Below are 72089 nucleotides of genomic sequence, written 5' to 3' on the forward strand. Positions count from 1 at the left end.
TTCCTGATGTATTTTTGGCTGAATTTCTACCATTTTAACATTAAATTAAGACAAATTTGACATAATGAAAAAATTGAAAATTCTCATGAGCGCGGACCTGTAAGATTTTGCCTATTTTCTAGGGATTTGGTTTAGATGATTTTTTCACTATTTATTGTAGAATAACAGGGTTATGATGTATTCCTGATGTATTTTTGGCTGAATTTCTACCATTTTAACATTAAATTAAGACAAATTTGACATATTGCAAAAATTGAAAATTCTCATGAGCGCGGACCTGTAAGATTTTGCCTATTTTCTAGGGATTTGGTTCAGATTCTATTATGAATATTTATTGTAGAATAACAGGGTTATGATGTATTCCTGATGTATTTTTGGCGTAATTTCTACCATTTTAACATTAAATAAAGACAAATTTGACATATTGCAAAAATGTAAAATTCTCATGAGCGCGGACCTGTAAGATTTTGCCTATTTTCTAGGGATTTGGTTTAGATGATTTTTTCACTATTTATTGTAGAATAACAGGGTTATGATGTATTCCTGATGTATGTTTGGCTGAATTTCTACCATTTTAACATTAAATTAAGACAAATTTGACATACTGCAAAAATTGTAAATTCTCATGAGTGCGGACATGTAAGATTTTGCCTATTTTCATCGGATTTGGTTTAGATGATTTTTTCACTATTTATTGTAGAATAACAGGGTTATGATGTATTCCTGATGTATTTTTGGCTGAATTTCTACCATTTTAACATTAAATTAAGACAAATTTGACATATTGCAAAAATTGTAAATTCTCATGAGCGTGGACCTGTAAGATTTTGCCTATTTTCTAGGGATTTGGTTTAGATGATTTTTTCACTATTTATTGTAGAATAACAGGGTTATGATGTATTCCTGATGTATTTTTGGCTGAATTTCTACCATTTTAATATTAAATTAAGACAAATTTGACATATTGCAAAAATTGAAAATTCTCATGAGCGCGGACCTGTAAGATTTTGCCTATTTTCTAGGGATTTGGTTTAGATGCTATTATGAATATTTATTGTAGAATAACAGGGTTATGATGTATTCCTGATGTATTTTTGGCTGAATTTCTACCATTTTAACATTAAATTAAGACAAATTTGACATATTGCAAAAATTGAAAATTCTCATGAGCGCAGACCTGTAAGATTTTGCCTATTTTCTAGGGATTTGGTTTAGATGCTATTTTGATTATTTATTGTAGAATAACAGGGTTATGATGTATTCCTGATGTATTTTTGGCTGAATTTCTATCATTTTAACATTAAATTAAGACAAATTTGACATATTGCAAAAATTGAAAATTCGCATGAGCGCGGACCTGTAAGATTTTGCCTATTTTCTAGGGATTTGGTTTAGATGATTTTTTCACTATTTATTGTAGAATAACAGGGTTATGATGTATTCCTGATGTATTTTTGGCTGAATTTCTACCATTTTAACATTAAATTAAGACAAATTTGACATATTGCAAAAATTGAAAATTCTCATGAGCGCGGACCTGTAAGATTTTGCCTATTTTCTAGGGATTTGGTTTAGATGATTTTTTCACTATTTATTGTAGAATAACAGGGTTATGATGTATTCCTGATGTATTTTTGGCTGAATTTCTACCATTTTAACATTAAATTATGACAAATTTGACATATTGCAAAAATTGAAAATTCTCATGAGCGCGGACCTGTAAGATTTTGCCTATTTTCTAGGGATTTGGTTTAGATGATTTTTTCACTATTTATTGTAGAATAACAGGGTTATGATGTATTCCTGATGTATTTTTTGCTGAATTTCTACCATTTTAACATTAAATTAAGACAAATTTGACATATTGCAAAAATTGTAAATTCTCATGAGTGCGGACCTGTAAGATTTTGCCTATTTTCTAGGGATTTGGTTTAGATGATTTTTTCACTATTTATTGTAGAATAACAGGGTTATGATGTATTCCTGATGTATTTTTGGCTGAATTTCTACCATTTTAACATTAAATTAAGACAAATTTGACATATTGCAAAAATTGTAAATTCTCATGAGTGCGGACCTGTAAGATTTTGCCTATTTTCATGGGATTTGGTTTAGATGATTTTTTCACTATTTATTGTAGAATAACAGGGTTATGATGTATTCCTGATGTATTTTTGGCTGAATTTCTACCATTTTAACATTAAATTAAGACAAATTTGACATATTGCAAAAATGTAAATTTCTCATGAGCGCGGACCTGTAAGATTTTGCCTATTTTCTAGGGATTTGGTTTAGATGATTTTTTCACTATTTATTGTAGAATAACAGGGTTATGATGTATTCCTGATGTATTTTTGGCTGAATTTCTACCATTTTAACATTAAATTAAGACAAATTTGACATATTGCAAAAATTGTAAATTCTCATGAGCGCGGACCTGTAAGATTTTGCCTATTTTCTAGGGATTTGGTTTAGATGATTTTTTCACTATTTATTGTAGAATAACAGGGCTATGATGTATTCCTGATGTATTTTTGGCTGAATTTCTACCATTTTAACATTAAATTAAGACAAATTTGACATATTGCAAAAATGTAAATTTCTCATGAGCGCGGACCTGTAAGATTTTGCCTATTTTCTAGGGATTTGGTTTAGATGATTTTTTCACTATTTATTGTAGAATAACAGGGTTATGATGTATTCCTGATGTATTTTTGGCTGAATTTCTACCATTTTAACATTAAATTAAGACAAATTTGACATATTGCAAAAATTGAAAATTCTCATGAGCGCGGACCTGTAAGATTTTGCCTTTTTTCTAGGGATTTGGTTTAGATGATTTTTTCACTATTTATTGTAGAATAACAGGGTTATGATGTATTCCTGATGTATTTTTGGCTGAATTTCTATCATTTTAACATTAAATTAAGACAAATTTGACATATTGCAAAAATTGAAAATTCGCATGAGCGCGGACCTGTAAGATTTTGCCTATTTTCTAGGGATTTGGTTTAGATGATTTTTTCACTATTTATTGTAGAATAACAGGGTTATGATGTATTCCTGATGTATTTTTGGCTGAATTTCTACCATTTTAACATTAAATTAAGACAAATTTGACATATTGCAAAAATGTAAAATTCTCATGAGCGCGGACCTGTAAGATTTTGCCTATTTTCTAGGGATTTGGTTTAGATGATTTTTTCACTATTTATTGTAGAATAACAGGGTTATGATGTATTCCTGATGTATGTTTGGCTGAATTTCTACCATTTTAACATTAAATTAAGACAAATTTGACATATTGCAAAAATTGTAAGTTCTCATGAGTGCGGACCTGTAAGATTTTGCCTATTTTCATGGGATTTGGTTTAGATGATTTTTTCACTATTTATTGTAGAATAACAGGGTTATGATGTATTCCTGATGTATTTTTGGCTGAATTTCTACCATTTTAACATTAAATTAAGACAAATTTGACATATTGCAAAAATGTAAATTTCTCATGAGCGCGGACCTGTAAGATTTTGCCTATTTTCTAGGGATTTGGTTTAGATGATTTTTTCACTATTTATTGTAGAATAACAGGGTTATGATGTATTCCTGATGTATTTTTGGCTGAATTTCTACCATTTTAACATTAAATTAAGACAAATTTGACATATTGCAAAAATGTAAAATTCTCATGAGCGCGGACCTGTAAGATTTTGCCTATTTTCTAGGGATTTGGTTTAGATGATTTTTTCACTATTTATTGTAGAATAACAGGGTTATGATGTATTCCTGATGTATTTTTGGCTGAATTTCTACCATTTTAACATTAAATTAAGACAAATTTGACATATTGCAAAAATTGAAAATTCGCATGAGCGCGGACCTGTAAGATTTTGCCTATTTTCTAGGGATTTGGTTTAGATGATTTTTTCACTATTTATTGTAGAATAACAGGGTTATGATGTATTCCTGATGTATTTTTGGCTGAATTTCTACCATTTTAACATTAAATTAAGACAAATTTGACATATTGCAAAAATTGTAAATTCTCATGAGTGCGGACCTGTAAGATTTTGCCTATTTTCATGGGATTTGGTTTAGATGATTTTTTCACTATTTATTGTAGAATAACAGGGTTATGATGTATTCCTGATGTATTTTTGGCTGAATTTCTACCATTTTAACATTAAATTAAGACAAATTTGACATATTGCAAAAATGTAAATTTCTCATGAGCGCGGACCTGTAAGATTTTGCCTATTTTCTAGGGATTTGGTTTAGATGATTTTTTCACTATTTATTGTAGAATAACAGGGTTATGATGTATTCCTGATGTATTTTTGGCTGAATTTCTACCATTTTAACATTAAATTAAGACAAATTTGACATATTGCAAAAATTGAAAATTCTCATGAGCGCGGACCTGTAAGATTTTGCCTATTTTCTAGGGATTTGGTTTAGATGATTTTTTCACTATTTATTGTAGAATAACAGGGTTATGATGTATTCCTGATGTATTTTTGGCTGCATTTCTACCGTTTTAACATTAAATTAAGACAAATTTGACATATTGCAAAAATTGAAAATTCTCATGAGCGCGGACCTGTAAGATTTTGCCTATTTTCTAGGGATTTGGTTTAGATGATTTTTTCACTATTTATTGTAGAATAACAGGGTTATGATGTATTCCTAATGTATTTTTGGCTGAATTTCTACTATTTTAACATTAAATTAAGACAAATTTGACATATTGCAAAAATGTAAAATTCTCATGAGCGCGGACCTGTAAGATTTTGCCTATTTTCTAGGGATTTGGTTTAGATGCTATTTTGACTATTTATTGTAGAATAACAGGGTTATGATGTATTCCTGATGTATTTTTGGCTGAATTTCTACCATTTTAACATTAAATTAAGACAAATTTGACATATTGCAAAAATTTAAAATTCACATGAGCGCGGACCTGTAAGATTTTGCCTATTTTCTAGGGATTTGGTTTAGATGATTTTTTCACTATTTATTGTAGAATAACAGGGTTATGATGTATTCCTGATGTATTTTTGGCTGAATTTCTACCATTTTAACATTAAATTAAGACAAATTTGACATATTGCAAAAATTGAAAATTCTCATGAGCGCGGACCTGTAAGATTTTGCCTATTTTCATGGGATTTGGTTTAGATTCTATTATGAATATTTATTGTAGAATAACAGGGTTATGATGTATTCCTGATGTATTTTTGGCTGAATTTCTACCATTTTAACATTAAATTAAGACAAATTTGACATATTGCAAAAATGTAAAATTCTCATGAGCGCGGACCTGTAAGATTTTGCCTATTTTCTAGGGATTTGGTTTAGATGATTTTTTCACTATTTATTGTAGAATAACAGGGTTATGATGTATTCCTGATGTATTTTTGGCTGAATTTCTACCATTTTAACATTAAATTAAGACAAATTTGACATATTGCAAAAATTGAAAAGTCTTATGAGCGCGGACCTGTAAGATTTTGCCTATTTTCTAGGGATTGGGTTTAGATGATTTTTTCACTATTTATTGTAGAATAACAGGGTTATGATGTATTCCTGATGTATTTTTGGCTGAATTTCTATCATTTTAACATTAAATTAAGACAAATTTGACATATTGCAAAAATTGAAAATTCGCATGAGCGCGGACCTGTAAGATTTTGCCTATTTTCTAGGGATTTGGTTTAGATGATTTTTTCACTATTTATTGTAGAATAACAGGGTTATGGTGTATTCCTGATGTATTTTTGGCTGAATTTCTATCATTTTAACATTAAATTAAGACAAATTTGACATATTGCAAAAATTGAAAATTCGCATGAGCGCGGACCTGTAAGATTTTGCCTATTTTCTAGGGATTTGGTTTAGATGATTTTTTCACTATTTATTGTAGAATAACAGGGTTATGATGTATTCCTGATGTATTTTTGGCTGAATTTCTACCATTTTAACATTAAATTAAGACAAATTTGACATATTGCAAAAATTGAAAATTCGCATGAGCGCGGACCTGTAAGATTTTGCCTATTTTCTAGGGATTTGGTTTAGATGATTTTTTCACTATTTATTGTAGAATAACAGGGTTATGATGTATTCCTGATGTATTTTTGGCTGAATTTCTACCATTTTAACATTAAATTAAGACAAATTTGACATATTGCAAAAATTGTAAATTCTCATGAGTGCGGACCTGTAAGATTTTGCCTATTTTCATGGGATTTGGTTTAGATGATTTTTTCACTATTTATTGTAGAATAACAGGGTTATGATGTATTCCTGATGTATTTTTGGCTGAATTTCTACCATTTTAACATTAAATTAAGACAAATTTGACATATTGCAAAAATGTAAATTTCTCATGAGCGCGGACCTGTAAGATTTTGCCTATTTTCTAGGGATTTGGTTTAGATGATTTTTTCACTATTTATTGTAGAATAACAGGGTTATGATGTATTCCTGATGTATTTTTGGCTGAATTTCTACCATTTTAACATAAAATTAAGACAAATTTGACATATTGCAAAAATTGAAAATTCTCATGAGCGCGGACCTGTAAGATTTTGCCTATTTTCTAGGGATTTGGTTTAGATGATTTTTTCACTATTTATTGTAGAATAACAGGGTTATGATGTATTCCTGATGTATTTTTGGCTGAATTTCTACCATTTTAACATTAAATTAAGACAAATTTGACATATTGCAAAAATTGAAAATTCTCATGAGCGCGGACCTGTAAGATTTTGCCTTTTTTCTAGGGATTTGGTTTAGATGATTTTTTCACTATTTATTGTAGAATAACAGGGTTATGATGTATTCCTGATGTATTTTTGGCTGAATTTCTATCATTTTAACATTAAATTAAGACAAATTTGACATATTGCAAAAATTGAAAATTCGCATGAGCGCGGACCTGTAAGATTTTGCCTATTTTCTAGGGATTTGGTTTAGATGATTTTTTCACTATTTATTGTAGAATAACAGGGTTATGATGTATTCCTGATGTATTTTTTGCTGAATTTCTACCATTTTAACATTAAATTAAGACAAATTTGACATATTGCAAAAATGTAAAATTCTCATGAGCGCGGACCTGTAAGATTTTGCCTATTTTCTAGGGATTTGGTTTAGATGATTTTTTCACTATTTATTGTAGAATAACAGGGTTATGATGTATTCCTGATGTATGTTTGGCTGAATTTCTACCATTTTAACATTAAATTAAGACAAATTTGACATATTGCAAAAATTGTAAGTTCTCATGAGTGCGGACCTGTAAGATTTTGCCTATTTTCATGGGATTTGGTTTAGATGATTTTTTCACTATTTATTGTAGAATAACAGGGTTATGATGTATTCCTGATGTATTTTTGGCTGAATTTCTACCATTTTAACATTAAATTAAGACAAATTTGACATATTGCTAAACTGTAAATTTCTCATGAGCGCGGACCTGTAAGATTTTGCCTATTTTCTAGGGATTTGGTTTAGATGATTTTTTCACTATTTATTGTAGAATAACAGGGTTATGATGTATTCCTGATGTATTTTTGGCTGAATTTCTACCATTTTAACATTAAATTAAGACAAATTTGACATATTGCAAAAATTGAAAATTCTCATGAGCGCGGACCTGTAAGATTTTGCCTATTTTCTAGGGATTTGGTTTAGATGATTTTTTCACTATTTATTGTAGAATAACAGGGTTATGATGTATTCCTGATGTATTTTTGGCTGAATTTCTACCATTTTAACATTAAATTAAGACAAATTTGACATATTGCAAAAATTGAAAAGTCTTATGAGCGCGGACCTGTAAGATTTTGCCTATTTTCTAGGGATTGGGTTTAGATGATTTTTTCACTATTTATTGTAGAATAACAGGGTTATGATGTATTCCTGATGTATTTTTGGCTGAATTTCTATCATTTTAACATTAAATTAAGACAAATTTGACATATTGCAAAAATTGAAAATTCGCATGAGCGCGGACCTGTAAGATTTTGCCTATTTTCTAGGGATTTGGTTTAGATGATTTTTTCACTATTTATTGTAGAATAACAGGGTTATGATGTATTCCTGATGTATTTTTGGCTGAATTTCTACCATTTTAACATTAAATTAAGACAAATTTGACATATTGCAAAAATGTAAAATTCTCATGAGCGCGGACCTGTAAGATTTTGCCTATTTTCTAGGGATTTGGTTTAGATGATTTTTTCACTATTTATTGTAGAATAACAGGGTTATGATGTATTCCTGATGTATGTTTGGCTGAATTTCTACCATTTTAACATTAAATTAAGACAAATTTGACATATTGCAAAAATTGTAAGTTCTCATGAGTGCGGACCTGTAAGATTTTGCCTATTTTCATGGGATTTGGTTTAGATGATTTTTTCACTATTTATTGTAGAATAACAGGGTTATGATGTATTCCTGATGTATTTTTGGCTGAATTTCTACCATTTTAACATTAAATTAAGACAAATTTGACATATTGCAAAAATTGAAAATTCTCATGAGCGCGGACCTGTAAGATTTTGCCTATTTTCTAGGGATTTGGTTTAGATGATTTTTTCACTATTTATTGTAGAATAACAGGGTTATGATGTATTCCTGATGTATTTTTGGCTGAATTTCTACCATTTTAACATTAAATTAAGACAAATTTGACATATTGCAAAAATTGAAAATTCTCATGAGCGCGGACCTGTAAGATTTTGCCTATTTTCTAGGGATTTGGTTTAGATGATTTTTTCACTATTTATTGTAGAATAACAGGGTTATGATGTATTCCTGATGTATTTTTGGCTGAATTTCTACCATTTTAACATTAAATTAAGACAAATTTGACATATTGAAAAAATTGAAAATTCTCATGAGCGCGGACCTGTAAGATTTTGCCTATTTTCTAGGGATTTGGTTTAGATGCTATTTTGACTATTTATTGTAGAATAACAGGGTTATGATGTATTCCTGATGTATTTTTGGCTGAATTTCTACCATTTTAACATTAAATTAAGACAAATTTGACATAATGAAAAAATTGAAAATTCTCATGAGCGCGGACCTGTAAGATTTTGCCTATTTTCTAGGGATTTGGTTTAGATGATTTTTTCACTATTTATTGTAGAATAACAGGGTTATGATGTATTCCTGATGTATTTTTGGCTGAATTTCTACCATTTTAACATTAAATTAAGACAAATTTGACATATTGCAAAAATTGAAAATTCTCATGAGCGCGGACCTGTAAGATTTTGCCTATTTTCTAGGGATTTGGTTCAGATTCTATTATGAATATTTATTGTAGAATAACAGGGTTATGATGTATTCCTGATGTATTTTTGGCGTAATTTCTACCATTTTAACATTAAATAAAGACAAATTTGACATATTGCAAAAATGTAAAATTCTCATGAGCGCGGACCTGTAAGATTTTGCCTATTTTCTAGGGATTTGGTTTAGATGATTTTTTCACTATTTATTGTAGAATAACAGGGTTATGATGTATTCCTGATGTATGTTTGGCTGAATTTCTACCATTTTAACATTAAATTAAGACAAATTTGACATATTGCAAAAATTGTAAATTCTCATGAGTGCGGACCTGTAAGATTTTGCCTATTTTCATGGGATTTGGTTTAGATGATTTTTTCACTATTTATTGTAGAATAACAGGGTTATGATGTATTCCTGATGTATTTTTGGCTGAATTTCTACCATTTTAACATTAAATTAAGACAAATTTGACATATTGCAAAAATGTAAATTTCTCATGAGCGCGGACCTGTAAGATTTTGCCTATTTTCTAGGGATTTGGTTTAGATGATTTTTTCACTATTTATTGTAGAATAACAGGGTTATGATGTATTCCTGATGTATTTTTGGCTGAATTTCTACCATTTTAACATTAAATTAAGACAAATTTGACATATTGCAAAAATTGTAAATTCTCATGAGCGCGGACCTGTAAGATTTTGCCTATTTTCTAGGGATTTGGTTTAGATGATTTTTTCACTATTTATTGTAGAATAACAGGGCTATGATGTATTCCTGATGTATTTTTGGCTGAATTTCTACCATTTTAACATTAAATTAAGACAAATTTGACATATTGCAAAAATGTAAATTTCTCATGAGCGCGGACCTGTAAGATTTTGCCTATTTTCTAGGGATTTGGTTTAGATGATTTTTTCACTATTTATTGTAGAATAACAGGGTTATGATGTATTCCTGATGTATTTTTGGCTGAATTTCTACCATTTTAACATAAAATTAAGACAAATTTGACATATTGCAAAAATTGAAAATTCTCATGAGCGCGGACCTGTAAGATTTTGCCTATTTTCTAGGGATTTGGTTTAGATGATTTTTTCACTATTTATTGTAGAATAACAGGGTTATGATGTATTCCTGATGTATTTTTGGCTGAATTTCTACCATTTTAACATTAAATTAAGACAAATTTGACATATTGCAAAAATTGAAAATTCTCATGAGCGCGGACCTGTAAGATTTTGCCTTTTTTCTAGGGATTTGGTTTAGATGATTTTTTCACTATTTATTGTAGAATAACAGGGTTATGATGTATTCCTGATGTATTTTTGGCTGAATTTCTATCATTTTAACATTAAATTAAGACAAATTTGACATATTGCAAAAATTGAAAATTCGCATGAGCGCGGACCTGTAAGATTTTGCCTATTTTCTAGGGATTTGGTTTAGATGATTTTTTCACTATTTATTGTAGAATAACAGGGTTATGATGTATTCCTGATGTATTTTTTGCTGAATTTCTACCATTTTAACATTAAATTAAGACAAATTTGACATATTGCAAAAATGTAAAATTCTCATGAGCGCGGACCTGTAAGATTTTGCCTATTTTCTAGGGATTTGGTTTAGATGATTTTTTCACTATTTATTGTAGAATAACAGGGTTATGATGTATTCCTGATGTATGTTTGGCTGAATTTCTACCATTTTAACATTAAATTAAGACAAATTTGACATATTGCAAAAATTGTAAGTTCTCATGAGTGCGGACCTGTAAGATTTTGCCTATTTTCATGGGATTTGGTTTAGATGATTTTTTCACTATTTATTGTAGAATAACAGGGTTATGATGTATTCCTGATGTATTTTTGGCTGAATTTCTACCATTTTAACATTAAATTAAGACAAATTTGACATATTGCTAAAATGTAAATTTCTCATGAGCGCGGACCTGTAAGATTTTGCCTATTTTCTAGGGATTTGGTTTAGATGATTTTTTCACTATTTATTGTAGAATAACAGGGTTATGATGTATTCCTGATGTATTTTTGGCTGAATTTCTACCATTTTAACATTAAATTAAGACAAATTTGACATATTGCAAAAATTGAAAATTCTCATGAGCGCGGACCTGTAAGATTTTGCCTATTTTCTAGGGATTTGGTTTAGATGATTTTTTCACTATTTATTGTAGAATAACAGGGTTATGATGTATTCCTGATGTATTTTTGGCTGAATTTCTACCATTTTAACATTAAATTAAGACAAATTTGACATATTGCAAAAATTGAAAAGTCTTATGAGCGCGGACCTGTAAGATTTTGCCTATTTTCTAGGGATTGGGTTTAGATGATTTTTTCACTATTTATTGTAGAATAACAGGGTTATGATGTATTCCTGATGTATTTTTGGCTGAATTTCTATCATTTTAACATTAAATTAAGACAAATTTGACATATTGCAAAAATTGAAAATTCGCATGAGCGCGGACCTGTAAGATTTTGCCTATTTTCTAGGGATTTGGTTTAGATGATTTTTTCACTATTTTTTGTAGAATAACAGGGTTATGATGTATTCCTGATGTATTTTTGGCTGAATTTCTATCATTTTAACATTAAATTAAGACAAATTTGACATATTGCAAAAATTGAAAATTCGCATGAGCGCGGACCTGTAAGATTTTGCCTATTTTCTAGGGATTTGGTTTAGATGATTTTTTCACTATTTATTGTAGAATAACAGGGTTATGATGTATTCCTGATGTATTTTTGGCTGAATTTCTACCATTTTAACATTAAATTAAGACAAATTTGACATATTGCAAAAATTGAAAATTCGCATGAGCGCGGACCTGTAAGATTTTGCCTATTTTCGAGGGATTTGGTTTAGATGATTTTTTCACTATTTATTGTAGAATAACAGGGTTATGATGTATTCCTGATGTATTTTTGGCTGAATTTCTACCATTTTAACATTAAATTAAGACAAATTTGACATATTGCAAAAATTGTAAATTCTCATGAGTGCGGACCTGTAAGATTTTGCCTATTTTCATGGGATTTGGTTTAGATGATTTTTTCACTATTTATTGTAGAATAACAGGGTTATGATGTATTCCTGATGTATTTTTGGCTGAATTTCTACCATTTTAACATTAAATTAAGACAAATTTGACATATTGCAAAAATGTAAATTTCTCATGAGCGCGGACCTGTAAGATTTTGCCTATTTTCTAGGGATTTGGTTTAGATGATTTTTTCACTATTTATTGTAGAATAACAGGGTTATGATGTATTCCTGATGTATTTTTGGCTGAATTTCTACCATTTTAACATTAAATTAAGACAAATTTGACATATTGCAAAAATTGTAAATTCTCATGAGCGCGGACCTGTAAGATTTTGCCTATTTTCTAGGGATTTGGTTTAGATGATTTTTTCACTATTTATTGTAGAATAACAGGGCTATGATGTATTCCTGATGTATTTTTGGCTGAATTTCTACCATTTTAACATTAAATTAAGACAAATTTGACATATTGCAAAAATTGAAAATTCTCATGAGCGCGGACCTGTAAGATTTTGCCTATTTTCTAGGGATTTGGTTTAGATGATTTTTTCACTATTTATTGTAGAATAACAGGGTTATGATGTATTCCTGATGTATTTTTGGCTGAATTTCTACCATTTTAACATTAAATTAAGACAAATTTGACATATTGCAAAAATTGAAAATTCGCATGAGCGCGGACCTGTAAGATTTTGCCTTTTTTCTAGGGATTTGGTTTAGATGATTTTTTCACTATTTATTGTAGAATAACAGGGTTATGATGTATTCCTGATGTATTTTTGGCTGAATTTCTATCATTTTAACATTAAATTAAGACAAATTTGACATATTGCAAAAATTGAAAATTCGCATGAGCGCGGACCTGTAAGATTTTGCCTATTTTCTAGGGATTTGGTTTAGATGATTTTTTCACTATTTATTGTAGAATAACAGGGTTATGATGTATTCCTGATGTATTTTTGGCTGAATTTCTACCATTTTAACATTAAATTAAGACAAATTTGACATATTGCAAAAATTTAAAATTCTCATGAGCGCGGACCTGTAAGATTTTGCCTATTTTCTAGGGATTTGGTTTAGATGATTTTTTCACTATTTATTGTAGAATAACAGGGTTATGATGTATTCCTGATGTATGTTTGGCTGAATTTCTACCATTTTAACATTAAATTAAGACAAATTTGACATATTGCAAAAATTGTAAGTTCTCATGAGTGCGGACCTGTAAGATTTTGCCTATTTTAATGGGATTTGGTTTAGATGATTTTTTCACTATTTATTGTAGAATAACAGGGTTATGATGTATTCCTGATGTATTTTTGGCTGAATTTCTACCATTTTAACATTAAATTAAGACAAATTTGACATATTGCAAAAATGTAAATTTCTCATGAGCGCGGACCTGTAAGATTTTGCCTATTTTCTAGGGATTTGGTTTAGATGATTTTTTCACTATTTATTGTAGAATAACAGGGTTATGATGTATTCCTGATGTATTTTTGGCTGAATTTCTACCATTTTAACATTAAATTAAGACAAATTTGACATATTGCAAAAATTGAAAAGTCTTATGAGCGCGGACCTGTAAGATTTTGCCTATTTTCTAGGGATTGGGTTTAGATGATTTTTTCACTATTAATTGTAGAATAACAGGGTTATGATGTATTCCTGATGTATTTTTGGCTGAATTTCTACCATTTTAACATTAAATTAAGACAAATTTGACATATTGCAAAAATTGAAAATTCGCATGAGCGCGGACCTGTAAGATTTTGCCTATTTTCTAGGGATTTGGTTTAGATGATTTTTTCACTATTTATTGTAGAATAACAGGGTTATGATGTATTCCTGATGTATTTTTGGCTGAATTTCTATCATTTTAACATTAAATTAAGACAAATTTGACATATTGCAAAAATTGAAAATTCGCATGAGCGCGGACCTGTAAGATTTTGCCTATTTTCTAGGGATTTGGTTTAGATGATTTTTTCACTATTTATTGTAGAATAACAGGGTTATGATGTATTCCTGATGTATTTTTGGCTGAATTTCTACCATTTTAACATTAAATTAAGACAAATTTGACATATTGCAAAAATTGAAAATTCTCATGAGCGCGGACCTGTAAGATTTTGCCTATTTTCTAGGGATTTGGTTTAGATGATTTTTTCACTATTTATTGTAGAATAACAGGGTTATGATGTATTCCTGATGTATTTTTGGCTGAATTTCTACCATTTTAACATTAAATTAAGACAAATTTGACATATTGCAAAAATTGAAAATTCTCATGAGCGCGGACCTGTAAGATTTTGCCTTTTTTCTAGGGATTTGGTTTAGATGATTTTTTCACTATTTATTGTAGAATAACAGGGTTATGATGTATTCCTGATGTATTTTTGGCTGAATTTCTATCATTTTAACATTAAATTAAGACAAATTTGACATATTGCAAAAATTGAAAATTCGCATGAGCGCGGACCTGTAAGATTTTGCCTATTTTCTAGGGATTTGGTTTAGATGATTTTTTCACTATTTATTGTAGAATAACAGGGTTATGATGTATTCCTGATGTATTTTTGGCTGAATTTCTACCATTTTAACATTAAATTAAGACAAATTTGACATATTGCAAAAATGTAAAATTCTCATGAGCGCGGACCTGTAAGATTTTGCCTATTTTCTAGGGATTTGGTTTAGATGATTTTTTCACTATTTATTGTAGAATAACAGGGTTATGATGTATTCCTGATGTATGTTTGGCTGAATTTCTACCATTTTAACATTAAATTAAGACAAATTTGACATATTGCAAAAATTGTAAGTTCTCATGAGTGCGGACCTGTAAGATTTTGCCTATTTTAATGGGATTTTGTTTAGATGATTTTTTCACTATTTATTGTAGAATAACAGGGTTATGATGTATTCCTGATGTATTTTTGGCTGAATTTCTACCATTTTAACATTAAATTAAGACAAATTTGACATATTGCAAAAATGTAAATTTCTCATGAGCGCGGACCTGTAAGATTTTGCCTATTTTCTAGGGATTTGGTTTAGATGATTTTTTCACTATTTATTGTAGAATAACAGGGTTATGATGTATTCCTGATGTATTTTTGGCTGAATTTCTACCATTTTAACATTAAATTAAGACAAATTTGACATATTGCAAAAATTGAAAAGTCTTATGAGCGCGGACCTGTAAGATTTTGCCTATTTTCTAGGGATTGGGTTTAGATGATTTTTTCACTATTTATTGTAGAATAACAGGGTTATGATGTATTCCTGATGTATTTTTGGCTGAATTTCTACCATTTTAACATTAAATTAAGACAAATTTGACATATTGCAAAAATTGAAAATTCGCATGAGCGCGGACCTGTAAGATTTTGCCTATTTTCTAGGGATTTGGTTTAGATGATTTTTTCACTATTTATTGTAGAATAACAGGGTTATGATGTATTCCTGATGTATTTTTGGCTGAATTTCTATCATTTTAACATTAAATTAAGACAAATTTGACATATTGCAAAAATTGAAAATTCGCATGAGCGCGGACCTGTAAGATTTTGCCTATTTTCTAGGGATTTGGTTTAGATGATTTTTTCACTATTTATTGTAGAATAACAGGGTTATGATGTATTCCTGATGTATTTTTGGCTGAATTTCTACCATTTTAACATTAAATTAAGACAAATTTGACATATTGCAAAAATTGAAAATTCTCATGAGCGCGGACCTGTAAGATTTTGCCTATTTTCTAGGGATTTGGTTTAGATGATTTTTTCACTATTTATTGTAGAATAACAGGGTTATGATGTATTCCTGATGTATTTTTGGCTGAATTTCTACCATTTTAACATTAAATTAAGACAAATTTGACATATTGCAAAAATTGTAAATTCTCATGAGTGCGGACCTGTAAGATTTTGCCTATTTTCATGGGATTTGGTTTAGATGATTTTTTCACTATTTATTGTAGAATAACAGGGTTATGATGTATTCCTGATGTATTTTTGGCTGAATTTCTACCATTTTAACATTAAATTAAGACAAATTTGACATATTGCAAAAATGTAAAATTCTCATGAGCGCGGACCTGTAAGATTTTGCCTATTTTCTAGGGATTTGGTTTAGATTCTATTATGAATATTTATTGTAGAATAACAGGGTTATGATGTATTCCTGATGTATTTTTGGCTGAATTTCTACCATTTTAACATTAAATTAAGACAAATTTGACATATTGCAAAAATGTAAAATTCTCATGAGCGCGGACCTGTAAGATTTTGCCTATTTTCTAGGGATTTGGTTTAGATGATTTTTTCACTATTTATTGTAGAATAACAGGGTTATGATGTATTCCTGATGTATTTTTGGCTGAATTTCTACCATTTTAACATTAAATTAAGACAAATTTGACATATTGCAAAAATTGAAAATTCTCATGAGCGCGGACCTGTAAGATTTTGCCTATTTTCTAGGGATTTGGTTTAGATGCTTTTTTTACTATTTATTGTAGAATAACAGGGTTATGATGTATTCCTGATGTATTTTTGGCTGAATTTCTACCATTTTAACATTAAATTAAGACAAATTTGACATATTGAAAAAATTGAAAATTCTCATGAGCGCGGACCTGTAAGATTTTGCCTATTTTCTAGGGATTAAGATAAGATGATTTTTTCACTATTTATTGTAGAATAACAGGGTTATGATGTATTCCTGATGTATTTTTGGCTGAATTTCTACCATTTTAACATTAAATTAAGACAAATTTGACATATTGCAAAAATTGAAAATTCTCATGAGCGCGGACCTGTAAGATTTTGCCTATTTTCTAGGGATTTGGTTTAGATTCTATTATGAATATTTATTGTAGAATAACAGGGTTATGATGTATTCCTGATGTATTTTTGGCTGAATTTCTACCATTTTAACATTAAATTAAGACAAATTTGACATATTGCAAAAATGTAAAATTCTCATGAGCGCGGACCTGTAAGATTTTGCCTTTTTTCTAGGGATTTGGTTTAGATGATTTTTTCACTATTTATTGTAGAATAACAGGGTTATGATGTATTCCTGATGTATTTTTGGCTGAATTTCTACCATTTTAACATTAAATTAAGACAAATTTCACATATTGCAAAAATTGAAAATTCTCATGAGCGCGGACCTGTAAGATTTTGCCTATTTTCTAGGGATTTGGTTTAGATTCTATTATGAATATTTATTGTAGAATAACAGGGTTATGATGTATTCCTGATGTATTTTTGGCTGAATTTCTACCATTTTAACATTAAATTAAGACAAATTTGACATATTGCAAAAATGTAAAATTCTCATGAGCGCGGACCTGTAAGATTTTGCCTATTTTCTAGGGATTTGGTTTAGATGATTTTTTCACTATTTATTGTAGAATAACAGGGTTATGATGTATTCCTGATGTATTTTTGGCTGAATTTCTATCATTTTAACATTAAATTAAGACAAATTTGACATATTGCAAAAATTGAAAATTCGCATGAGCGCGGACCTGTAAGATTTTGCCTATTTTCTAGGGATTTGGTTTAGATGATTTTTTCACTATTTATTGTAGAATAACAGGGTTATGATGTATTCCTGATGTATTTTTGGCTGAATTTCTACCATTTTAACATTAAATTAAGACAAATTTGACATATTGCAAAAATTGAAAATTCGCATGAGCGCGGACCTGTAAGATTTTGCCTATTTTCTAGGGATTTGGTTTAGATGATTTTTTCACTATTTATTGTAGAATAACAGGGTTATGATGTATTCCTGATGTATTTTTGGCTGAATTTCTACCATTTTAACATTAAATTAAGACAAATTTGACATATTGCAAAAATTGAAAATTCGCATGAGCGCGGACCAGTAAGATTTTGCCTATTTTCTAGGGATTTGGTTTAGATAATTTTTTCACTATTTATTGTAGAATAACAGGGTTATGATGTATTCCTGATGTATTTTTGGCTGAATTTCTACCATTTTAACATTAAATTAAGACAAATTTGACATATTGCAAAAATTGAAAATTCGCATGAGCGCGGACCTGTAAGATTTTGCCTATTTTCTAGGGATTTGGTTTAGATGATTTTTTCACTATTTATTGTAGAATAACAGGGTTATGATGTATTCCTGATGTATTTTTGGCTGAATTTCTACCATTTTAACATTAAATTAAGACAAATTTGACATATTGCAAAAATTGAAAATTCTCATGAGCGCGGACCTGTAAGATTTTGCCTATTTTCTAGGGATTTGGTTTAGATGATTTTTTCACTATTTATTGTAGAATAACAGGGTTATGATGTATTCCTGATGTATTTTTGGCTGAATTTCTAATATTTTAACATTAAATTAAGACAAATTTGACATATTGCAAAAATTGAAAATTCTCATGAGCGCGGACCTGTAAGATTTTGCCTATTTTCTAGGGATTTGGTTTAGATTCTATTATGAATATTTATTGTAGAATAACAGGGTTATGATGTATTCCTGATGTATTTTTGGCTGAATTTCTACCATTTTAACATTAAATTAAGACAAATTTGACATATTGCAAAAATTGAAAATTCTCATGAGCGCGGACCTGTAAGATTTTGCCTATTTTCTAGGGATTTGGTTTAGATGATTTTTTCACTATTTATTGTAGAATAACAGGGTTATGATGTATTCCTGATGTATTTTTGGCTGAATTTCTATCATTTTAACATTAAATTAAGACAAATTTGACATATTGCAAAAATTGAAAATTCGCATGAGCGCGGACCTGTAAGATTTTGCCTATTTTCTAGGGATTTGGTTTAGATTCTATTATGAATATTTATTGTAGAATAACAGGGTTATGATGTATTCCTGATGTATTTTTGGCTGAATTTCTACCATTTTAACATTAAATTAAGACAAATTTGACATATTGCAAAAATGTAAAATTCTCATGAGCGCGGACCTGTAAGATTTTGCCTTTTTTCTAGGGATTTGGTTTAGATGATTTTTTCACTATTTATTGTAGAATAACAGGGTTATGATGTATTCCTGATGTATTTTTGGCTGAATTTCTACCATTTTAACATTAAATTAAGACAAATTTCACATATTGCAAAAATTGAAAATTCTCATGAGCGCGGACCTGTAAGATTTTGCCTATTTTCTAGGGATTTGGTTTAGATTCTATTATGAATATTTATTGTAGAATAACAGGGTTATGATGTATTCCTGATGTATTTTTGGCTGAATTTCTACCATTTTAACATTAAATTAAGACAAATTTGACATATTGCAAAAATGTAAAATTCTCATGAGCGCGGACCTGTAAGATTTTGCCTATTTTCTAGGGATTTGGTTTAGATGATTTTTTCACTATTTATTGTAGAATAACAGGGTTATGATGTATTCCTGATGTATTTTTGGCTGAATTTCTATCATTTTAACATTAAATTAAGACAAATTTGACATATTGCAAAAATTGAAAATTCGCATGAGCGCGGACCTGTAAGATTTTGCCTATTTTCTAGGGATTTGGTTTAGATGATTTTTTCACTATTTATTGTAGAATAACAGGGTTATGATGTATTCCTGATGTATTTTTGGCTGAATTTCTACCATTTTAACATTAAATTAAGACAAATTTGACATATTGCAAAAATTGAAAATTCGCATGAGCGCGGACCTGTAAGATTTTGCCTATTTTCTAGGGATTTGGTTTAGATGATTTTTTCACTATTTATTGTAGAATAACAGGGTTATGATGTATTCCTGATGTATTTTTGGCTGAATTTCTACCATTTTAACATTAAATTAAGACAAATTTGACATATTGCAAAAATTGAAAATTCGCATGAGCGCGGACCTGTAAGATTTTGCCTATTTTCTAGGGATTTGGTTTAGATAATTTTTTCACTATTTATTGTAGAATAACAGGGTTATGATGTATTCCTGATGTATTTTTGGCTGAATTTCTACCATTTTAACATTAAATTAAGACAAATTTGACATATTGCAAAAATTGAAAATTCGCATGAGCGCGGACCTGTAAGATTTTGCCTATTTTCTAGGGATTTGGTTTAGATGATTTTTTCACTATTTATTGTAGAATAACAGGGTTATGATGTATTCCTGATGTATTTTTGGCTGAATTTCTACCATTTTAACATTAAATTAAGACAAATTTGACATATTGCAAAAATTGAAAATTCTCATGAGCGCGGACCTGTAAGATTTTGCCTATTTTCAAGGGATTTGGTTTAGATGATTTTTTCACTATTTATTGTAGAATAACAGGGTTATGATGTATTCCTGATGTATTTTTGGCTGAATTTCTAATATTTTAACATTAAATTAAGACAAATTTGACATATTGCAAAAATTGAAAATTCTCATGAGCGCGGACCTGTAAGATTTTGCCTATTTTCTAGGGATTTGGTTTAGATTCTATTATGAATATTTATTGTAGAATAACAGGGTTATGATGTATTCCTGATGTATTTTTGGCTGAATTTCTACCATTTTAACATTAAATTAAGACAAATTTGACATATTGCAAAAATTGAAAATTCTCATGAGCGCGGACCTGTAAGATTTTGCCTATTTTCTAGGGATTTGGTTTAGATGATTTTTTCACTATTTATTGTAGAATAACAGGGTTATGATGTATTCCTGATGTATTTTTGGCTGAATTTCTATCATTTTAACATTAAATTAAGACAAATTTGACATATTGCAAAAATTGAAAATTCGCATGAGCGCGGACCTGTAAGATTTTGCCTATTTTCTAGGGATTTGGTTTAGATGATTTTTTCACTATTTATTGTAGAATAACAGGGTTATGATGTATTCCTGATGTATTTTTGGCTGAATTTCTACCATTTTAACATTAAATTAAGACAAATTTGACATATTGCAAAAATTGAAAATTCGCATGAGCGCGGACCTGTAAGATTTTGCCTATTTTCTAGGGATTTGGTTTAGATGATTTTTTCACTATTTATTGTAGAATAACAGGGTTATGATGTATTCCTGATGTATTTTTGGCTGAATTTCTACCATTTTAACATTAAATTAAGACAAATTTGACATATTGCAAAAATTGAAAATTCGCACGAGCGCGGACCTGTAAGATTTTGCCTATTTTCTAGGGATTTGGTTTAGATGATTTTTTCACTATTTATTGTAGAATAACAGGGTTATGATGTATTCCTGATGTATTTTTGGCTGAATTTCTACCATTTTAACATTAAATTAAGACAAATTTGACATATTGCAAAAATTGAAAATTCGCATGAGCGCGGACCTGTAAGATTTTGCCTATTTTCTAGGGATTTGGTTTAGATGATTTTTTCACTATTTATTGTAGAATAACAGGGTTATGATGTATTCCTGATGTATTTTTGGCTGAATTTCTACCATTTTAACATTAAATTAAGACAAATTTGACATATTGCAAAAATTGAAAATTCTCATGAGCGCGGACCTGTAAGATTTTGCCTATTTTCTAGGGATTTGGTTTAGATGATTTTTTCACTATTTATTGTAGAATAACAGGGTTATGATGTATTCCTGATGTATTTTTGGCTGAATTTCTACCATTTTAACATTAAATTAAGACAAATTTGACATATTGCAAAAATTGAAAATTCTCATGAGCGCGGACCTGTAAGATTTTGCCTATTTTCTAGGGATTTGGTTTAGATGATTTTTTCACTATTTATTGTAGAATAACAGGGTTATGATGTATTCCTGATGTATTTTTGGCTGAATTTCTACCATTTTAACATTAAATTAAGACAAATTTGACATATTGCAAAAATTGAAAATTCTCATGAGCGCGGACCTGTAAGATTTTGCCTATTTTCTAGGGATTTGGTTTAGATGATTTTTTCACTATTTATTGTAGAATAACAGGGTTATGATGTATTCCTGATGTATTTTTGGCTGAATTTCTACCATTTTTACATTAAATTAAGACAAATTTGACATATTGCAAAAATGTAAAATTCTCATGAGCGCGGACCTGTAAGATTTTGCCTATTTTCTAGGGATTTGGTTTAGATGATTTTTTCACTATTTATTGTAGAATAACAGGGTTATGATGTATTCCTGATGTATTTTTGGCTGAATTTCTACCATTTTAACATTAAATTAAGACAAATTTGACATATTGCAAAAATTGAAAATTCTCATGAGCGCGGACCTGTAAGATTTTGCCTATTTTCTAGGGATTTGGTTTAGATGATTTTTTCACTATTTATTGTAGAATAACAGGGTTATGATGTATTCCTGATGTATTTTTGGCTGAATTTCTACCATTTTAACATTAAATTAAGACAAATTTGACATATTGCAAAAATTGAAAATTCTCATGAGCGCGGACCTGTAAGATTTTGCCTATTTTCTAGGGATTTGGTTTAGATGATTTTTTCACTATTTATTGTAGAATAACAGGGTTATGATGTATTCCTGATGTATTTTTGGCTGAATTTCTATCATTTTAACATTAAATTAAGACAAATTTGACATATTGCAAAAATTAAAAATTCTCATGAGCGCGGACCTGTAAGATTTTGCCTATTTTCTAGGGATTTGGTTTAGATTCTATTATGAATATTTATTGTAGAATAACAGGGTTATGATGTATTCCTGATGTATTTTTGGCTGAATTTCTACCATTTTAACATTAAATTAAGACAAATTTGACATATTGCAAAAATGTAAAATTCTCATGAGCGCGGACCTGTAAGATTTTGCCTATTTTCTAGGGATTTGGTTTAGATGATTTTTTCACTATTTATTGTAGAAAAATAGGGTTATGATGTATTCCTGATGTATTTTTGGCTGAATTTCTACCATTTTAACATTAAATTAAGACAAATTTGACATATTGCAAAAATTGAAAATTCGCATAAGCGCGGACCTGTAAGATTTTGCCTATTTTCTAGGGATTTTGTTTAGATGATTTTTTCACTATTTATTGTAGAATAACAGGGTTATGATGTATTCCTGATGTATTTTTGGCTGAATTTCTACCATTTTAACATTAAATTAAGACAAATTTGACATATTGCAAAAATTGTAAATTCTCATGAGTGCGGACCTGTAAGATTTTGCCTATTTTCATGGGATTTGGTTTAGATGATTTTTCACTATTTATTGTAGAATAACAGGGTTATGATGTATTCCTGATGTATTTTTGGCTGAATTTCTACCATTTGAACATTAAATTAAGACAAATTTGACATATTGCAAAAATGTAAATTTCTCATGAGCGCGGACCTGTAAGATTTTGCCTATTTTCTAGGGATTTGGTTTAGATGATTTTTTCACTATTTATTGTAGAATAACAGGGTTATGATGTATTCCTGATGTATTTTTGGCTGAATTTCTACCATTTTAACATTAAATTAAGACAAATTTGACATATTGCAAAAATTTTAAATTCTCATGAGCGCGGACCTGTAAGATTTTGCCTATTTTCTAGGGATTTGGTTTAGATGATTTTTTCACTATTTATTGTAGAATAACAGGGTTATGATGTATTCCTGATGTATTTTTGGCTGAATTTCTACCATTTTAACATTAAATTAAGACAAATTTGACATATTGCAAAAATTGAAAATTCTCATGAGCGCAGACCTGTAAGATTTTGCCTATTTTCATGGGATTTGGTTTAGATGATTTTTTCACTATTTATTGTAGAATAACAGGGTTATGATGTATTCCTGATGTATTTTTGGCTGAATTTCTACCATTTTAACATTAAATTAAGACAAATTTGACATATTGCAAAAATTGTAAATTCTCATGAGTGCGGACCTGTAAGATTTTGCCTATTTTCATGGGATTTGGTTTAGATGATTTTTTCACTATTTATTGTAGAATAACAGGGTTATGATGTATTCCTGATGTATTTTTGGCTGAATTTCTACCATTTTAACATTAAATTAAGACAAATTTGACATATTGCAAAAATGTAAATTTCTCATGAGCGCGGACCTGTAAGATTTTGCCTATTTTCTAGGGATTTGGTTTAGATGATTTTTTCACTATTTATTGTAGAATAACAGGGTTATGATGTATTCCTGATGTATTTTTGGCTGAATTTCTACCATTTTAACATTAAATTAAGACAAATTTGACATATTGCAAAAATTGAAAATTCTCATGAGCGCGGACCTGTAAGATTTTGCCAATTTTCCAGGGATTTGGTTTAGATTCTATTATGAATATTAATTGTAGAATAACAGGGTTATGATGTATTCCTGATGTATTTTTGGCTGAATTTCTACCATTTTAACATTAAATTAAGACAGATTTGACATATTGCAAAAATTGAAAATCCTCATGAGCGCGGACCTGTAAGATTTTGCCTATTTTCTAGGGATTTGGTTTAGATGATTTTTTAACTATTTATTGTAGAATAACAGGGTTATGATGTATTCCTGATGTATTTTTGGCTGAATTTCTATCATTTTAACATTAAATTAAGACAAATTTGACATATTGCAAAAATTGAAAATTCGCATGAGCGCGGACCTGTAAGATTTTGCCTATTTTCTAGGGATTTGGTTTAGATGATTTTTTCACTATTTATTGTAGAATAACAGGGTTATGATGTATTCCTGATGTATTTTTGGCTGAATTTCTACCATTTTAACATTAAATTAAGACAAATTTGACATATTGCAAAAATTGAAAATTCGCATGAGCGCGGACCTGTAAGATTTTGCCTATTTTCTAGGGATTTGGTTTAGATGATTTTTTCACTATTTATTGTAGAATAACAGGGTTATGATGTATTCCTGATGTATTTTTGGCTGAATTTCTACCATTTTAACATTAAATTAAGACAAATTTGACATATTGCAAAAATTGAAAATTCTCATGAGCGCGGACCTGTAAGATTTTGCCTATTTTCTAGGGATTTGGTTTAGATGATTTTTTCACTATTTATTGTAGAATAACAGGGTTATGATGTATTCCTGATGTATTTTTGGCTGAATTTCTACCATTTTAACATTAAATTAAGACAAATTTGACATATTGCAAAAATTGAAAATTCTCATGAGCGCGGACCTGTAAGATTTTGCCTATTTTCTAGGGATTTGGTTTAGATTCTATTATGAATATTTATTGTAGAATAACAGGGTTATGATGTATTCCTGATGTATTTTTGGCTGAATTTCTACCATTTTAACATTAAATTAAGACAAATTTGACATATTGCAAAAATGTAAATTTCTCATGAGCGCGGACCTGTAAGATTTTGCCTATTTTCTAGGGATTTGGTTTAGATGATTTTTTCACTATTTATTGTAGAATAACAGGGTTATGATGTATTCCTGATGTATTTTTGGCTGAATTTCTACCATTTTAACATTAAATTAAGACAAATTTGACATATTGCAAAAATTGAAAATTCTCATGAGCGCGGACCTGTAAGATTTTGCCTATTTTCTAGGGATTTGGTTTAGATTCTATTATGAATATTAATTGTAGAATAACAGGGTTATGATGTATTCCTGATGTATTTTTGGCTGAATTTCTACCATTTTAACATTAAATTAAGACAAATTTGACATATTGCAAAAATTGAAAATCCTCATGAGCGCGGACCTGTAAGATTTTGCCTATTTTCTAGGGATTTGGTTTAGATGATTTTTTCACTATTTATTGTAGAATAACAGGGTTATGATGTATTCCTGATGTATTTTTGGCTGAATTTCTATCATTTTAACATTAAATTAAGACAAATTTGACATATTGCAAAAATTGAAAATTCGCATGAGCGCGGACCTGTAAGATTTTGCCTATTTTCTAGGGATTTGGTTTAGATGATTTTTTCACTATTTATTGTAGAATAACAGGGTTATGATGTATTCCTGATGTATTTTTGGCTGAATTTCTACCATTTTAACATTAAATTAAGACAAATTTGACATATTGCAAAAATTGAAAATTCGCATGAGCGCGGACCTGTAAGATTTTGCCTATTTTCTAGGGATTTGGTTTAGATGATTTTTTCACTATTTATTGTAGAATAACAGGGTTATGATGTATTCCTGATGTATTTTTGGCTGAATTTCTACCATTTTAACATTAAATTAAGACAAATTTGACATATTGCAAAAATTGAAAATTCTCATGAGCGCGGACCTGTAAGATTTTGCCTATTTTCTAGGGATTTGGTTTTAGATGATTTTTCACTATTTATTGTAGAATAACAGGGTTATGATGTATTCCTGATGTATTTTTGGCTGAATTTCTACCATTTTAACATTAAATTAAGACAAATTTGACATATTGCAAAAATTGAAAATTCTCATGAGCGCGGACCTGTAAGATTTTGCCTATTTTCTAGGGATTTGGTTTAGATTCTGTTATGAATATTTATTGTAGAATAACAGGGTTATGATGTATTCCTGATGTATTTTTGGCTGAATTTCTACCATTTTAACATTAAATTAAGACAAATTTGACATATTGCAAAAATGTAAAATTCTCATGAGCGCGGACCTGTAATATTTTGCCTATTTTTCTAGGGATTTGGTTTAGATGATTTTTTCACTATTTATTGTAGAATCACAGGGTTATGATGTATTCCTGATGTATTTTTGGCTGAATTTCTATCATTTTAACATTAAATTAAGACAAATTTGACATATTGCAAAAATTGAAAATTCGCATGAGCGCGGACCTGTAAGATTTTGCCTATTTTCTAGGGATTTGGTTTAGATGATTTTTTCACTATTTATTGTAGAATAACAGGGTTATGATGTATTCCTGATGTATTTTTGGCTGAATTTCTATCATTTTAACATTAAATTAAGACAAATTTGACATATTGCAAAAATTGAAAATTCGCATGAGCGCGGACCTGTAAGATTTTGCCTATTTTCTAGGGATTTGGTTTAGATGATTTTTTCACTATTTATTGTAGAATAACAGGGTTATGATGTATTCCTGATGTATTTTTGGCTGAATTTCTACCATTTTAACATTAAATTAAGACAAATTTGACATATTGCAAAAATTGAAAATTCTCATGAGCGCGGACCTGTAAGATTTTGCCTATTTTCTGGGGATTTGGTTTAGATTCTATTAAGAATATTTATTGTAGAATAACAGGGTTATGATGTATTCCTGATGTATTTTTGGCTGAATTTCTACCATTTTAACATTAAATTAAGACAAATTGACATATTGCAAAAATTAAAATTCTCATGAGCGCGGACCTGTAATATTTTGCCTATTTTCTAGGGATTTGGTTTAGATGATTTTTTCACTATTTATTGTAGAATAACAGGTTATGATGTATTCCTGATGTATTTTTGGCTGAATTTCTATCATTTAACATTAAATTAAGACAAATTTGACATATTGCAAAAATTGAAAATTCGCATGAGCGCGGACCTGTAAGATTTTGCCTATTTTCTAGGGATTTGGTTTAGATGATTTTTTCACTATTTATTGTAGAATAACAGGGTTTATGATGTATTCCTGATGTATTTTTGGCTGAATTTCTATCATTTTAACATTAAATTAAGACAAATTTGACATATTGCAAAAATTGAAAATTCGCATGAGCGCGGACCTGTAAGATTTTGCCTATTTTCTAGGGATTTGGTTTAGATGATTTTTTCACTATTTATTGTAGAATAACAGGGTTATGATGTATTCCTGATGTATTTTTGGCTGAATTTCTACCATTTTAACATTAAATTAAGACAAATTTGACATATTGCAAAAATTGAAAAGTCTTATGAGCGCGGACCTGTAAGATTTTGCCTATTTTCTAGGGATTGGGTTTAGATGATTTTTCACTATTTATTGTAGAATAACAGGGTTATGATGTATTCCTGATGTATTTTTGGCTGAATTTCTACCATTTTAACATTAAATTAAGACAAATGTGACATATTGAAAAAATTGAAAAGTCTCATGAGCGCGGACCTGTAAGATTTTGCCTATTTTCTAGGGATTGGGTTTAGATGATTTTTTCACTATTTATTGTAGAATAACAGGGTTATGATGTATTCCTGATGTATTTTTGGCTGAATTTCTACCATTTTAACATTAAATTAAGACAAATGTGACATATTGCAAAAATTGAAAATTCTCATGAGCTGGACCTGTAAGATTTTGCCTATTTTCTAGGGATTTGGTTTAGATGATTTTTTCACTATTTATTGTAGAATAACAGGGTTATGATGTATTCCTGATGTATTTTTTGGCTGAATTTCTACATTTTAACATTAAATTAAGACAAATTTGACATATTGCAAAAATTGAAAATTCTCATGAGCGCGGACCTGTAAGATTTTGCCTATTTTCTAGGGATTTGGTTTAGATGATTTTTTCACTATTTATTGTAGAATAACAGGGTTATGATGTATTCCTGATGTATTTTTGGCTGAATTTCTATCATTTTAACATTAAATTAAGACAAATTTGACATATTGCAAAAATTGAAAATCCTCATGAGCGCGGACCTGTAAGATTTTGCCTATTTTCTAGGGATTGGGTTTAGATGATTTTTTCACTATTTATTGTAGAATAACAGGGTTATGATGTATTCCTGATGTATTTTTGGCTGAATTTCTACCATTTTAACATTAAATTAAGACAAATTTGACATATTGCAAAAATTGAAAAGTCTCATGAGCGCGGACCTGTAAGATTTTGCCTATTTTCTAGGGATTTGGTTTAGATGATTTTTTCACTATTTATTGTAGAATAACAGGGTTATGATGTATTCCTGATGTATTTTTGGCTGAATTTCTACCATTTTAACATTAAATTAAGACAAATGTGACATATTGCAAAAATTGAAAATTCTCATGAGCGCGGACCTGTAAGATTTTGCCTATTTTCTAGGGATTTGGTTTAGATGATTTTTTCACTATTTATTGTAGAATAACAGGGTTATGATGTATTCCTGATGTATTTTTGGCTGAATTTCTACCATTTTAACATTAAATTAAGACAAATTTGACATATTGCAAAAATGAAAATTCTCATGAGCGCGGACCTGTAAGATTTTGCCTATTTTCTAGGGATTTGGTTTAGATGCTATTTTGACTATTTATTGTAGAATAACAGGGTTATGATGTATTCCTGATGTATTTTTGGCTGAATTTCTACCATTTTAACATTAAATTAAGACAAATTTGACATATTGCAAAAATTGAAAATTCTCATGAGCGCGGACCTGTAAGATTTTGCCTATTTTCTAGGGATTTGGTTTAGATGCTATTTTGACTATTTATTGTAGAATAACAGGGTTATGATGTATTCCTGATGTATTTTTACCTGAATTTCTACCATTTTAACATTAAATTAAGACAAATTTGACATATTGCAAAAATTGAAAATTCTCATGAGCGCGGACCTGTAAGATTTTGCCTATTTTCTAGGGATTTGGTTTAGATTCTATTATGAATATTTATTGTAGAATAACAGGGTTATGATGTATTCCTGATGTATTTTTGGCTGAATTTCTACCATTTTAACATTAAATTAAGACAAATTTGACATATTGCAAAAATTGAAAATCGCATGAGCGCGGACCTGTAAGATTTTGCCTATTTTCTAGGGATTTGGTTTAGATGATTTTTTCACTATTTATTGTAGAATAACAGGGTTATGATGTATTCCTGATGTATTTTTGGCTGAATTTCTACCATTTTAACATTAAATTAAGACAAATTTGACATATTGCAAAAATTGTAAATTCTCATGAGTGCGGACCTGTAAGATTTTGCCTATTTTCTAGGGATTGGGTTTAGATGATTTTTCACTATTTATTGTAGAATAACAGGGTTATGATGTATTCCTGATGTATTTTTGGCTGAATTTCTACCATTTTAACATTAAATTAAGACAAATTTGACATATTGCAAAAATTGTAAATTCTCATGAGCGCGGACCTGTAAGATTTTGCCTATTTTCTAGGGATTTGGTTTAGATGATTTTTCACTATTTATTGTAGAATAACAGGGTTATGATGTATTCCTGATGTATTTTTGGCTGAATTTCTACCATTTTAACATTAAATTAAGACAAATTTGACATATTGAAAAAATTGTAAAATTCTCATGAGCGCGGACCTGTAAGATTTTGCCTATTTTCATGGGATTTGGTTTAGATGATTTTTCACTATTTATTGTAGAATAACAGGGTTATGATGTATTCCTGATGTATTTTTGGCTGAATTTCTACCATTTTAACATTAAATTAAGACAAATTTGACATATTGCAAAAATGTAAATTTCTCATGAGCGCGGACCTGTAAGATTTTGCCTATTTTCTGGGATTTGGTTTAGATGATTTTTTCACTATTTATTGTAGAATAACAGGGTTATGATGTATTCCTGATGTATTTTTGGCTGAATTTCTACCATTTTAACATTAAATTAAGACAAATTTGACATATTGCAAAAATTGAAAATTCTCATGAGCGCGGACCTGTAAGATTTTGCCTATTTTCTAGGGATTTGGTTTAGATGATTTTTTCACTATTTATTGTAGAAAACAGGGTTATGATGTTTTCCTGATGTATTTTTGGCTGAATTTCTACCATTTTACATTAAATTAAGACAAATTTGACATATTGCAAAAATTGAAAATTCTCATGAGCGCGGACCTGTAAGATTTTGCCTATTTTCTAGGGATTTGGTTTAGATGATTTTTTCACTATTTATTGTAGAATAACAGGGTTATGATGTATTCCTGATGTATTTTTGGCTGAATTTCTACCATTTTAACATTAAATTAAGACAAATTTGACATATTGCAAAAATTGAAAATTCTCATGAGCGCGGACCTGTAAGATTTTGCCTATTTTCTAGGGATTTGGTTTAGATTCTATTATGAATATTTATTGTAGAATAACAGGGTTATGATGTATTCCTGATGTATTTTTGGCTGAATTTCTACCATTTTAACATTAAATTAAGACAAATTTGACATATTGCAAAAATGTAAAATTCTCATGAGCGCGGACCTGTAATATTTTGCCGTTTTTCTAGGGATTTGGTTTAGATGATTTTTTCACTATTTATTGTAGAATAACAGGGTTATGATGTATTCCTGATGTATTTTTGGCTGAATTTCTATCATTTTAACATTAAATTAAGACAAATTTGACATATTGCAAAAATTGAAAATTCGCATGAGCGCGGACCTGTAAGATTTTGCCTATTTTCTAGGGATTTGGTTTAGATGATTTTTTCACTATTTATTGTAGAATAACAGGGTTATGATGTATTCCTGATGTATTTTTGGCTGAATTTCTACCATTTTAACATTAAATTAAGACAAATTTGACATATTGCAAAAATTGAAAATTCGCATGAGCGCGGACCTGTAAGATTTTGCCTATTTTCTAGGGATTTGGTTTAGATTCTATTATGAATATTTATTGTAGAATAACAGGGTTATGATGTATTCCTGATGTATTTTTGGCTGAATTTCTACCATTTTAACATTAAATTAAGACAAATTTGACATATTGCAAAAATTGAAAATTCTCATGAGCGCGGACCTGTAAGATTTTGCCTTTTTTCTAGGGATTTGGTTTAGATGATTTTTTCACTATTTATTGTAGAATAACAGGGTTATGATGTATTCCTGATGTATTTTTGGCTGAATTTCTATCATTTTAACATTAAATTTAAGACAAATTTTACATATTGCAAAAATTGAAAAATTCGCATGAGCGCGGACCTGTAAGATTTTGCCTATTTTCTAGGGATTTGGTTTAGATGATTTTTTCACTATTTATTGTAGAATAACAGGGTTATGATGTATTCCTGATGTATTTTTGGCTGAATTTCTACCATTTTAACATTAAATTAAGACAAATTTGACATATTGAAAAAATTGAAAAGTCTTATGAGCGCGGACCTGTAAGATTTTGCCTATTTTCTAGGGATTGGGTTTAGATGATTTTTTCACTATTTATTGTAGAATAACAGGGTTATGATGTATTCCTGATGTATTTTTGGCTGAATTTCTACCATTTTAACATTAAATTAAGACAAATGTGACATATTGCAAAAATTGAAAAATTCTCATGAGCGCGGACCTGTAAGATTTTGCCTATTTTCTAGGGATTTGGTTTAGATGATTTTTTCACTATTTATTGTAGAATAACAGGGTTATGATGTATTCCTGATGTATTTTTTGGCTGAATTTCTACCATTTTAACATTAAATTAAGACAAATTTGACATATTGCAAAAATTGTAAATTCTCATGAGCGCGGACCTGTAAGATTTTGCCTATTTTCTAGGGATTTGGTTTAGATGCTATTTTGATTATTTATTGTAGAATAACAGGGTTATGATGTATTCCTGATGTATTTTTGGCTGAATTTCTACCATTTTAACATTAAATTAAGACAAATTTGACATATTGCAAAAATTGAAAAGTCTTATGAGCGCGGACCTGTAAGATTTTGCCTATTTTCTAGGGATTGGGTTTAGATGATTTTTTCACTATTTATTGTAGAATAACAGGGTTATGATGTATTCCTGATGTATTTTTGGCTGAATTTCTACCATTTTAACATTAAATTAAGACAAATTTGACATATTGCAAAAATTGTAAATTCTCATGAGTGCGGACCTGTAAGATTTTGCCTATTTTCATGGGATTTGGTTTAGATGATTTTTTCACTATTTATTGTAGAATAACAGGGTTATGATGTATTCCTGATGTATTTTTGGCTGAATTTCTACCATTTTAACATTAAATTAAGACAAATTTGACATATTGCAAAAATGTAAATTTCTCATGAGCGCGGACCTGTAAGATTTTGCCTATTTTCTAGGGATTTGGTTAAGATGATTTTTTTCACTATTTATTGTAGAATAACAGGGTTATGATGTATTCCTGATGTATTTTTGGTTGAATTTCTACCATTTTAACATTAAATTAAGACAAATTTGACATATTGCAAAAATTTTAAATTCTCATGAGCGCGGACCTGTAAGATTTTGCCTATTTTCTAGGGATTTGGTTTAGATGATTTTTTCACTATTTATTGTAGAATAACAGGGTTATGATGTATTCCTGATGTATTTTTGGCTGAATTTCTTACCATTTTAACATTAAATTAAGACAAATTTGACATATTGCAAAAATTGAAAATTCTCATGAGCGCGGACCTGTAAGATTTTGCCTATTTTCATGGGATTTGGTTTAGATGATTTTTTTCACTATTTATTGTAGAATAACAGGGTTATGATGTATTCCTGATGTATTTTTGGCTGAATTTCTACCATTTTAACATTAAATTAAGACAAATTTGACATATTGAAAAAATTGAAAATTCTCATGAGCGCGGACCTGTAAGATTTTGCCTATTTTCTAGGGATTTGGTTTGGATGCTATTTTGACTATTTATTGTAGAATAACAGGGTTATGATGTATTCCTGATGTATTTTTGGCTGAATTTCTACCATTTTAACATTAAATTAAGACAAATTTGACATATTGAAAAAATGGAAAATTCTCATGAGCGCGGACCTGTAAGATTTTGCCTATTTTCTAGGGATTTGGTTTAGATGATTTTTTCACTATTTATTGTAGAATAACAGGGTTATGATGTATTCCTGATGTATTTTTGGCTGAATTTCTACCATTTTAACATTAAATTAAGACAAATTTGACATATTGCAAAAATTGAAAATTCTCATGAGCGCGGACCTGTAAGATTTTGCCTATTTTCTAGGGATTTGGTTTAGATTCTATTATGAATATTTATTGTAGAATAACAGGGTTATGATGTATTCCTGATGTATTTTTGGCTGAATTTCTACCATTTTAACATTAAATTAAGACAAATTTGACATATTGCAAAAATTGAAAATTCTCATGAGCGCGGACCTGTAAGATTTTGCCTATTTTCTAGGGATTTGGTTTAGATGATTTTTTCACTATTTATTGTAGAATAACAGGGTTATGATGTATTCCTGATGTATTTTTGGCTGAATTTCTATCATTTTAACATTAAATTAAGACAAATTTGACATATTGCAAAAATTGAAAATTCGCATGAGCGCGGACCTGTAAGATTTTGCCTATTTTCTAGGGATTTGGTTTAGATGATTTTTTCACTATTTATTGTAGAATAACAGGGTTATGATGTATTCCTGATGTATTTTTGGCTGAATTTCTACCATTTTAACATTAAATTAAGACAAATTTGACATATTGCAAAAATTGAAAATTCGCATAAGCGCGGACCTGTAATATTTTGCCTATTTTCTAGGGATTTTGTTTAGATGATTTTTTCACTATTTATTGTAGAATAACAGGGTTATGATGTATTCCTGATGTATTTTTGGCTGAATTTCTACCATTTTAACATTAAATTAAGACAAATTTGACATATTGCAAAAATTGAAAATTCTCATGAGCGCGGACCTGTAAGATTTTGCCTATTTTCATGGGATTTGGTTTAGATGATTTTTTCACTATTTATTGTAGAATAACAGGGTTATGATGTATTCCTGATGTATTTTTGGCTGAATTTCTACCATTTTAACATTAAATTAAGACAAATTTGACATATTGCAAAAATTGAAAATTCTCATGAGCGCGGACCTGTAAGATTTTGCCTATTTTCTAGGGATTTGGTTTAGATTCTATTATGAATATTTATTGTAGAATAACAGGGTTATGATGTATTCCTGATGTATTTTTGGCTGAATTTCTACCATTTTAACATTAAATTAAGACAAATTTGACATATTGCAAAAATTGAAAATTCTCATGAGCGCGGACCTGTAAGATTTTGCCTATTTTCTAGGGATTTGGTTTAGATGATTTTTTCACTATTTATTGTAGAATAACAGGGTTATGATGTATTCCTGATGTATTTTTGGCTGAATTTCTATCATTTTAACATTAAATTAAGACAAATTTGACATATTGCAAAAATTGAAAAGTCTTATGAGCGCGGACCTGTAAGATTTTGCCTATTTTCTAGGGATTTGGTTTAGATGATTTTTTCACTATTTATTGTAGAATAACAGGGTTATGATGTATTCCTGATGTATTTTTGGCTGAATTTCTACCATTTTAACATTAAATTAAGACAAATTTGACATATTGCAAAAATTGAAAATTCGCATGAGCGCGGACCTGTAAGATTTTGCCTATTTTCTAGGGATTTGATTTAGATACTATTATGAATATTTATTGTAGAATAACAGGGTTATGATGTATTCCTGATGTATTTTTGGCTGAATTTCTACCATTTTAACATTAAATTAAGACAAATTTGACATATTGCAAAAATTGAAAATTCTCATGAGCGCGGACCTGTAAGATTTTGCCTTTTTTCTAGGGATTTGGTTTAGATGATTTTTTCACTATTTATTGTAGAATAACAGGGTTATGATGTATTCCTGATGTATTTTTGGCTGAATTTCTATCATTTTAACATTAAATTAAGACAAATTTGACATATTGCAAAAATTGAAAATTCGCATGAGCGCGGACCTGTAAGATTTTGCCTATTTTCTAGGGATTTGGTTTAGATGATTTTTTCACTATTTATTGTAGAATAACAGGGTTATGATGTATTCCTGATGTATTTTTGGCTGAATTTCTACCATTTTAACATTAAATTAAGACAAATTTGACATATTGAAAAAATTGAAAATTCTTATGAGCGCGGTCCTGTAAGATTTTGCCTATTTTCTAGGGATTGGGTTTAGATGATTTTTTCACTATTTATTGTAGAATAACAGGGTTATGATGTATTCCTGATGTATTTTTGGCTGAATTTCTACCATTTTAACATTAAATTAAGACAAATGTGACATATTGCAAAAATTGAAAATTCTCATGAGCGCGGACCTGTAAGATTTTGCCTATTTTCTAGGGATTTGGTTTAGATGATTTTTTCACTATTTATTGTAGAATAACAGGGTTATGATGTATTCCTGATGTATTTTTGGCTGAATTTCTACCATTTTAACATTAAATTAAGACAAATTTGACATATTGCAAAAATTGTAAATTCTCATGAGTGCGGACCTGTAAGATTTTGCCTATTTTCATGGGATTTGGTTTAGATGATTTTTTCACTATTTATTGTAGAATAACAGGGTTATGATGTATTCCTGATGTATTTTTGGCTGAATTTCTACCATTTTAACATTAAATTAAGACAAATTTGACATATTGCAAAAATGTAAATTTCTCATGAGCGCGGACCTGTAAGATTTTGCCTATTTTCTAGGGATTTGGTTTAGATGATTTTTTCACTATTTATTGTAGAATAACAGGGTTATGATGTATTCCTGATGTATTTTTGGCTGAATTTCTACCATTTTAACATTAAATTAAGACAAATTTGACATATTGCAAAAATTGAAAATTCTCATGAGCGCGGACCTGTAAGATTTTGCCTATTTTCTAGGGATTTGGTTTAGATGATTTTTTCACTATTTATTGTAGAATAACAGGGTTATGATGTATTCCTGATGTATTTTTGGCTGAATTTCTACCATTTTAACATTAAATTAAGACAAATTTGACATATTGCAAAAATTGAAAATTCTCATGAGCGCGGACCTGTAAGGTTTTGCCTATTTTCTAGGGATTTGGTTTAGATGATTTTTTCACTATTTATTGTAGAATAACAGGGTTATGATGTACTCCTGATGTATTTTTGGCTGAATTTCTACTATTTTAATATTAAATTAAGACAAATTTGACATATTGCAAAAATGTAAAATTCTCATGAGCGCGGACCTGTAAGATTTTGCCTATTTTCTAGGGATTTGGTTTAGATGCTATTTTGACTATTTATTGTAGAATAACAGGGTTATGATGTATTCCTGATGTATTTTTGGCTGAATTTCTACCATTTTAACATTAAATTAAGACAAATTTGACATATTGCAAAAATTGAAAATTCTCATGAGCGCGGACCTGTAAGATTTTGCCTATTTTCTAGGGATTTTGTTTAGATGCTATTTTGACTATTTATTGTAGAATAACAGGGTTATGATGTATTCCTGATGTATTTTTACCTGAATTTCTACCATTTTAACATTAAATTAAGACAAATTTGACATATTGCAAAAATTGAAAATTCTCATGAGCGCGGACCTGTAAGATTTTGCCTATTTTCTAGGGATTTGGTTTAGATTCTATTATGAATATTTATTGTAGAATAACAGGGTTATGATGTATTCCTGATGTATTTTTGGCTGAATTTCTACCATTTTAACATTAAATTAAGACAAATTTGACATATTGCAAAAATTGAAAATTCTCATGAGCGCGGACCTGTAAGATTTTGCCTATTTTCTAGGGATTTGGTTTAGATGCTATTTTGATTATTTATTGTAGAATAACAGGGTTATGATGTATTCCTGATGTATTTTTGGCTGAATTTCTACCATTTTAACATTAAATTAAGACAAATTTGACATATTGCAAAAATTGAAAAGTCTTATGAGCGCGGACCTGTAAGATTTTGCCTATTTTCTAGGGATTGGGTTTAGATGATTTTTTCACTATTTATTGTAGAATAACAGGGTTATGATGTATTCCTGATGTATTTTTGGCTGAATTTCTACCATTTTAACATTAAATTAAGACAAATTTGACATATTGCAAAAATTGTAAATTCTCATGAGTGCGGACCTGTAAGATTTTGCCTATTTTCATGGGATTTGGTTTAGATGATTTTTCACTATTTATTGTAGAATAACAGGGTTATGATGTATTCCTGATGTATTTTTGGCTGAATTTCTACCATTTTAACATTAAATTAAGACAAATTTGACATATTGCAAAAATGTAAATTTCTCATGAGCGCGGACCTGTAAGATTTTGCCTATTTTCTAGGGATTTGGTTTAGATGATTTTTTCACTATTTATTGTAGAATAACAGGGTTATGATGTATTCCTGATGTATTTTTGGTTGAATTTCTACCATTTTAACATTAAATTAAGACAAATTTGACATATTGCAAAAATTTTAAATTCTCATGAGCGCGGACCTGTAAGATTTTGCCTATTTTCATGGGATTTGGTTTAGATGATTTTTCACTATTTATTGTAGAATAACAGGGTTATGATGTATTCCTGATGTATTTTTGGCTGAATTTCTACCATTTTAACATTAAATTAAGACAAATTTGACATATTGCAAAAATTGAAAATTCTCATGAGCGCGGACCTGTAAGATTTTGCCTATTTTCATGGGATTTGGTTTAGATGATTTTTTCACTATTTATTGTAGAATAACAGGGTTATGATGTATTCCTGATGTATTTTTGGCTGAATTTCTACCATTTTAACATTAAATTAAGACAAATTTGACATATTGCAAAAATTGTAAATTCTCATGAGCGTGGACCTGTAAGATTTTGCCTATTTTCTAGGGATTTGGTTTAGATGCTGTTTTGACTATTTATTGTAGAATAACAGGGTTATGATGTATTCCTGATGTATTTTTGGCTGAATTTCTACCATTTTAACATTAAATTAAGACAAATTTGACATATTGCAAAAATTGAAAATTCGCATGAGCGCGGACCTGTAAGATTTTGCCTATTTTCTAGGGATTTGGTTTAGATGATTTTTTCACTATTTATTGTAGAATAACAGGGTTATGATGTATTCCTGATGTATTTTTGGCTGAATTTCTATCGTTTTAACATTAAATTAAGACAAATTTGACATATTGCAAAAATTGAAAATTCGCATGAGCGCGGACCTGTAAGATTTTGCCTATTTTCTAGGGATTTGGTTTAGATGATTTTTTCACTATTTATTGTAGAATAACAGGGTTATGATGTATTCCTGATGTATTTTTGGCTGAATTTCTACCATTTTAACATTAAATTAAGACAAATTTGACATATTGCAAAAATTGAAAATTCGCATGAGCGCGGACCTGTAAGATTTTGCCTATTTTCTAGGGATTTGGTTTAGATGATTTTTTCACTATTTATTGTAGAATAACAGGGTTATGATGTATTCCTGATGTATTTTTGGCTGAATTTCTACCATTTTAACATTAAATTAAGACAAATTTGACATATTGCAAAAATTGTAAATTCTCATGAGTGCGGACCTGTAAGATTTTGCCTATTTTCATGGGATTTGGTTTAGATGATTTTTTCACTATTTATTGTAGAATAACAGGGTTATGATGTATTCCTGATGTATTTTTGGCTGAATTTCTACCATTTTAACATAAAATTAAGACAAATTTGACATATTGCAAAAATGTAAATTTCTCATGAGCGCGGACCTGTAAGATTTTGCCTATTTTCTAGGGATTTGGTTTAGATGATTTTTTCACTATTTATTGTAGAATAACAGGGTTATGATGTATTCCTGATGTATTTTTGGCTGAATTTCTACCATTTTAACATTAAATTAAGACAAATTTGACATATTGCAAAAATTGAAAATTCTCATGAGCGCGGACCTGTAAGATTTTGCCTATTTTCTAGGGATTTGGTTTAGATGATTTTTTCACTATTTATTGTAGAATAACAGGGTTATGATGTATTCCTGATGTATTTTTGGCTGAATTTCTACCATTTTAACATTAAATTAAGACAAATTTGACATATTGCAAAAATTGAAAATTCTCATGAGCGCGGACCTGTAAGATTTTGCCTATTTTCATGGGATTTGGTTTAGATGATTTTTTCACTATTTATTGTAGAATAACAGGGTTATGATGTATTCCTGATGTATTTTTGGCTGAATTTCTACCATTTTAACATTAAATTAAGACAAATTTGACATATTGCAAAAATATAAAAGTCTTATGAGCGCGGACCTGTAAGATTTTGCCTATTTTCTAGGGATTTGGTTTAGATGATTTTTTCACTATTTATTGTAGAATAACAGGGCTATGATGTATTCCTGATGTATTTTTGGCTGAATTTCTACCATTTTAACATTAAATTAAGACAAATTTGACATATTGCAAAAATTGAAAATTCGCATGAGCGCTGACCTGTAAGATTTTGCCTATTTTCTAGGGATTTGGTTTAGATGATTTTTTCACTATTTATTGTAGAATAACAGGGTTATGATGTATTCCTGATGTATTTTTGGCTGAATTTCTACCATTTTAACATTAAATTAAGACAAATTTGACATATTGCAAAAATTGTAAATTCTCATGAGTGCGGACCTGTAAGATTTTGCCTATTTTCATGGGATTTGGTTTAGATGATTTTTTCACTATTTATTGTAGAATAACAGGGTTATGATGTATTCCTGATGTATTTTTGGCTGAATTTCTACCATTTTAACATTAAATTAAGACAAATTTGACATATTGCAAAAATTGAAAAGTCTTATGAGCGCGGACCTGTAAGATTTTGCCTATTTTCTAGGGATTTGGTTTAGATGATTTTTTCACTATTTATTGTAGAATAACAGGGTTATGATGTATTCCTGATGTATTTTTGGCTGAATTTCTACCATTTTAACATTAAATTAAGACAAATTTGACATATTGCAAAAATTGAAAATTCGCATGAGCGCGGACCTGTAAGATTTTGCCTATTTTCTAGGGATTTGGTTTAGATGATTTTTTCACTATTTATTGTAGAATAACAGGGTTATGATGTATTCCTGATGTATTTTTGGCTGAATTTCTACCATTTTAACATTAAATTAAGACAAATTTGACATATTGCAAAAATTGTAAATTCTCATGAGTGCGGACCTGTAAGATTTTGCCTATTTTCATGGGATTTGGTTTAGATGATTTTTTCACTATTTATTGTAGAATAACAGGGTTATGATGTATTCCTGATGTATTTTTGGCTGAATTTCTATCGTTTTAACATTAAATTAAGACAAATTTGACATATTGCAAAAATTGAAAATTCGCATGAGCGCGGACCTGTAAGATTTTGCCTATTTTCTAGGGATTTGGTTTAGATGATTTTTTCACTATTTATTGTAGAATAACAGGGTTATGATGTATTCCTGATGTATTTTTGGCTGAATTTCTACCATTTTAACATTAAATTAAGACAAATTTGACATATTGCAAAAATTGAAAATTCGCATGAGCGCGGACCTGTAAGATTTTGCCTATTTTCTAGGGATTTGGTTTAGATGATTTTTTCACTATTTATTGTAGAATAACAGGGTTATGATGTATTCCTGATGTATTTTTGGCTGAATTTCTACCATTTTAACATTAAATTAAGACAAATTTGACATATTGCAAAAATTGTAAATTCTCATGAGTGCGGACCTGTAAGATTTTGCCTATTTTCATGGGATTTGGTTTAGATGATTTTTTCACTATTTATTGTAGAATAACAGGGTTATGATGTATTCCTGATGTATTTTTGGCTGAATTTCTACCATTTTAACATTAAATTAAGACAAATTTGACATATTGCAAAAATGTAAATTTCTCATGAGCGCGGACCTGTAAGATTTTGCCTATTTTCTAGGGATTTGGTTTAGATGATTTTTTCACTATTTATTGTAGAATAACAGGGTTATGATGTATTCCTGATGTATTTTTGGCTGAATTTCTACCATTTTAACATTAAATTAAGACAAATTTGACATATTGCAAAAATTGTAAATTCTCATGAGCGTGGACCTGTAAGATTTTGCCTATTTTCTAGGGATTTGGTTTAGATGATTTTTTCACTATTTATTGTAGAATAACAGGGTTATGATGTATTCCTGATGTATTTTTGGCTGAATTTCTACCATTTTAACATTAAATTAAGACAAATTTGACATATTGCAAAAATTGAAAATTCTCATGAGTGCGGACCTGTAAGATTTTGCCTATTTTCTAGGGATTTGGTTTAGATTCTATTATGAATATTTATTGTAGAATAACAGGGTTATGATGTATTCCTGATGTATTTTTGGCTGAATTTCTATCATTTTAACATTAAATTAAGACAAACTTGACATATTGCAAAAATTGAAAATTCGCATGAGCGCGGACCTGTAAGATTTTGCCTATTTTCTAGGGATTTGGTTTAGATGATTTTTTCACTATTTATTGTAGAATAACAGGGTTATGATGTATTCCTGATGTATTTTTGGCTGAATTTCTACCATTTTAACATTAAATTAAGACAAATTTGACATATTGCAAAAATTGAAAATTCTCATGAGCGCGGACCTGTAAGATTTTGCCTATTTTCTAGGGATTTGGTTTAGATGCAATTTTGACTATTTATTGTAGAATAACAGGGTTAATATGTATTCCTGATGTATTTTTGGCTGAATTTCTACCATTTTAACATTAAATTAAGACAAATTTGACATATTGCAAAAATTGAAAAGTCTTATGAGCGCGGACCTGTAAGATTTTGCCTATTTTCTAGGGATTTGGTTTAGATGATTTTTTCACTATTTATTGTAGAATAACAGGGTTATGATGTATTCCTGATGTATTTTTGGCTGAATTTCTACCATTTTAACATTAAATTAAGACAAATTTGACATATTGCAAAAATTGTAAATTCTCATGAGCGTGGACCTGTAAGATTTTGCCTATTTTCTAGGGATTTGGTTTAGATGATTTTTTCACTATTTATTGTAGAATAACAGGGTTATGATGTATTCCTGATGTATTTTTGGCTGAATTTCTACCATTTTAACATTAAATTAAGACAAATTTGACATATTGCAAAAATTGAAAATTCTCATGAGTGCGGACCTGTAAGATTTTGCCTATTTTCTAGGGATTTGGTTTTGATTCTATTATGAATATTTATTGTAGAATAACAGGGTTATGATGTATTCCTGATGTATTTTTGGCTGAAGTTCTATCATTTTAACATTAAATTAAGACAAATTTGACATATTGCAAAAATTGAAAATTCGCATGAGCGCGGACCTGTAAGATTTTGCCTATTTTCTAGGGATTTGGTTTAGATGATTTTTTCACTATTTATTGTAGAATAACAGGGTTATGATGTATTCCTGATGTATTTTTGGCTGAATTTCTACCATTTTAACATTAAATTAAGACAAATTTGACATATTGCAAAAATTGAAAATTCTCATGAGCGCGGACCTGTAAGATTTTGCCTATTTTCTAGGGATTTGGTTTAGATGCTATTTTGACTATTTATTGTAGAATAACAGGGTTATGATGTATTCCTGATGTATTTTTGGCTGAATTTCTACCATTTTAACATTAAATTAAGACAAATTTGACATATTGCAAAAATTGAAAAGTCTTATGAGCGCGGACCTGTAAGATTTTGCCTATTTTCTAGGGATTTGGTTTAGATGATTTTTTCACTATTTATTGTAGAATAACAGGGTTATGATGTATTCCTGATGTATTTTTGGCTGAATTTCTACCATTTTAACATTAAATTAAGACAAATTTGACATATTGCAAAAATTGAAAATTCGCATGAGCGCGGACCTGTAAGATTTTGCCTATTTTCTAGGGATTTGGTTTAGATGATTTTTTCACTATTTATTGTAGAATAACAGGGTTATGATGTATTCCTGATGTATTTTTGGCTGAATTTCTACCATTTTAACATTAAATTAAGACAAATTTGACATATTGCAAAAATTGTAAATTCTCATGAGTGCGGACCTGTAAGATTTTGCCTATTTTCATGGGATTTGGTTTAGATGATTTTTTCACTATTTATTGTAGAATAACAGGGTTATGATGTATTCCTGATGTATTTTTGGCTGAATTTCTACCATTTTAACATTAAATTAAGACAAATTTGACATATTGCAAAAATTGTAAATTCTCATGAGCGTGGACCTGTAAGATTTTGCCTATTTTCTAGGGATTTGGTTTAGATGATTTTTTCACTATTTATTGTAGAATAACAGGGTTATGATGTATTCCTGATGTATTTTTGGCTGAATTTCTACCATTTAACATTAAATTAAGACAAATTTGACATATTGCAAAAATTGAAAATTCTCATGAGTGCGGACCTGTAAGATTTTGCCTATTTTCTAGGGATTTGGTTTAGATTCTATTATGAATATTTATTGTAGAATAACAGGGTTATGATGTATTCCTGATGTATTTTTGGCTGAATTTCTATCATTTTAACATTAAATTAAGACAAATTTGACATATTGCAAAAATTGAAAATTCGCATGAGCGCGGACCTGTAAGATTTTGCCTATTTTCTAGGGATTTGGTTTAGATGATTTTTTCACTATTTATTGTAGAATAACAGGGTTATGATGTATTCCTGATGTATTTTTGGCTGAATTTCTACCATTTTAACATTAAATTAAGACAAATTTGACATATTGCAAAAATTGTAAATTCTCATGAGCGTGGACCTGTAAGATTTTGCCTATTTTCTAGGGATTTGGTTTAGATGATTTTTTCACTATTTATTGTAGAATAACAGGGTTATGATGTATTCCTGATGTATTTTTGGCTGAATTTCTACCATTTTAACATTAAATTAAGACAAATTTGACATATTGCAAAAATTGTAAATTCTCATGAGTGCGGACCTGTAAGATTTTGCCTATTTTCTAGGGATTTGGTTTAGATGCTATTTTGACTATTTATTGTAGAATAACAGGGTTAATATGTATTCCTGATGTATTTTTGGCTGAATTTCTACCATTTTAACATTAAATTAAGACAAATTTGACATATTGCAAAAATTGAAAAGTCTTATGAGCGCGGACCTGTAAGATTTTGCCTATTTTCTAGGGATTTGGTTTAGATGATTTTTTCACTATTTATTGTAGAATAACAGGGTTATGATGTATTCCTGATGTATTTTTGGCTGAATTTCTACCATTTTAACATTAAATTAAGACAAATTTGACATATTGCAAAAATTGTAAATTCTCATGAGCGTGGACCTGTAAGATTTTGCCTATTTTCTAGGGATTTGGTTTAGATGATTTTTTCACTATTTATTGTAGAATAACAGGGTTATGATGTATTCCTGATGTATTTTTGGCTGAATTTCTACCATTTTAACATTAAATTAAGACAAATTTGACATATTGCAAAAATATAAAAGTCTTATGAGCGCGGACCTGTAAGATTTTGCCTATTTTCTAGGGATTTGGTTTAGATGATTTTTTCACTATTTATTGTAGAATAACAGGGCTATGATGTATTCCTGATGTATTTTTGGCTGAATTTCTACCATTTTAACATTAAATTAAGACAAATTTGACATATTGCAAAAATTGTAAATTCTCATGAGCGTGGACCTGTAAGATTTTGCCTATTTTCTAGGGATTTGGTTTAGATGATTTTTTCACTATTTATTGTAGAATAACAGGGTTATGATGTATTCCTGATGTATTTTTGGCTGAATTTCTACCATTTTAACATTAAATTAAGACAAATTTGACATATTGCAAAAATTGTAAATTCTCATGAGTGCGGACCTGTAAGATTTTGCCTATTTTCATGGGATTTGGTTTAGATGATTTTTTCACTATTTATTGTAGAATAACAGGGTTATGATGTATTCCTGATGTATTTTTGGCTGAATTTCTACCATTTTAACATTAAATTAAGACAAATTTGACATATTGCAAAAATTGAAAAGTCTTATGAGCGCGGACCTGTAAGATTTTGCCTATTTTCTAGGGATTTGGTTTAGATGATTTTTTCACTATTTATTGTAGAATAACAGGGTTATGATGTATTCCTGATGTATTTTTGGCTGAATTTCTACCATTTTAACATTAAATTAAGACAAATTTGACATATTGCAAAAATTGAAAATTCGCATGAGCGCGGACCTGTAAGATTTTGCCTATTTTCTAGGGATTTGGTTTAGATGATTTTTTCACTATTTATTGTAGAATAACAGGGTTATGATGTATTCCTGATGTATTTTTGGCTGAATTTCTACCATTTTAACATTAAATTAAGACAAATTTGACATATTGCAAAAATTGTAAATTCTCATGAGTGCGGACCTGTAAGATTTTGCCTATTTTCATGGGATTTGGTTTAGATGATTTTTTCACTATTTATTGTAGAATAACAGGGTTATGATGTATTCCTGATGTATTTTTGGCTGAATTTCTACCATTTTAACATTAAATTAAGACAAATTTGACATATTGCAAAAATTGTAAATTCTCATGAGCGTGGACCTGTAAGATTTTGCCTATTTTCTAGGGATTTGGTTTAGATGATTTTTTCACTATTTATTGTAGAATAACAGGGTTATGATGTATTCCTGATGTATTTTTGGCTGAATTTCTACCATTTTAACATTAAATTAAGACAAATTTGACATATTGCAAAAATTGAAAATTCTCATGAGTGCGGACCTGTAAGATTTTGCCTATTTTCTAGGGATTTGGTTTAGATTCTATTATGAATATTTATTGTAGAATAACAGGGTTATGATGTATTCCTGATGTATTTTTGGCTGAATTTCTATCATTTTAACATTAAATTAAGACAAATTTGACATATTGCAAAAATTGAAAATTCGCATGAGCGCGGACCTGTAAGATTTTGCCTATTTTCTAGGGATTTGGTTTAGATGATTTTTTCACTATTTATTGTAGAATAACAGGGTTATGATGTATTCCTGATGTATTTTTGGCTGAATTTCTACCATTTTAACATTAAATTAAGACAAATTTGACATATTGCAAAAATTGAAAATTCTCATGAGCGCGGACCTGTAAGATTTTGCCTATTTTCTAGGGATTTGGTTTAGATGCAATTTTGACTATTTATTGTAGAATAACAGGGTTAATATGTATTCCTGATGTATTTTTGGCTGAATTTCTACCATTTTAACATTAAATTAAGACAAATTTGACATATTGCAAAAATTGAAAAGTCTTATGAGCGCGGACATGTAAGATTTTGCCTATTTTCTAGGGATTTGGTTTAGATGATTTTTTCACTATTTATTGTAGAATAACAGGGTTATGATGTATTCCTGATGTATTTTTGGCTGAATTTCTACCATTTTAACATTAAATTAAGACAAATTTGACATATTGCAAAAATTGTAAATTCTCATGAGCGTGGACCTGTAAGATTTTGCCTATTTTCTAGGGATTTGGTTTAGATGATTTTTTCACTATTTATTGTAGAATAACAGGGTTATGATGTATTCCTGATGTATTTTTGGCTGAATTTCTACCATTTTAACATTAAATTAAGACAAATTTGACATATTGCAAAAATTGAAAATTCTCATGAGTGCGGACCTGTAAGATTTTGCCTATTTTATAGGGATTTGGTTTTGATTCTATTATGAATATTTATTGTAGAATAACAGGGTTATGATGTATTCCTGATGTATTTTTGGCTGAAGTTCTATCATTTTAACATTAAATTAAGACAAATTTGACATATTGCAAAAATTGAAAATTCGCATGAGCGCGGACCTGTAAGATTTTGCCTATTTTCTAGGGATTTGGTTTAGATGATTTTTTCACTATTTATTGTAGAATAACAGGGTTATGATGTATTCCTGATGTATTTTTGGCTGAATTTCTACCATTTTAACATTAAATTAAGACAAATTTGACATATTGCAAAAATTGAAAATTCTCATGAGCGCGGACCTGTAAGATTTTGCCTATTTTCTAGGGATTTGGTTTAGATGCTATTTTGACTATTTATTGTAGAATAACAGGGTTATGATGTATTCCTGATGTATTTTTGGCTGAATTTCTACCATTTTAACATTAAATTAAGACAAATTTGACATATTGCAAAAATTGAAAAGTCTTATGAGCGCGGACCTGTAAGATTTTGCCTATTTTCTAGGGATTTGGTTTAGATGATTTTTTCACTATTTATTGTAGAATAACAGGGTTATGATGTATTCCTGATGTATTTTTGGCTGAATTTCTACCATTTTAACATTAAATTAAGACAAATTTGACATATTGCAAAAATTGAAAATTCGCATGAGCGCGGACCTGTAAGATTTTGCCTATTTTCTAGGGATTTGGTTTAGATGATTTTTTCACTATTTATTGTAGAATAACAGGGTTATGATGTATTCCTGATGTATTTTTGGCTGAATTTCTACCATTTAACATTAAATTAAGACAAATTTGACATATTGCAAAAATTGAAAATTCTCATGAGTGCGGACCTGTAAGATTTTGCCTATTTTCTAGGGATTTGGTTTAGATTCTATTATGAATATTTATTGTAGAATAACAGGGTTATGATGTATTCCTGATGTATTTTTGGCTGAATTTCTATCATTTTAACATTAAATTAAGACAAATTTGACATATTGCAAAAATTGAAAATTCGCATGAGCGCGGACCTGTAAGATTTTGCCTATTTTCTAGGGATTTGGTTTAGATGATTTTTTCACTATTTATTGTAGAATAACAGGGTTATGATGTATTCCTGATGTATTTTTGGCTGAATTTCTACCATTTTAACATTAAATTAAGACAAATTTGACATATTGCAAAAATTGAAAATTCTCATGAGCGCGGACCTGTAAGATTTTGCCTATTTTCTAGGGATTTGGTTTAGATGCTATTTTGACTATTTATTGTAGAATAACAGGGTTAATATGTATTCCTGATGTATTTTTGGCTGAATTTCTACCATTTTAACATTAAATTAAGACAAATTTGACATATTGCAAAAATATAAAAGTCTTATGAGCGCGGACCTGTAAGATTTTGCCTATTTTCTAGGGATTTGGTTTAGATGATTTTTTCACTATTTATTGTAGAATAACAGGGCTATGATGTATTCCTGATGTATTTTTGGCTGAATTTCTACCATTTTAACATTAAATTAAGACAAATTTGACATATTGCAAAAATTGAAAATTCGCATGAGCGCGGACCTGTAAGATTTTGCCTATTTTCTAGGGATTTGGTTTAGATGATTTTTTCACTATTTATTGTAGAATAACAGGGTTATGATGTATTCCTGATGTATTTTTGGCTGAATTTCTACCATTTTAACATTAAATTAAGACAAATTTGACATATTGCAAAAATTGTAAATTCTCATGAGTGCGGACCTGTAAGATTTTGCCTATTTTCATGGGATTTGGTTTAGATGATTTTTTCACTATTTATTGTAGAATAACAGGGTTATGATGTATTCCTGATGTATTTTTGGCTGAATTTCTACCATTTTAACATTAAATTAAGACAAATTTGACATATTGCAAAAATTGAAAAGTCTTATGAGCGCGGACCTGTAAGATTTTGCCTATTTTCTAGGGATTTGGTTTAGATGATTTTTTCACTATTTATTGTAGAATAACAGGGTTATGATGTATTCCTGATGTATTTTTGGCTGAATTTCTACCATTTTAACATTAAATTAAGACAAATTTGACATATTGCAAAAATTGAAAATTCTCATGAGCGCGGACCTGTAAGATTTTGCCTATTTTCTAGGGATTTGGTTTAGATGATTTTTTCACTATTTATTGTAGAATAACAGGGTTATGATGTATTCCTGATGTATTTTTGGCTGAATTTCTACCATTTTAACATTAAATTAAGACAAATTTGACATATTGCAAAAATTGTAAATTCTCATGAGTGCGGACCTGTAAGATTTTGCCTATTTTCATGGGATTTGGTTTAGATGATTTTTTCACTATTTATTGTAGAATAACAGGGTTATGATGTATTCCTGATGTATTTTTGGCTGAATTTCTACCATTTTAACATTAAATTAAGACAAATTTGACATATTGCAAAAATTGTAAATTCTCATGAGCGTGGACCTGTAAGATTTTGCCTATTTTCTAGGGATTTGGTTTAGATGATTTTTTCACTATTTATTGTAGAATAACAGGGTTATGATGTATTCCTGATGTATTTTTGGCTGAATTTCTACCATTTTAACATTAAATTAAGACAAATTTGACATATTGCAAAAATTGAAAATTCTCATGAGTGCGGACCTGTAAGATTTTGCCTATTTTCTAGGGATTTGGTTTAGATTCTATTATGAATATTTATTGTAGAATAACAGGGTTATGATGTATTCCTGATGTATTTTTGGCTGAATTTCTATCATTTTAACATTAAATTAAGACAAATTTGACATATTGCAAAAATTGAAAATTCGCATGAGCGCGGACCTGTAAGATTTTGCCTATTTTCTAGGGATTTGGTTTAGATGATTTTTTCACTATTTATTGTAGAATAACAGGGTTATGATGTATTCCTGATGTATTTTTGGCTGAATTTCTACCATTTTAACATTAAATTAAGACAAATTTGACATATTGCAAAAATTGAAAATTCTCATGAGCGCGGACCTGTAAGATTTTGCCTATTTTCTAGGGATTTGGTTTAGATGCTATTTTGACTATTTATTGTAGAATAACAGGGTTATGATGTATTCCTGATGTATTTTTGGCTGAATTTCTACCATTTTAACATTAAATTAAGACAAATTTGACATATTGCAAAAATTGAAAAGTCTTATGAGCGCGGACCTGTAAGATTTTGCCTATTTTCTAGGGATTTGGTTTAGATGATTTTTTCACTATTTATTGTAGAATAACAGGGTTATGATGTATTCCTGATGTATTTTTGGCTGAATTTCTACCATTTTAACATTAAATTAAGACAAATTTGACATATTGCAAAAATTGAAAATTCGCATGAGCGCGGACCTGTAAGATTTTGCCTATTTTCTAGGGATTTGGTTTAGATGATTTTTTCACTATTTATTGTAGAATAACAGGGTTATGATGTATTCCTGATGTATTTTTGGCTGAATTTCTACCATTTTAACATTAAATTAAGACAAATTTGACATATTGCAAAAATTGTAAATTCTCATGAGTGCGGACCTGTAAGATTTTGCCTATTTTCATGGGATTTGGTTTAGATGATTTTTTCACTATTTATTGTAGAATAACAGGGTTATGATGTATTCCTGATGTATTTTTGGCTGAATTTCTACCATTTTAACATTAAATTAAGACAAATTTGACATATTGCAAAAATTGTAAATTCTCATGAGCGTGGACCTGTAAGATTTTGCCTATTTTCTAGGGATTTGGTTTAGATGATTTTTTCACTATTTATTGTAGAATAACAGGGTTATGATGTATTCCTGATGTATTTTTGGCTGAATTTCTACCATTTAACATTAAATTAAGACAAATTTGACATATTGCAAAAATTGAAAATTCTCATGAGTGCGGACCTGTAAGATTTTGCCTATTTTCTAGGGATTTGGTTTAGATTCTATTATGAATATTTATTGTAGAATAACAGGGTTATGATGTATTCCTGATGTATTTTTGGCTGAATTTCTATCATTTTAACATTAAATTAAGACAAATTTGACATATTGCAAAAATTGAAAATTCGCATGAGCGCGGACCTGTAAGATTTTGCCTATTTTCTAGGGATTTGGTTTAGATGATTTTTTCACTATTTATTGTAGAATAACAGGGTTATGATGTATTCCTGATGTATTTTTGGCTGAATTTCTACCATTTTAACATTAAATTAAGACAAATTTGACATATTGCAAAAATTGAAAATTCTCATGAGCGCGGACCTGTAAGATTTTGCCTATTTTCTAGGGATTTGGTTTAGATGCTATTTTGACTATTTATTGTAGAATAACAGGGTTAATATGTATTCCTGATGTATTTTTGGCTGAATTTCTACCATTTTAACATTAAATTAAGACAAATTTGTCATATTGCAAAAATATAAAAGTCTTATGAGCGCGGACCTGTAAGATTTTGCCTATTTTCTAGGGATTTGGTTTAGATGATTTTTTCACTATTTATTGTAGAATAACAGGGCTATGATGTATTCCTGATGTATTTTTGGCTGAATTTCTACCATTTTAACATTAAATTAAGACAAATTTGACATATTGCAAAAATTGAAAATTCGCATGAGCGCGGACCTGTAAGATTTTGCCTATTTTCTAGGGATTTGGTTTAGATGATTTTTTCACTATTTATTGTAGAATAACAGGGTTATGATGTATTCCTGATGTATTTTTGGCTGAATTTCTACCATTTTAACATTAAATTAAGACAAATTTGACATATTGCAAAAATTGAAAATTCTCATGAGCGCGGACCTGTAAGATTTTGCCTATTTTCTAGGGATTTGGTTTAGATGCTATTTTGACTATTTATTGTAGAATAACAGGGTTATGATGTATTCCTGATGTATTTTTGGCTGAATTTCTACCATTTTAACATTAAATTAAGACAAATTTGACATATTGCAAAAATTGAAAAGTCTTATGAGCGCGGACCTGTAAGATTTTGCCTATTTTCTAGGGATTTGGTTTAGATGATTTTTTCACTATTTATTGTAGAATAACAGGGTTATGATGTATTCCTGATGTATTTTTGGCTGAATTTCTACCATTTTAACATTAAATTAAGACAAATTTGACATATTGCAAAAATTGAAAATTCGCATGAGCGCGGACCTGTAAGATTTTGCCTATTTTCTAGGGATTTGGTTTAGATGATTTTTTCACTATTTATTGTAGAATAACAGGGTTATGATGTATTCCTGATGTATTTTTGGCTGAATTTCTACCATTTTAACATTAAATTAAGACAAATTTGACATATTGCAAAAATTGTAAATTCTCATGAGTGCGGACCTGTAAGATTTTGCCTATTTTCATGGGATTTGGTTTAGATGATTTTTTCACTATTTATTGTAGAATAACAGGGTTATGATGTATTCCTGATGTATTTTTGGCTGAATTTCTACCATTTTAACATTAAATTAAGACAAATTTGACATATTGCAAAAATTGTAAATTCTCATGAGCGTGGACCTGTAAGATTTTGCCTATTTTCTAGGGATTTGGTTTAGATGATTTTTTCACTATTTATTGTAGAATAACAGGGTTATGATGTATTCCTGATGTATTTTTGGCTGAATTTCTACCATTTAACATTAAATTAAGACAAATTTGACATATTGCAAAAATTGAAAATTCTCATGAGTGCGGACCTGTAAGATTTTGCCTATTTTCTAGGGATTTGGTTTAGATTCTATTATGAATATTTATTGTAGAATAACAGGGTTATGATGTATTCCTGATGTATTTTTGGCTGAATTTCTATCATTTTAACATTAAATTAAGACAAATTTGACATATTGCAAAAATTGAAAATTCGCATGAGCGCGGACCTGTAAGATTTTGCCTATTTTCTAGGGATTTGGTTTAGATGATTTTTTCACTATTTATTGTAGAATAACAGGGTTATGATGTATTCCTGATGTATTTTTGGCTGAATTTCTACCATTTTAACATTAAATTAAGACAAATTTGACATATTGCAAAAATTGAAAATTCTCATGAGCGCGGACCTGTAAGATTTTGCCTATTTTCTAGGGATTTGGTTTAGATGCTATTTTGACTATTTATTGTAGAATAACAGGGTTAATATGTATTCCTGATGTATTTTTGGCTGAATTTCTACCATTTTAACATTAAATTAAGACAAATTTGACATATTGCAAAAATATAAAAGTCTTATGAGCGCGGACCTGTAAGATTTTGCCTATTTTCTAGGGATTTGGTTTAGATGATTTTTTCACTATTTATTGTAGAATAACAGGGCTATGATGTATTCCTGATGTATTTTTGGCTGAATTTCTACCATTTTAACATTAAATTAAGACAAATTTGACATATTGCAAAAATTGAAAATTCGCATGAGCGCGGACCTGTAAGATTTTGCCTATTTTCTAGGGATTTGGTTTAGATGATTTTTTCACTATTTATTGTAGAATAACAGGGTTATGATGTATTCCTGATGTATTTTTGGCTGAATTTCTACCATTTTAACATTAAATTAAGACAAATTTGACATATTGCAAAAATTGTAAATTCTCATGAGTGCGGACCTGTAAGATTTTGCCTATTTTCATGGGATTTGGTTTAGATGATTTTTTCACTATTTATTGTAGAATAACAGGGTTATGATGTATTCCTGATGTATTTTTGGCTGAATTTCTACCATTTTAACATTAAATTAAGACAAATTTGACATATTGCAAAAATTGAAAAGTCTTATGAGCGCGGACCTGTAAGATTTTGCCTATTTTCTAGGGATTTGGTTTAGATGATTTTTTCACTATTTATTGTAGAATAACAGGGTTATGATGTATTCCTGATGTATTTTTGGCTGAATTTCTACCATTTTAACAGTAAATTAAGACAAATTTGACATATTGCAAAAATTGAAAATTCGCATGAGCGCGGACCTGTAAGATTTTGCCTATTTTCTAGGGATTTGGTTTAGATGATTTTTTCACTATTTATTGTAGAATAACAGGGTTATGATGTATTCCTGATGTATTTTTGGCTGAATTTCTACCATTTTAACATTAAATTAAGACAAATTTGACATATTGCAAAAATTGTAAATTCTCATGAGTGCGGACCTGTAAGATTTTGCCTATTTTCATGGGATTTGGTTTAGATGATTTTTTCACTATTTATTGTAGAATAACAGGGTTATGATGTATTCCTGATGTATTTTTGGCTGAATTTCTACCATTTTAACATTAAATTAAGACAAATTTGACATATTGCAAAAATTGAAAAGTCTTATGAGCGCGGACCTGTAAGATTTTGCCTATTTTCTAGGGATTTGGTTTAGATGATTTTTTCACTATTTATTGTAGAATAACAGGGTTATGATGTATTCCTGATGTATTTTTGGCTGAATTTCTACCATTTTAACATTAAATTAAGACAAATTTGACATATTGCAAAAATTGAAAATTCGCATGAGCGCGGACCTGTAAGATTTTGCCTATTTTCTAGGGATTTGGTTTAGATGATTTTTTCACTATTTATTGTAGAATAACAGGGTTATGATGTATTCCTGATGTATTTTTGGCTGAATTTCTACCATTTTAACATTAAATTAAGACAAATTTGACATATTGCAAAAATTGTAAATTCTCATGAGTGCGGACCTGTAAGATTTTGCCTATTTTCATGGGATTTGGTTTAGATGATTTTTTCACTATTTATTGTAGAATAACAGGGTTATGATGTATTCCTGATGTATTTTTGGCTGAATTTCTACCATTTTAACATTAAATTAAGACAAATTTGACATATTGCAAAAATTGTAAATTCTCATGAGCGTGGACCTGTAAGATTTTGCCTATTTTCTAGGGATTTGGTTTAGATGATTTTTTCACTATTTATTGTAGAATAACAGGGTTATGATGTATTCCTGATGTATTTTTGGCTGAATTTCTACCATTTTAACATTAAATTAAGACAAATTTGACATATTGCAAAAATTGAAAATTCTCATGAGTGCGGACCTGTAAGATTTTGCCTATTTTCTAGGGATTTGGTTTAGATTCTATTATGAATATTTATTGTAGAATAACAGGGTTATGATGTATTCCTGATGTATTTTTGGCTGAATTTCTATCATTTTAACATTAAATTAAGACAAATTTGACATATTGCAAAAATTGAAAATTCGCATGAGCGCGGACCTGTAAGATTTTGCCTATTTTCTAGGGATTTGGTTTAGATGATTTTTTCACTATTTATTGTAGAATAACAGGGTTATGATGTATTCCTGATGTATTTTTGGCTGAATTTCTACCATTTTAACATTAAATTAAGACAAATTTGACATATTGCAAAAATTGAAAATTCTCATGAGCGCGGACCTGTAAGATTTTGCCTATTTTCTAGGGATTTGGTTTAGATGCTATTTTGACTATTTATTGTAGAATAACAGGGTTATGATGTATTCCTGATGTATTTTTGGCTGAATTTCTACCATTTTAACATTAAATTAAGACAAATTTGACATATTGCAAAAATTGAAAAGTCTTATGAGCGCGGACCTGTAAGATTTTGCCTATTTCTAGGGATTTGGTTTAGATGATTTTTTCACTATTTATTGTAGAATAACAGGGTTATGATGTATTCCTGATGTATTTTTGGCTGAATTTCTACCATTTTAACATTAAATTAAGACAAATTTGACATATTGCAAAAATTGAAAATTCGCATGAGCGCGGACCTGTAAGATTTTGCCTATTTTCTAGGGATTTGGTTTAGATGATTTTTTCACTATTTATTGTAGAATAACAGGGTTATGATGTATTCCTGATGTATTTTTGGCTGAATTTCTACCATTTTAACATTAAATTAAGACAAATTTGACATATTGCAAAAATTGTAAATTCTCATGAGTGCGGACCTGTAAGATTTTGCCTATTTTCATGGGATTTGGTTTAGATGATTTTTTCACTATTTATTGTAGAATAACAGGGTTATGATGTATTCCTGATGTATTTTTGGCTGAATTTCTACCATTTTAACATTAAATTAAGACAAATTTGACATATTGCAAAAATTGTAAATTCTCATGAGCGTGGACCTGTAAGATTTTGCCTATTTTCTAGGGATTTGGTTTAGATGATTTTTTCACTATTTATTGTAGAATAACAGGGTTATGATGTATTCCTGATGTATTTTTGGCTGAATTTCTACCATTTAACATTAAATTAAGACAAATTTGACATATTGCAAAAATTGAAAATTCTCATGAGTGCGGACCTGTAAGATTTTGCCTATTTTCTAGGGATTTGGTTTAGATTCTATTATGAATATTTATTGTAGAATAACAGGGTTATGATGTATTCCTGATGTATTTTTGGCTGAATTTCTATCATTTTAACATTAAATTAAGACAAATTTGACATATTGCAAAAATTGAAAATTCGCATGAGCGCGGACCTGTAAGATTTTGCCTATTTTCTAGGGATTTGGTTTAGATGATTTTTTCACTATTTATTGTAGAATAACAGGGTTATGATGTATTCCTGATGTATTTTTGGCTGAATTTCTACCATTTTAACATTAAATTAAGACAAATTTGACATATTGCAAAAATTGAAAATTCTCATGAGCGCGGACCTGTAAGATTTTGCCTATTTTCTAGGGATTTGGTTTAGATGCTATTTTGACTATTTATTGTAGAATAACAGGGTTAATATGTATTCCTGATGTATTTTTGGCTGAATTTCTACCATTTTAACATTAAATTAAGACAAATTTGACATATTGCAAAAATATAAAAGTCTTATGAGCGCGGACCTGTAAGATTTTGCCTATTTTCTAGGGATTTGGTTTAGATGATTTTTTCACTATTTATTGTAGAATAACAGGGCTATGATGTATTCCTGATGTATTTTTGGCTGAATTTCTACCATTTTAACATTAAATTAAGACAAATTTGACATATTGCAAAAATTGAAAATTCGCATGAGCGCGGACCTGTAAGATTTTGCCTATTTTCTAGGGATTTGGTTTAGATGATTTTTTCACTATTTATTGTAGAATAACAGGGTTATGATGTATTCCTGATGTATTTTTGGCTGAATTTCTACCATTTTAACATTAAATTAAGACAAATTTGACATATTGCAAAAATTGTAAATTCTCATGAGTGCGGACCTGTAAGATTTTGCCTATTTTCATGGGATTTGGTTTAGATGATTTTTTCACTATTTATTGTAGAATAACAGGGTTATGATGTATTCCTGATGTATTTTTGGCTGAATTTCTACCATTTTAACATTAAATTAAGACAAATTTGACATATTGCAAAAATTGAAAAGTCTTATGAGTGCGGACCTGTAAGATTTTGCCTATTTTCTAGGGATTTGGTTTAGATGATTTTTTCACTATTTATTGTAGAATAACAGGGTTATGATGTATTCCTGATGTATTTTTGGCATAATTTCTACCATTTTAACATTAAATTAAGACAAATTTGACATATTGAAAAAATTGAAAATTCGCATGAGCGCGGACCTGTAAGATTTTGCCTATTTTCTAGGGATTTGGTTTAGATGATTTTTTCACTATTTATTGTAGAATAACAGGGTTATGATGTATTCCTGATGTATTTTTGGCTGAATTTCTACCATTTTAACATTAAATTAAGACAAATTTGACATATTGCAAAAATTGTAAATTCTCATGAGTGCGGACCTGTAAGATTTTGCCTATTTTCATGGGATTTGGTTTAGATGATTTTTTCACTATTTATTGTAGAATAACAGGGTTATGATGTATTCCTGATGTATTTTTGGCTGAATTTCTACCATTTTAACATTAAATTAAGACAAATTTGACATATTGCAAAAATTGTAAATTCTCATGAGCGTGGACCTGTAAGATTTTGCCTATTTTCTAGGGATTTGGTTTAGATGATTTTTTCACTATTTATTGTAGAATAACAGGGTTATGATGTATTCCTGATGTATTTTTGGCTGAATTTCTACCATTTTAACATTAAATTAAGACAAATTTGACATATTGCAAAAATTGAAAATTCTCATGAGTGCGGACCTGTAAGATTTTGCCTATTTTCTAGGGATTTGGTTTAGATTCTATTATGAATATTTATTGTAGAATAACAGGGTTATGATGTATTCCTGATGTATTTTTGGCTGAATTTCTATCATTTTAACATTAAATTAAGACAAATTTGACATATTGCAAAAATTGAAAATTCGCATGAGCGCGGACCTGTAAGATTTTGCCTATTTTCTAGGGATTTGGTTTAGATGATTTTTTCACTATTTATTGTAGAATAACAGGGTTATGATGTATTCCTGATGTATTTTTGGCTGAATTTCTACCATTTTAACATTAAATTAAGACAAATTTGACATATTGCAAAAATTGAAAATTCTCATGAGCGCGGACCTGTAAGATTTTGCCTATTTTCTAGGGATTTGGTTTAGATGCTATTTTGACTATTTATTGTAGAATAACAGGGTTATGATGTATTCCTGATGTATTTTTGGCTGAATTTCTACCATTTTAACATTAAATTAAGACAAATTTGACATATTGCAAAAATTGAAAAGTCTTATGAGCGCGGACCTGTAAGATTTTGCCTATTTTCTAGGGATTTGGTTTAGATGATTTTTTCACTATTTATTGTAGAATAACAGGGTTATGATGTATTCCTGATGTATTTTTGGCTGAATTTCTATCATTTTAACATTAAATTAAGACAAATTTGACATATTGCAAAAATTGAAAATTCGCATGAGCGCGGACCTGTAAGATTTTGCCTATTTTCTAGGGATTTGGTTTAGATGATTTTTTCACTATTTATTGTAGAATAACAGGGTTATGATGTATTCCTGATGTATTTTTGGCTGAATTTCTACCATTTTAACATTAAATTAAGACAAATTTGACATATTGCAAAAATTGTAAATTCTCATGAGTGCGGACCTGTAAGATTTTGCCTATTTTCATGGGATTTGGTTTAGATGATTTTTTCACTATTTATTGTAGAATAACAGGGTTATGATGTATTCCTGATGTATTTTTGGCTGAATTTCTACCATTTTAACATTAAATTAAGACAAATTTGACATATTGCAAAAATTGTAAATTCTCATGAGCGTGGACCTGTAAGATTTTGCCTATTTTCTAGGGATTTGGTTTAGATGATATTTTCACTATTTATTGTAGAATAACAGGGTTATGATGTATTCCTGATGTATTTTTGGCTGAATTTCTACCATTTTAACATTAAATTAAGACAAATTTGACATATTGCAAAAATTGAAAATTCTCATGAGTGCGGACCTGTAAGATTTTGCCTATTTTCTAGGGATTTGGTTTAGATTCTATTATGAATATTTATTGTAGAATAACAGGGTTATGATGTATTCCTGATGTATTTTTGGCTGAATTTCTATCATTTTAACATTAAATTAAGACAAATTTGACATATTGCAAAAATTGAAAATTCGCATGAGCGCGGACCTGTAAGATTTTGCCTATTTTCTAGGGATTTGGTTTAGATGATTTTTTCACTATTTATTGTAGAATAACAGGGTTATGATGTATTCCTGATGTATTTTTGGCTGAATTTCTACCATTTTAACATTAAATTAAGACAAATTTGACATATTGCAAAAATTGAAAATTCTCATGAGCGCGGACCTGTAAGATTTTGCCTATTTTCTAGGGATTTGGTTTAGATGCTATTTTGACTATTTATTGTAGAATAACAGGGTTATGATGTATTCCTGATGTATTTTTGGCTGAATTTCTACCATTTTAACATTAAATTAAGACAAATTTGACATATTGCAAAAATTGAAAATTCGCATGAGCGCGGACCTGTAAGATTTTGCCTATTTTCTAGGGATTTGGTTTAGATGATTTTTTCACTATTTATTGTAGAATAACAGGGTTATGATGTATTCCTGATGTATTTTTGGCTGAATTTCTACCATTTTAACATTAAATTAAGACAAATTTGACATATTGCAAAAATTGTAAATTCTCATGAGTGCGGACCTGTAAGATTTTGCCTATTTTCATGGGATTTGGTTTAGATGATTTTTTCACTATTTATTGTAGAATAACAGGGTTATGATGTATTCCTGATGTATTTTTGGCTGAATTTCTACCATTTTAACATTAAATTAAGACAAATTTGACATATTCCAAAAATTGTAAATTCTCATGAGCGTGGACCTGTAAGATTTTGCCTATTTTCTAGGGATTTGGTTTAGATGATTTTTTCACTATTTATTGTAGAATAACAGGGTTATGATGTATTCCTGATGTATTTTTGGCTGAATTTCTACCATTTTAACATTAAATTAAGACAAATTTGACATATTGCAAAAATTGAAAATTCTCATGAGTGCGGACCTGTAAGATTTTGCCTATTTTCTAGGGATTTGGTTTAGATTCTATTATGAATATTTATTGTAGAATAACAGGGTTATGATGTATTCCTGATGTATTTTTGGCTGAATTTCTATCATTTTAACATTAAATTAAGACAAATTTGACATATTGAAAAAATTGAAAATTCGCATGAGCGCGGACCTGTAAGATTTTGCCTATTTTCTAGGGATTTGGTTTAGATGATTTTTTCACTATTTATTGTAGAATAACAGGGTTATGATGTATTCCTGATGTATTTTTGGCTGAATTTCTACCATTTTAACATTAAATTAAGACAAATTTGACATATTGCAAAAATTGAAAATTCTCATGAGCGCGGACCTGTAAGATTTTGCCTATTTTCTAGGGATTTGGTTTAGATGCTATTTTGACTATTTATTGTAGAATAACAGGGTTAATATGTATTCCTGATGTATTTTTGGCTGAATTTCTACCATTTTAACATTAAATTAAGACAAATTTGACATATTGCAAAAATATAAAAGTCTTATGAGCGCGGACCTGTAAGATTTTGCCTATTTTCTAGGGATTTGGTTTAGATGATTTTTTCACTATTTATTGTAGAATAACAGGGCTATGATGTATTCCTGATGTATTTTTGGCTGAATTTCTACCATTTTAACATTAAATTAAGACAAATTTGACATATTGCAAAAATTGAAAATTCGCATGAGCGCGGACCTGTAAGATTTTGCCTATTTTCTAGGGATTTGGTTTAGATGATTTTTTCACTATTTATTGTAGAATAACAGGGTTATGATGTATTCCTGATGTATTTTTGGCTGAATTTCTACCATTTTAACATTAAATTAAGACAAATTTGACATATTGCAAAAATTGTAAATTCTCATGAGTGCGGACCTGTAAGATTTTGCCTATTTTCATGGGATTTGGTTTAGATGATTTTTTCACTATTTATTGTAGAATAACAGGGTTATGATGTATTCCTGATGTATTTTTGGCTGAATTTCTACCATTTTAACATTAAATTAAGACAAATTTGACATATTGCAAAAATTGAAAATTCTCATGAGCGCGGACCTGTAAGATTTTGCCTATTTTCTAGGGATTTGGTTTAGATGATTTTTTCACTATTTATTGTAGAATAACAGGGTTATGATGTATTCCTGATGTATTTTTGGCTGAATTTCTACCATTTTAACATTAAATTAAGACAAATTTGACATATTGCAAAAATTGAAAAGTCTCATGAGCGCGGACCTGTAAGATTTTGCCTATTTTCATGGGATTTGGTTTAGATGATTTTTTCACTATTTATTGTAGAATAACAGGGTTATGATGTATTCCTGATGTATTTTTGGCTGAATTTCTACCATTTTAACATTAAATTAAGACAAATTTGACATATTGCAAAAATTGTAAATTCTCATGAGCGTGGACCTGTAAGATTTTGCCTATTTTCTAGGGATTTGGTTTAGATGATTTTTTCACTATTTATTGTAGAATAACAGGGTTATGATGTATTCCTGATGTATTTTTGGCTGAATTTCTACCATTTTAACATTAAATTAAGACAAATTTGACATATTGCAAAAATTGAAAATTCTCATGAGTGCGGACCTGTAAGATTTTGCCTATTTTCTAGGGATTTGGTTTTGATTCTATTATGAATATTTATTGTAGAATAACAGGGTTATGATGTATTCCTGATGTATTTTTGGCTGAAGTTCTATCATTTTAACATTAAATTAAGACAAATTTGACATATTGCAAAAATTGAAAATTCGCATGAGCGCGGACCTGTAAGATTTTGCCTATTTTCTAGGGATTTGGTTTAGATGATTTTTTCACTATTTATTGTAGAATAACAGGGTTATGATGTATTCCTGATGTATTTTTGGCTGAATTTCTACCATTTTAACATTAAATTAAGACAAATTTGACATATTGCAAAAATTGAAAATTCTCATGAGCGCGGACCTGTAAGATTTTGCCTATTTTCTAGGGATTTGGTTTAGATGCTATTTTGACTAATTATTGTAGAATAACAGGGTTATGATGTATTCCTGATGTATTTTTGGCTGAATTTCTACCATTTTAACATTAAATTAAGACAAATTTGACATATTGCAAAAATTGAAAAGTCTTATGAGCGCGGACCTGTAAGATTTTGCCTATTTTCTAGGGATTTGGTTTAGATGATTTTTTCACTATTTATTGTAGAATAACAGGGTTATGATGTATTCCTGATGTATTTTTGGCTGAATTTCTACCATTTTAACATTAAATTAAGACAAATTTGACATATTGCAAAAATTGAAAATTCGCATGAGCGCGGACCTGTAAGATTTTGCCTATTTTCTAGGGATTTGGTTTAGATGATTTTTTCACTATTTATTGTAGAATAACAGGGTTATGATGTATTCCTGATGTATTTTTGGCTGAATTTCTACCATTTTAACATTAAATTAAGACAAATTTGACATATTGCAAAAATTGTAAATTCTCATGAGTGCGGACCTGTAAGATTTTGCCTATTTTCATGGGATTTGGTTTAGATGATTTTTTCACTATTTATTGTAGAATAACAGGGTTATGATGTATTCCTGATGTATTTTTGGCTGAATTTCTACCATTTTAACATTAAATTAAGACAAATTTGACATATTGCAAAAATTGTAAATTCTCATGAGCGTGGACCTGTAAGATTTTGCCTATTTTCTAGGGATTTGGTTTAGATGATTTTTTCACTATTTATTGTAGAATAACAGGGTTATGATGTATTCCTGATGTATTTTTGGCTGAATTTCTACCATTTTAACATTAAATTAAGACAAATTTGACATATTGCAAAAATTGAAAATTCTCATGAGTGCGGACCTGTAAGATTTTGCCTATTTTCTAGGGATTTGGTTTAGATTCTATTATGAATATTTATTGTAGAATAACAGGGTTATGATGTATTCCTGATGTATTTTTGGCTGAATTTCTATCATTTTAACATTAAATTAAGACAAATTTGACATATTGCAAAAATTGAAAATTCGCATGAGCGCGGACCTGTAAGATTTTGCCTATTTTCTAGGGATTTGGTTTAGATGATTTTTTCACTATTTATTGTAGAATAACAGGGTTATGATGTATTCCTGATGTATTTTTGGCTGAATTTCTACCATTTTAACATTAAATTAAGACAAATTTGACATATTGCAAAAATTGAAAATTCTCATGAGCGCGGACCTGTAAGATTTTGCCTATTTTCTAGGGATTTGGTTTAGATGCTATTTTGACTATTTATTGTAGAATAACAGGGTTAATATGTATTCCTGATGTATTTTTGGCTGAATTTCTACCATTTTAACATTAAATTAAGACAAATTTGACATATTGCAAAAATTGAAAAGTCTTATGAGCGCGGACCTGTAAGATTTTGCCTATTTTCTAGGGATTTGGTTTAGATGATTTTTTCACTATTTATTGTAGAATAACAGGGCTATGATGTATTCCTGATGTATTTTTGGCTGAATTTCTACCATTTTAACATTAAATTAAGACAAATTTGACATATTGCAAAAATTGAAAATTCGCATGAGCGCGGACCTGTAAGATTTTGCCTATTTTCTAGGGATTTGGTTTAGATGATTTTTTCACTATTTATTGTAGAATAACAGGGTTATGATGTATTCCTGATGTATTTTTGGCTGAATTTCTACCATTTTAACATTAAATTAAGACAAATTTGACATATTGCAAAAATTGTAAATTCTCATGAGTGCGGACCTGTAAGATTTTGCCTATTTTCATGGGATTTGGTTTAGATGATTTTTTCACTATTTATTGTAGAATAACAGGGTTATGATGTATTCCTGATGTATTTTTGGCTGAATTTCTACCATTTTAACATTAAATTAAGACAAATTTGACATATTGCAAAAATTGAAAATTCGCATGAGCGCGGACCTGTAAGATTTTGCCTATTTTCTAGGGATTTGGTTTAGATGATTTTTTCACTATTTATTGTAGAATAACAGGGTTATGATGTATTCCTGATGTATTTTTGGCTGAATTTCTATCATTTTAACATTAAATTAAGACAAATTTGACATATTGCAAAAATTGAAAATTCGCATGAGCGCGGACCTGTAAGATTTTGCCTATTTTCTAGGGATTTGGTTTAGATGATTTTTTCACTATTTATTGTAGAATAACAGGGTTATGATGTATTCCTGATGTATTTTTGGCTGAATTTCTACCATTTTAACATTAAATTAAGACAAATTTGACATATTGCAAAAATTGAAAATTCTCATGAGCGCGGACCTGTAAGATTTTGCCTATTTTCATGGGATTTGGTTTAGATGATTTTTTCACTATTTATTGTAGAATAACAGGGTTATGATGTATTCCTGATGTATTTTTGGCTGAATTTCTACCATTTTAACATTAAATTAAGACAAATTTGACATATTGCAAAAATTGTAAATTCTCATGAGCGCGGACCTGTAAGATTTTGCCTATTTTCTAGGGATTTGGTTTAGATGATTTTTTCACTATTTATTGTAGAATAACAGGGTTATGATGTATTCCTGATGTATTTTTGGCTGAATTTCTACCATTTTAACATTAAATTAAGACAAATTTGACATATTGCAAAAATTGAAAATTCGCATGAGCGCGGACCTGTAAGATTTTGCCTATTTTCTAGGGATTTGGTTTAGATGATTTTTTCACTATTTATTGTAGAATAACAGGGTTATGATGTATTCCTGATGTATTTTTGGCTGAATTTCTATCGTTTTAACATTAAATTAAGACAAATTTGACATATTGCAAAAATTGAAAATTCGCATGAGCGCGGACCTGTAAGATTTTGCCTATTTTCTAGGGATTTGGTTTAGATGATTTTTTCACTATTTATTGTAGAATAACAGGGTTATGATGTATTCCTGATGTATTTTTGGCTGAATTTCTACCATTTTAACATTAAATTAAGACAAATTTGACATATTGCAAAAATTGAAAATTCGCATGAGCGCGGACCTGTAAGATTTTGCCTATTTTCATGGGATTTGGTTTAGATGATTTTTTCACTATTTATTGTAGAATAACAGGGTTATGATGTATTCCTGATGTATTTTTGGCTGAATTTCTACCATTTTAACATAAAATTAAGACAAATTTGACATATTGCAAAAATGTAAATTTCTCATGAGCGCGGACCTGTAAGATTTTGCCTATTTTCTAGGGATTTGGTTTAGATGATTTTTTCACTATTTATTGTAGAATAACAGGGTTATGATGTATTCCTGATGTATTTTTGGCTGAATTTCTACCATTTTAACATTAAATTAAGACAAATTTGACATATTGCAAAAATTGAAAATTCTCATGAGCGCGGACCTGTAAGATTTTGCCTATTTTCTAGGGATTTGGTTTAGATGATTTTTTCACTATTTATTGTAGAATAACAGGGTTATGATGTATTCCTGATGTATTTTTGGCTGAATTTCTACCATTTTAACATTAAATTAAGACAAATTTGACATATTGCAAAAATTGAAAATTCTCATGAGCGCGGACCTGTAAGATTTTGCCTATTTTCTAGGGATTTGGTTTTGATTCTATTATGAATATTTATTGTAGAATAACAGGGTTATGATGTATTCCTGATGTATTTTTGGCTGAAGTTCTATCATTTTAACATTAAATTAAGACAAATTTGACATATTGCAAAAATTGAAAATTCGCATGAGCGCGGACCTGTAAGATTTTGCCTATTTTCTAGGGATTTGGTTTAGATGATTTTTTCACTATTTATTGTAGAATAACAGGGTTATGATGTATCTCTGATGTATTTTTGGCTGAATTTCTACCATTTTAACATTAAATTAAGACAAATTTGACATATTGCAAAAATTGAAAATTCTCATGAGCGCGGACCTGTAAGATTTTGCCTATTTTCTAGGGATTTGGTTTAGATGATTTTTTCACTATTTATTGTAGAATAACAGGGCTATGATGTATTCCTGATGTATTTTTGGCTGAATTTCTACCATTTTAACATTAAATTAAGACAAATTTGACATATTGCAAAAATTGAAAATTCTCATGAGCGCGGACCTGTAAGATTTTGCCTATTTTCTAGGGATTTGGTTTAGATGATTTTTTCACTATTTATTGTAGAATAACAGGGTTATGATGTATTCCTGATGTATTTTTGGCTGAATTTCTACCATTTTAACATTAAATTAAGACAAATTTGACATATTGCAAAAATGTAAAATTCTCATGAGCGCGGACCTGTAAGATTTTGCCTATTTTCTAGGGATTTGGTTTAGATGCTATTTTGACTATTTATTGTAGAATAACAGGGTTATGATGTATTCCTGATGTATTTTTGGCTGAATTTCTACCATTTTAACATTAAATTAAGACAAATTTGACATATTGCAAAAATTGAAAATTCTCATGAGTGCGGACCTGTAAGATTTTGCCTATTTTCTAGGGATTTGGTTTAGATGATTTTTTCACTATTTATTGTAGAATAACAGGGTTATGATGTATTCCTGATGTATTTTTGGCTGAATTTCTACCATTTTAACATTAAATTAAGACAAATTTGACATATTGCAAAAATTGAAAATTCGCATGAGCGCGGACCTGTAAGATTTTGCCTATTTTCTAGGGATTTGGTTTAGATGATTTTTTCACTATTTATTGTAGAATAACAGGGTTATGATGTATTCCTGATGTATTTTTGGCTGAATTTCTACCATTTTAACATTAAATTAAGTCAAATTTTACATATTGCAAAAATTGTAAATTCTCATGAGTGCGGACCTGTAAGATTTTGCCTATTTTCATGGGATTTGGTTTAGATGATTTTTTCACTATTTATTGTAGAATAACAGGGTTATGATGTATTCCTGATGTATTTTTGGCTGAATTTCTACCATTTTAACATTAAATTAAGACAAATTTGACATATTGCAAAAATTGAAAATTCGCATGAGCGCGGACCTGTAAGATTTTGCCTATTTTCTAGGGATTTGGTTTAGATGATTTTTTCACTATTTATTGTAGAATAACAGGGTTATGATGTATTCCTGATGTATTTTTGGCTGAATTTCTATCATTTTAACATTAAATTAAGACAAATTTGACATATTGCAAAAATTGAAAATTCGCATGAGCGCGGACCTGTAAGATTTTGCCTATTTTCTAGGGATTGGGTTTAGATGATTTTTTCACTATTTATTGTAGAATAACAGGGTTATGATGTATTCCTGATGTATTTTTGGCTGAATTTCTACCATTTTAACATTAAATTAAGACAAATTTGACATATTGCAAAAATTGAAAATTCGCATGAGCGCGGACCTGTAAGATTTTGCCTATTTTCTAGGGATTTGGTTTAGATGATTTTTTCACTATTTATTGTAGAATAACAGGGTTATGATGTATTCCTGATGTATTTTTGGCTGAATTTCTACCATTTTAACATTAAATTAAGACAAATTTGACATATTGCAAAAATGTAAATTTCTCATGAGCGCGGACCTGTAAGATTTTGCCTATTTTCTAGGGATTTGGTTTAGATGATTTTTTCACTATTTATTGTAGAATAACAGGGTTATGATGTATTCCTGATGTATTTTTGGCTGAATTTCTACCATTTTAACATTAAATTAAGACAAATTTGACATATTGCAAAAATTGAAAATTCTCATGAGCGCGGACCTGTAAGATTTTGCCTATTTTCTAGGGATTTGGTTTAGATGATTTTTTTCACTATTTATTGTAGAATAACAGGGTTATGATGTATTCCTGATGTATTTTTGGCTGAATTTCTACCATTTTAACATTAAATTAAGACAAATTTGACATATTGCAAAAATTGAAAATTCTCATGAGCGCGGACCTGTAAGATTTTGCCTATTTTCATGGGATTTGGTTTAGATGATTTTTTCACTATTTATTGTAGAATAACAGGGTTATGATGTATTCCTGATGTATTTTTGGCTGAATTTCTACCATTTTAACATTAAATTAAGACAAATTTGACATATTGCAAAAATTGTAAATTCTCATGAGCGTGGACCTGTAAGATTTTGCCTATTTTCTAGGGATTTGGTTTAGATGATTTTTTCACTATTTATTGTAGAATAACAGGGTTATGATGTATTCCTGATGTATTTTTGGCTGAATTTCTACCATTTTAACATTAAATTAAGACAAATTTGACATATTGCAAAAATTGAAAATTCTCATGAGTGCGGACCTGTAAGATTTTGCCTATTTTCTAGGGATTTGGTTTAGATGATTTTTTCACTATTTATTGTAGAATAACAGGGTTATGATGTATTCCTGATGTATTTTTGGCTGAATTTCTACCATTTTAACATTAAATTAAGACAAATTTGACATATTGCAAAAATTGAAAATTCGCATGAGCGCGGACCTGTAAGATTTTGCCTATTTTCTAGGGATTTGGTTTAGATGATTTTTTCACTATTTATTGTAGAATAACAGGGTTATGATGTATTCCTGATGTATTTTTGGCTGAATTTCTACCATTTTAACATTAAATTAAGTCAAATTTTACATATTGCAAAAATTGTAAATTCTCATGAGTGCGGACCTGTAAGATTTTGCCTATTTTCATGGGATTTGGTTTAGATGATTTTTTCACTATTTATTGTAGAATAACAGGGTTATGATGTATTCCTGATGTATTTTTGGCTGAATTTCTACCATTTTAACATTAAATTAAGACAAATTTGACATATTGCAAAAATTGAAAATTCGCATGAGCGCGGACCTGTAAGATTTTGCCTATTTTCTAGGGATTTGGTTTAGATGATTTTTTCACTATTTATTGTAGAATAACAGGGTTATGATGTATTCCTGATGTATTTTTGGCTGAATTTCTATCATTTTAACATTAAATTAAGACAAATTTGACATATTGCAAAAATTGAAAATTCGCATGAGCGCGGACCTGTAAGATTTTGCCTATTTTCTAGGGATTGGGTTTAGATGATTTTTTCACTATTTATTGTAGAATAACAGGGTTATGATGTATTCCTGATGTATTTTTGGCTGAATTTCTACCATTTTAACATTAAATTAAGACAAATTTGACATATTGCAAAAATTGAAAATTCGCATGAGCGCGGACCTGTAAGATTTTGCCTATTTTCTAGGGATTTGGTTTAGATGATTTTTTCACTATTTATTGTAGAATAACAGGGTTATGATGTATTCCTGATGTATTTTTGGCTGAATTTCTACCATTTTAACATTAAATTAAGACAAATTTGACATATTGCAAAAATTGTAAATTCTCATGAGTGCGGACCTGTAAGATTTTGCCTATTTTCATGGGATTTGGTTTAGATGATTTTTTCACTATTTATTGTAGAATAACAGGGTTATGATGTATTCCTGATGTATTTTTGGCTGAATTTCTACCATTTTAACATTAAATTAAGACAAATTTGACATATTGCAAAAATGTAAATTTCTCATGAGCGCGGACCTGTAAGATTTTGCCTATTTTCTAGGGATTTGGTTTAGATGATTTTTTCACTATTTATTGTAGAATAACAGGGTTATGATGTATTCCTGATGTATTTTTGGCTGAATTTCTACCATTTTAACATTAAATTAAGACAAATTTGACATATTGCAAAAATTGAAAATTCTCATGAGCGCGGACCTGTAAGATTTTGCCTATTTTCTAGGGATTTGGTTTAGATGATTTTTTTCACTATTTATTGTAGAATAACAGGGTTATGATGTATTCCTGATGTATTTTTGGCTGAATTTCTACCATTTTAACATTAAATTAAGACAAATTTGACATATTGCAAAAATTGAAAATTCTCATGAGCGCGGACCTGTAAGATTTTGCCTATTTTCATGGGATTTGGTTTAGATGATTTTTTCACTATTTATTGTAGAATAACAGGGTTATGATGTATTCCTGATGTATTTTTGGCTGAATTTCTACCATTTTAACATTAAATTAAGACAAATTTGACATATTGCAAAAATTGTAAATTCTCATGAGCGTGGACCTGTAAGATTTTGCCTATTTTCTAGGGATTTGGTTTAGATGATTTTTTCACTATTTATTGTAGAATAACAGGGTTATGATGTATTCCTGATGTATTTTTGGCTGAATTTCTACCATTTTAACATTAAATTAAGACAAATTTGACATATTGCAAAAATTGAAAATTCTCATGAGTGCGGACCTGTAAGATTTTGCCTATTTTCTAGGGATTTGGTGTAGATTCTATTATGAATATTTATTGTAGAATAACAGGGTTATGATGTATTCCTGATGTATTTTTGGCTGAATTTCTACCATTTTAACATTAAATTAAGACAAATTTGACATATTGCAAAAATTGAAAATTCTCATGAGCGCGGACCTGTAAGATTTTGCCTATTTTCTAGGGATTTGGTTTAGATGCTATTTTGATTATTTATTGTAGAATAACAGGGTTATGATGTATTCCTGATGTATTTTTGGCTGAATTTCTACAATTTTAACATTAAATTAGGACAAATTTGACATATTGCAAAAATTGAAAAGTCTTATGAGCGCGGACCTGTAAGATTTTGCCTATTTTCTAGGGATTGGGTTTAGATGATTTTTTCACTATTTATTGTAGAATAACAGGGTTATGATGTATTCCTGATGTATTTTTGGCTGAATTTCTACCATTTTAACATTAAATTAAGACAAATTTGACATATTGCAAAAATTGAAAATTCGCATGAGCGCGGACCTGTAAGATTTTGCCTATTTTCTAGGGATTTGGTTTAGATGATTTTTTCACTATTTATTGTAGAATAACAGGGTTATGATGTATTCCTGATGTATTTTTGGCTGAATTTCTATCATTTTAACATTAAATTAAGACAAATTTGACATATTGCAAAAATTGAAAATTCGCATGAGCGCGGACCTG

The sequence above is a fragment of the Euprymna scolopes genome, chromosome 4, assembly GCF_053919585.1.
Source record: "Euprymna scolopes isolate OS-2025 chromosome 4, ASM5391958v1, whole genome shotgun sequence".
NCBI lineage: Eukaryota > Metazoa > Mollusca > Cephalopoda > Sepiida > Sepiolidae > Euprymna > Euprymna scolopes.